The sequence below is a fragment of the Tasmannia lanceolata genome, unplaced genomic scaffold (genome assembly GCF_043159265.1).
Source record: "Tasmannia lanceolata isolate RefF3 unplaced genomic scaffold, GAP_Taslan_0.1 ptg000008l, whole genome shotgun sequence".
Classification (NCBI taxonomy): domain Eukaryota; kingdom Viridiplantae; phylum Streptophyta; class Magnoliopsida; order Canellales; family Winteraceae; genus Tasmannia; species Tasmannia lanceolata.
In genome coordinates this window covers 28,112,497-28,167,773 of record NW_027518685.1, presented here as the reverse complement: position 1 = coordinate 28,167,773, position 55,277 = coordinate 28,112,497, and the positions used below count along the sequence as shown (strand labels likewise).

Below are 55,277 nucleotides of genomic sequence, written 5' to 3'. Positions count from 1 at the left end.
TTAGAGAGGGATGGAGGTAGGATCATTGATTGTATTGGCTGGAAGGAGAATGAAGAGGGTTTGATGGTGGTGGTAATGGAGGTTTGGGACCGGAGCTTGGCGATGATGGCTTTGGAAATGGCAGATAGAGGCGGTGAGAGCAGAGATAATGGAGATCGCGAGCATAGGGTAGCAAACCCTCCTCATCTTCTTCTTCTTCCCTTTCTCTCTGATTTCTTAAGAAATGAAACAGACCGTCCCCCTCAAAAATCTAACCGATGGCTTGTTTTATAGATGATGATGGGGCTGATTTTAGCAACCCTAGAAATTGGTTAATGCATACCCCCCTCATGGTCTTTTCCTCTTTTTGGTAATACAAACACACGAATTGGTAGTGGCACATCCATATGCTGATAATGCACCTCCCTTTTCTCTTCCTTTGCTGTCCTATAATATATTTATACCTTTTTCTTATTTGAGCAGCTCTTTAGAAGATATTTGGCTTTCTTTTCATTTTATTAGAAGAGTAGTTCGGGTAAAAGCTAACCCATAGAAATAATGCACTCCATTCCTCCCATGGACAGCCCTTTAAATTGCTTAATTCACTTCCCATTTGGTGCACTTTAGGACCACTCTTTTTTGCTACAGGGGGCTGGGTGGAAATGGGCTTTAAAAAAAAATGATGTATTTGCACTTCTTTTCTATCCTTTGGGCAGCCACCTCTTAGCTAATAAATTTCCCTTAATGCTTATGACTACTCTTTTATTCAACGAGTTGGCACGGGTATATAAGAAGGTGAATGAAAAGACATAGTATATTTACACCCCTTATTTTCATGGACAGCCACCCTAGATATCTATTTCACCCCCCTTGACATGCACTGCGCACATTCTCTCGGCTCGTTCACTGAGCAAATGCGCACGGATCTCGAAGAAAATTTACGAAGACCTACGGGAGACATTAAGCTACCCCAGGGTTTAATTTGGGACCCCAGCTCACTGATTTGACGAGGCTTCGCACAAACACCTCGAACATGGGTCAGGTCAAAATGGGGTGTCTACAGCTGGATAGCCTAATAAAGTAAAAACAATATTAAACACTTCAAAAACCAACCACAAACCCCAATACGGGGACTCCAATGAAATCAGATGATGCCAAAGTAATCATCTGATATCAAATACACATGATAATATTTCTAATCCCGCCTTGAGATCAGACAGTACTCATGTCGATAATATCAACCAGAGTAGTCATCTGATCTCCTTCTTCCTATTAACAATTTATTTAAATAAATAGGAATGAGTATAATAAGCTTTGAGATAATCTCACCTGAACAATCCATTTATTACCGTCTTCAAACCCTAACTCAGAGCTTAGTATGAAAGATAAGTATTAAATTTCCAACAGATTATAGAAACACATTAAATGATATTTTCAATTTGTACAAATTTTAATACAATCAGGGCATCAACTTGTGCAGACTCAAATGTAAAAACTGTGAGAGTGAAATATAAGCAGATTTGTGCCAACAGTGGGGCCAAAATGTGAACTTATTTGTACCAAGCAAATGGGTTAAAATATGGACTTATTTGTGCACAACAGGGGACAACAAGGTGCGCACACAACAATATGCAAGTAACCGAGGCATCATGGGGACTGCCATTAAATGTGAAGGGCTGCACGATTACTAAGATATGGTGGTATGGAGGTCAAAGGAAAATTCATTACCAGGAACAGTACTATGTTATGAGAATTGTTCCTAATCTATTTCAGTTTACATCATCAAGCAACCTTCAAGACTATCATAATGCAACTCTAATCCATGAATAGGGAATTATAAAGATAGTCCAGGTAGGATATATAGCCTTACACAGCAGTAATGTATAAAATATTGAGGTTAATGTATGAAGCACTTGTTCCATGAATAGGAAAATAAAATGATGGCCTAATTTTACCAGTTGCATATACAGCCATCACCAAATGACCAGTTATAAACCAAATCAAAATTTAGAATTTCTATCACATTTCCTAGAGTTAATTGTCCAAGAATTAGACAAGTTTATGATCAGAATTTCCTATGAATATGTTTTAATCAATACATTTTTGCACCATTAAAATAATGTTGGATAAAATAGCAAAAGACATATCGACATGAACAACTAAAATATAAATTGAAATTACCAATCACCTCTAAAACAAAAAATTTAAATCTGTAGCATCAGAAATTTCGTTTATAAACATTCAATATAATCAAGAGTAAATTCAGATTATAATGGAAATTTGAATGAGATTTGATTTCCAGATATTTGACTTCAAGATAAAAATAAAATGAAACAACAAATTAATCAAAATATGAAACTGTTCTACAGACTTGGGAGGATAGAATAGACGAAGAATACCTGCAAGATGTGATCTCCCTCACCTTTTCCCTTTTCTCTTGTTCAATGCTCGGAATGAGTATCCCTCGATACCTCGCCACCGGAATTAAGCAAATCTTTCAAATTCCATAGACTCGAAAGTCGCAGATTTCGCCGGAGAAGACAGAGTCACACGGAATTACAGGAATTGCAACTTATGAAAGAGATCATAGTATCTGGAGATAGATCTGAATGAATTAAGGTGCTAAATAGAATTGAAGCTGGATCTCTGGTGAAAATAACTGGCCGAAGAAGAAGGAAAAACCAGAGGAAATGAATTCATGTTTCAATTGAAGAAGGAATAGATCCCGGTCGGATCTGAGATTTGAAGTTGATTTAGAGCAAGTATAATAATGATAAACAAGTGCGGAAGCCACACCGGAGCCCCGATTTCATGACCGGAAATGGAAAAGCACTGCCGGAGAAAATGAAAAACCCTGGAATTTTGTACGGAGATCGGAATCTTGTCTGAGAAGATGAGATTTGGGGAAGAAATCCTAAATCTCTCTCCCTCTCTCTGTAGATTTGCAGACCTCAGATCTTGGATCTATACAAGACATGGCCGAAAAAATTACTTCTCACCGGAGAAGATGATCGGATCTTACCTAGAAATGAGCAAATCTCACTGGAATTTAAGAAACTGACAGATCTAGTTGTAGATAGCTAGAATCTATGGATATCTCCCGAAGAAGATGACCGGTGGGTTAGGGTTTGGGTTCTAGATCTGAGGTTTTACCGCTTGAAAATAACAAAATTAAAAGAGGACCATAAGATGATTCAAGGAAGAACAAATTGGCCGGAACTCCGGTAATCCTACCGGAGAAGAAGATCGGGGAAGGTAAGCTTGATCGGAAATTGCCAGGTTTGGGTTAGGGTTTCAGCTCTTCTCCCTTTTCTCTCTGAGATTTTTCCCCAAAATTTTTTTGACGAAAATGAACTTTTTTTCTGCATTTGCCCGATGGATTCTTTTATAAGAAAATGATAAATTCGACCTCTTTTTCTTATTTGAACAACCACCTTTCGGATAATCCACCCCCCCTATATGAACTTGCACTACGACTTTGCTCTACTCGTTCGCTAGGCAAACGAACTCGGATTTTGACGAGATTTTGCAGGGACCTTGCTGGGACCCTAACCTAGCTAAGGGTGGAAATTTGGGATTTTAGAACATTGGTTTGGTTAGGTTTTGCTCAAACTTGGAGGGATTGGGGTACGGTCAAAATGGGGTGTCTACAGCATGCAGTCGATGATCTCGTCCATCCAGCAGGACTCGTGCTCAATATGCATTACTCCGGCGGCCTCATTTTCGATACTGGATTTCTGTAGAAATTCCATACATATACTTCCGAGAGTTGTGTATCCGGATGCGGCCAACTTAGACAGCACATCTGCTTTAGTGTTTTCTGTTCTGAGGATTCTGATGACCTCAAAACTTTTGAACTTGCTGGATAATTGGCGGACCTTGGAGAGGTATTTGACCATACGCTCTTCGCGGGCTTCATAGATTCCTTGAATCTGGTTTGCAACCAGCTGGGAGTCACATTATGCTTTCAATCTTTGGGCGCTGGTCTGAACTGCGAGATTCATTCCGGCGAGGAGGGCTTCATACTCAGCCTCATTGTTGGATGCACGGAATCCGAACCTCAGGGAGTAATCTAAAGTGAAGTTGTCCGGCCCGGTTAGAACCAGACCGGCTCCACAGCCACCCTTGTTCGAAGATCCATCCACGTATACTTCCCAGAGCGGTTCGGCGGTTGATGGATCCTGTCCTGCGGGTATGGGGATGATTTCTGTTTCAGTTCCATCTTCTGTTCGTTCCTTAGTTGTGATTACCTTTTCCATAGCTGGGGTTTGGACAATTTCGGATTCGGTGATCTGTTGGGGAATGGTGCATTCAGCCACGAAGTCTGCCAGCACTTGAGCCTTGATTGCCGGTCTTGGCATGTACTGGATATCGAATTCGCTTAGCTCCACGGCCCATTTCACGAGTCGTCCTGAGGTGTCCGGCGTATGAAGAACTTGCCTAAGCGGCTGATCGGTCAGGACCTTATTGTGTGGGTTTGAAAATACGGCCTCAGCTTCGTGGCTGCCATCACCAGAGCGTAGGCTAATTTCTCGACCCACTGGTACCTGATCTCGGCATCATGGAGAACTTTGCTGACATAGTAGACAGGCTTCTGTTGGCTGTGCTCTTCACGGACTAGGACAGCTGCTAGAGCCGTGGGGCTTACGGACAGATATATGAGTAGCTCCTCACCTAGTTCCGGCTTTGTCAACAGTGTTGGCGAGGACAAGTACTGCTTCAACTCCTCGAAGGCAGCCTGGCACTCCTATGTCCAGGGCGCAGTCTTAAGTCCTTTGACTGCGTTGAAGAAGGGCAGGCACATCTCTGCAAATTTTGAGATGAAGCGCCCCAGCACGGCCACCATTCCTGTTAGTCGTTGCACTTCTCTGATGGTTTTTGGTGGAGTGAGCTCCACCACGGCCTTGATTTTCTCTGGATTGGCTTCTATCCCTCTTTGGCTTACCATAAACCCCAAGAACTTTCCCGAGCTCACGCCGAAAGTACACTTGGTGGCGTTGAGCTTCATGTTGTGCTCTCTAAGGACTTGGAATGTTTCTCTCAGGTCGGACACATGATCCTGTGCACTTCAGCTTTTGACCAGCATGTCGTCGACATAGACTTCCATGTTGCGGCCGATCTAGTTCCGGAAGAGTTTGTTCACGAGCCTCTGATACGTGGCCCCTGCGTTTTTCAGGCCGAAGGGCATGACTCGATAACAGTAAGTCTCATGATCCGTCACAAAGGAAGTCTTTGGTATGTCCGACTCATACATTCTGATTTAGTTGCATCCGGAGAAGGCGTCCATGAAGCTCAGTAGTTCGTGACCTGCGGTGGCGTCAATGAGCTATCGATTTTTGGGAGCGGGAAGCTGTCCTTGGGACAGGCCTTGTTCAGATCAGTGAAATCAACGCAAGTCCTCCACTTTTCATTTGCCTTTTTCACCAGGACTACGTTTGCCAACCAGTCCGAGTATTGGATTTCTCGAATGAAGTCGGTCTTTAAGAGCCTCTCCACTTCTTCTTTTATCGCCTGTCGCCTTTCGAGGGCGAAATGTCTTCTTTTCTGTTTTACCGGCCTGCAGGTAGGGTTAACACCAAGCCTGTGCGTGCTGACCTCTGGGTCTATGCCAGGCATGTCAACAGGAGCCCATGCAAAGACGTCTGCATTGTCCCGAAGAAACTGGGTGAGGCTACGCCAGGTAATGCTGTCTAGAGAGGAGCCGATCTGAACGACTTTCTCATTATCATTTTTGCACAAGGGGATGGAGATGACGTCTTCGGCGGGCTGAGTCCCCTGAGCTTCATCCCTCAGATCTAGTAGTTCAATCGGCAGTGATTCCATGGCGTTCTTGCATTTGAGTGCCATGGCATAGCACTCTCTGGACTGGGGCTGGTCTCCCCGGACTTCTCCCACGCCGTTTGGCGTTATGAATTTCATCTTCTGGTGGTACGCTGAAGCGACGGCTCGGATCAGGTTCTGGCCAGGCTGTCCCAAGATAGCGACGGCGCGGATCAGGTTCTCTTTTGCTTTATGTAAGGGTTTTCTCCATTGATTCTCTTTTGCTATATGTAAGGGTTTTCTTCCATTGATTCTCTTTTGCTATATGTAAGGGTTTTCTTCCATTGATTCTTTTTTGCTATATGTAAGGGTTTTTCTCCATTGATTCTCTTTTGATATACTGGATGTGAATATTTCATATTCTTTGATTCTCTTTATACGCAATTGCTATAAGAGTTTCTATCCTTCTAAGATCCACAACTGATGAGAATCCAAGGGAGATCCTTTCTTTCAGACCCCATTCCTTTCAGATAAATGATTTTACTGATAAAGCTATAATTCTATTTTGTATCCTCGAAACTTGTTTCCGTGAGATATGTTTATCTTGTGATACCCTAATTCTGAATATGGACTGAGTTATGATATGATGACGGGTGGACGCGTTATAGTCCTCCACGTGCACGTGGGTAAAGACGACTCTAGAGAGTGTAAATCTAGAGGATTATGAGCCGAGGTATGGCTATGAATGGGCCGAGATATGGCTATGAATGAAAGCATCTATGCTTAATGAAGTCTATATATATAATTCTATATATAATTCTTGATATCAAGTTCTGTAAGTTTTCTCTATACGTTTGGAAAGTATGTTGTGCTTATTCTTTCTTTCCATGTTTATAATGTGAGATGTCCTATCTGCAAAATATCATGTTCTTATGAGCTTGACAATTTTACATCACTTGTTGTTTATACCCTACTGGGCTATTTGAGCTCACCCTTTTTTCCTTGTTTTATTGTTCCAACCCCCAGGTGAAGTATAGATGACAGATGAGGAATGCTAGAGTTGAATGCAAAATTGTTCTAAAGGACAAATATGTTTTAAATATGTATCAACTATGTCTTGAATTAAGATGTAATAAGTTAGACCTAATTTCTGTAAACCATCTAAACGTAGTTGTTGTATTTGAGATCTTGGGAATAATGAAAGTTTTTGAGAAAGATGATGTAATATTCTTCTACGCACCGAGTTGGTATTTCCAAAAATCCTGGGCGTTACATTTGGTATCAGAGCGAAGTTTAGTCGGTTTTGAAAATTAGGATTCAAAAATATAGGATTAGAATTTACCCTATCTTAAGTTAGAATATGTTAACTATACCGCTAGTCGTTGGTTAATATAGAACTTATGTGCTATTTATGACTTCTGTGGTACTTCTATAAATGCTTTTAAATATGAGTTATAATTTAGATTACTAATGTGATACTATGATATGTGCCATTGGTTGAATTTTCTTATAATAACAGTTATCACTCTAGTATAGAGAGTGCACCCTATGAAGCTCTCTATGGTAAGAGGTGTAGAACACCGACGTGTTGGGATGAGGTCGGAAAAAAAAAAAAAAAACTTTTAGGCCCAGAGTTAGTACAAGAAACTACTGACAAAGTACGTATGATCCAACAACATATGAGGACGGCTCAAAGCAGACAGAAGAGCTACGCCGATCATCAACGTCGAGACCTGGAGTTTGCAGTGGGCGACCATGTATTCTTAAAAGTATCACCTTGGAAGGGTGTGATAAGGTTCGGAAAGAAAGGGAAGCTCAGTCTCAAATATATTGGACCATACGAAATACTTGAACGAATTGGACCAGTAGCATACCGTGTAGCTTTGCCACCAGCCTTGTCACATGTTCACAATGTGTTTCACGTCTCACTTTTAAGGAAATACTTGGCGGACCCATCACATGTACTGCAAACAGAACCAATGCAGTTGGAACAAGATTTGTCTTATGAAGAGCAACCAGTACAAATCCTTGATCGAAAGGAACAAATTCTTCGGACAAAAAGAATATCACTGGTGAAGATTCTGTGGAGGAGTCAAGCCACCGAGGAAGCAACATGGGAACCGGAGGAGGAGATGAAACAAAAGTATCCTCATCTATTTACTTCTTAAGGTACGTAAAATTTCGAGGACGAAATTTTTTTTTAGGGGGGTAGAATGTAATAACCGGTAAAATATATATATATATATATACAAATAAATAAAAATGGCCTCATAGGTGGGTAATCATCGGCCATTACTCATTTTTCCCCGAGTTAATCGGGCATGAGGACATCTGGCATAATGGGGCGTACGCGATTCGAACCCAACGCTGAGCGAGGATTGAACGGCTTCCTACCACTAAACCACCGCCCCAGATGTCAACTAAAAATGAGTAGATACTTACACATATTAAAAATTACCAATAGTCACTATTCATAATTACTATTCACAATAGTCACTATGCAAGATTACTATGTAGAAATACTATGCAAGTTCACTATTGAGATAAACTATTCAAAATTACTATTCACAGTAGGACCCACCGAGTACTATTCACCAGTAGGACCCACAACAAGCAGGACCCACAAATAGCAGGACCCAACGCCAGCGGGACCCATCACTAGTGGGAACCACTACCAGAAGGACACACCGCAACCACTTTCATTAACTCATTGGTTAAGCGGGTCACTCCACAACCACTATCATTAATGAGTAGTTGCGCTTCACCGACGAAAATAATAATTAAATAATATTAATCATCCTGTTACTATTCAAGCAGCCTTTACTATTCATTTATTTATACCTTTATTATTCCTATATTTTTGTAAAAGCATTTAAGAGAGTAGTTGTGAATTTAAGACTGTAGTTGAAAAAAATACCTATAAATAGAGGAAGAGAAGAAGAAGAAAAATAAAAAAAAAAGAGAGAAAAGAGAACGAGAGAGAAGAAAGAGTAAGAGAGAGGGAAAAAGAGAGAGAGAAGAAGGAAAAGGAAATCAACTTCATCACTACCAAGGTAAGTCTTTCATATAAATAGTTAAAGTATTTATTATGGGCAATATGGTTGGTTCTACCACCTATGTAAATATTAGGATAAAGCATGCATAAGAGGCGATAACTCGCTATAGATTATGCAAGTTTTACCATCTTATTTGAACGGTTAAATGCTAGCATAGTAACCGTAAAGTAAACTTTAATCAAAGAAAGGCGAACTGCTGAGCATAGTAGCCCATCTTATTTGAACAGTGAAATGCTAGCATAGTAACCGTAAAGTAAACTTTAATCAAAGAAAGGCGAACTGCTGAGCATAGTAGCCAAGAAATAAACTAAATCAAAGAATGGTGAACTGCTGAGCATAGTAACCTGTGGGGTTCACATGAATAGTAACATGTGAGGTCCATATGAATAGTGCATGCTGGGCCCCATGATCTTAAAAATTTAATAGAAAGAACACTGACCACAGGGAACATTATTTTAGACATAGATGGACATTACCTGGACAGAAAGGACACTGCCTTAAAACATGAATTTGATAAAATTAGAATATATTTACAGGTTATCCACTCCAAGGTGTAAGCTCAAACAAACCTGTGACCGGAAAAGTATATGTAAGGGTTTTCTTCCATTGATTCTCTTTTGCTATATGTAAGGGTTTTCTTCCATTGATTCTCTTTTGCTATATGTAAGGGTTTTCTTCCATATATTCTCTTTTGCTATATGTAAGGGTTTTTCTCCATTGATTCTCTTTTGATATACTGGATGTGAATATTTCATATTCTTTGATTCTCTTTATACGTAATTGCTATAAGAGTTTCTATCCTTCTAAGATCCACAACTGATGAGAATCCATGGGGGATCCTTTCTTTCAGACCCCATTCCTTTCAGATAAATGATTTTACTGATAAAGCTATAATTCTATTTTGTATCCTCGAAACTTGTTTCCATGAGATATGTTTATGTTTAGGGTTTATCTTGTGATACCCTAATTCTGAATATGGACTGAGTTATGATATGATGACGGGTGGACGCGTTATAGTCCTCCATGTGCACGTGGGTAAAGACGACTCTAGAGAGTGTAAATCTAGAGGATTATGAGCCGAGGTATGGCTATGAATGGGCCGAGATATGGCTATGAATGAAAGCATCTATGCTTAATGAAATCTATATATATATAATTCTATATATAATTCTTGATATCAAGTTCTGTAAGTTTTCTCTATACGTTTGGAAAGTATGTTGTGCTTATTCTTTCTTTCCATGTTTATAATGTGAGATGTCATATCTGCAAAATATCATGTTCTTATGAGCTTGACAATTCTACATCACTTGTTGTTTATACCCTACTGGGCTATTTGAGCTCACCCCTTTTTCCTTGTTTTATTGTTCCAACCCCCAGGTGAAGTATAGATGAGAGATGAGGAATGCTAGAGTTGAATGCAGAACTGTTTAAAAGGACAAATATGTTTTAAATATGTATCAACTATGTCTAGAATTAAGATGTAATAAGTTAGACCTAATTTCTATAAACCCTCTAAACGTAGTTGTCGTATTTGAGATCTTGGGATAATGAAAGTTTTTGAGAAAGATGATGTAATATTCTTCTACGCACCGAGTTGGTATTTCCAAAAATCCTGGGCGTTACAATGGTAGTACAAAATATCGGCCGAACTCCCATTGTCGACCAGGATTTTCTTCAACTTCCAATTTGCGACGAGCATGGTTAAGACCAGGGCGTCATCATGTGGCAGTATCAGGTTGTCGAGGTCCGCATCTGAAAAGGAGATCTCATTGTCCGTCTTCATCTTCTTGCTGCATGTGTGCACGGCGTTGACTCGGCGTGCGTATGCTTTTCGAGCAGCAGACGATGTGCCCCCAGCTGCCGGACCGCCCATAATTGTGCTGATGACTCCCCTTGGCTGGGATCGGTGTGCCTCTGGTGTTGGATTGGATGGCGGAGGAGATTGACCCCGGGCAGGGGGCGGCTGCGACCGCCGAGGGCTCCGGCCCTAGGGACTTTTCTCCTTGCGCTCACTTCTGTGGCTGTCGCTTATGACATACTTCTTCAAGTATCCCCGGCCAATCAGCAGCTCGATCTCTTCCTTGAGCTGCCAGCATTCGTCCGTATCGTGACCGTGGTCCCTGTAGAACCGACAGTACTTCGACTTGTCTCTCTTATTTCCTTTGAAGATCATTCTGGTCGGCCACCTTACGAACTCTTCTCTACTGATAGCGGCCAGTATGTGTCTCCGGGAGGTGTTGAGAGGGGTGAAGCTCTCTTCCCTCCTCTGGGGGACTTCTCTCTTCTGGCGGCCTTATCATCCCTACGCTGCTTGGTAGGCTTTTATCCTCAGAGGTTCTCCTCCGATTCGAGTCCAGGGCAGCCAGTGTCTCTTCAACTGCTATATACTCCTCAGCTCCGGCCATTAGATCTGCCAGTGAGTACGGATTTTGGCGAGCGACTGACAAGCGGAAGTCATTGGATCTAGCGCCCGCGAGGACAGTGTTCATTGCGGCTGAGGGATCCAAATTCAGCACTTGGAGTGCCTCCCTGTTGAAGCGGCTGACGAATGTTTTCAGAGGTTCGTTATCCTCCTGCCGCAAGGCCATCAAGGATGCTGTTGTTTTCCTTGGCCTCCGGCTGCTCATGAAGTGGCGGACCAGATCGTCTCCAAAATCATCAAAGTTGCTGATGGAGTTTGGTTTGATCCTTGAGTACCAGTCCCGGGCCGCACCAGTTAGCGTGGTTGGGAATGCTCTACAGAGGAAGCCGTCTGACGCGCCGTGGAGGAGCATCATTGTCCTGAACGTCTCCAGATGGTCCACAGGGTCAGAGGTCCCGTCATATTGCGGGACGGATGGCATTTTAAACCCCCTGGGCGCTGGGGCGCTCATAACATCGTCGGTGAACGGCGTTCTGCTTGAGAACGCCCGCGGGGCAGGCCGGCTATGATCTTTTGCCAGCTCTTCAATGCGGTGGTCCATTTCCTCCATCCTTTGTAGCATCGGATCAGTTCTACGATCTGGCCGGTCTAGTGACCGGTTTCTCTCCACCGACGGGCTCGCCGCAGAGCCGGACTGACTTTCCGGGCTCCTTCGATGAGGCCGGGGTTTTTCTTGCGGCGCGTGGTCTTCGTGAGCTCGGTGCCTTCGCGCAGAGCGGGAGAGCGACCTCCGGCGGCGGTGAGGCTCTGTATGGGCATGCCTGGCTCTGGAGTGATGGACTTGCCTTGAGTGGTGAGTCTGGTCTTCACCGTGGCGCGCTGACTCTCCCATGTGGGTGTTCGACCTTTCCTGTACGGGTCGTGGAGCTTCTGGCGGATGTTGGGGAGGAGCTTGGAGTAGTTCTTGGTACTGACCGACGAGAGCCGGCATCTGTTGAAAAAGAGCTTGAACTTGATCCGGGGTGGGTCTATGATTGAGGTGTTCCGAGCGAGCAGGGCTATGTTGGGCTGTGGCAGAGGTAGCCACCACCTGTGAGGCGATTTGCTCACTCCGGGTCCTGCGAGGTAGCACGGCGCGGGTAGTCCGTGCAGTTGGTACCCGAGCATTCCTCCGTCTTGCCATTTTTGTAAAGGGGATTTGAACAGCTTTTAGTTCGCAGTCCCACGGATGGCGCCAATCTGTTAGGCCTAAAATCGGTAACAGATACGGCAGTGACGTGAGAGCTGAGCTGGAGGACCCGAGGAGCAAAGGTGAAGGGGATAAGGAGCTGAGTCCTGCGCAAGAAGTAAAATAGGTCAGAAGACCAACCCGGAGTGTTACTCCGGACAGGCCCTTCGACACTCAAGTCAGTATGAGAAGGAGTGCAGAGCTAGTTTAATAATGGTGGGTGAGAAGTTATTACCCTTCGGTTTGAGCTTTGAACCCCCTTTTATAGAGGGAAACTGGGTGACGTGGGATTACCCACCCCAGGACAGGTGTCGGCCTCCTATAGGTTTGAGTTCACCTACTCCAGGACAGGTGTCGGCCTGCTATAGGCTGCTATTTTTATACCCCATCAGAGAGAATCGAGGCTATTCATGAAGAATCGCAGCAATTCCCCAATCCTAACGAAGTAGTTCCTCCGGAAGCGGTGAGGCCTTGGTCACAGACGTTCAAAAAAAGCAGTCGTCAAAACCTCCCTTACTCTCGCACGCTAGCACACACGCACGCACGGGAAAGGAAGATGTTTCGTACCGCCATCCTCTTCGTTCGGGCTGCCAAGGCCACAACCCTAACCCAACCCTAAATTAAATCGGATTAGCTTTTCCCAACCCAACGTGAGCCAAAATCAGGTCGAACTTGTCAGGGTTCGGATTCAGACCGGCCAAGTTGCACCTATATACATTTTCACTCGATATCGGAAGTGATATATTCGCCCCTTTTTAAACTTCGGAAAGCATCCTTTAGGGCCTGTTTGGATACCTCATATTTTTAATTTTAATTTGGAATCGAGTTTTGAATTCAAAATGAGTAGATCCGCCAGCTCATGGGGAGGGAGACATAGAGGGAAGGGGGTACATCCTACTGGAGGGGAGAGGTAGAGGAGCAAATAGGGTGAGGGAAATTGCTAGATCTGTGGATTTTCAATTACTTATTTCCACAATATATTTGGAAATCTGATTTTTTTCACTCTCAATCGCTGATTTGGAAATCCAAGGATTTGATCCGGATCCAAATCATAATGCAAAATGGGCTGCAAATGTGAGAAATCCAAATCAAAATCTTCTCGGCATCCAAACGGGCCCTTAGTGTATTTATGACTGCTCTTTTCCACCAGAAGGGTCTATCCCAAGAAAAAAAAAGAGGGGAGTACTGAACGTGTTAGGGGGCCGAAACTCATTTAGAGGTGCTTTCGTGCACCTTTCTATCGGATATCGGTGGTGGAATCAGAGCTCCGGCAGCCCTCAGGGGGTTTGTACGGCATTATTGCTCTTATTGGATGTAGTGTCGGTGCTTGTTTCTCAACTTTTGATCGGCAATAATTACCCTACTTGGCATCGCGCTGTGAGGATGGCTCTCTCTGCCAAAAATACATTGGGTTTCATTTATGGCACCTCCACTAAGCCCACAACCACGGAATCAAGTGCCAAGAAATGGGAGAGATACATGGTATTATCCTGGATTCTTAACTCTCTCCCCTTAGACATTGTTAGCAGCGTCATCTATGTTTACACGGCCACAGAGATTTGGAGTGATCTTAAAAATTGATTTTCTCAAGGAAATGCAGCAAGGATTTGCCAAATCAAACACATTGTTGGGGATAAAACCGATAATTCCCTCAACACCCTGCCACGTGTCGCACGTGTCGATGGTCCTTGTCTATCGCTCCTCTGATATACTTACAGAGAGTGTAAAAAGGGACTTTCCAATATGGCGCATTGCCATCATAACCACTCCGCTGAGGAGACCACGCCGTGTGGCAACCACACCCAACTACGGTGTATAAATCTCCTCCCTATACAAGCCCCTATGCTCGAAGACACAATGATCAGAATCTTTCCTAACCGTGAACCAACTCGAAACTAAAAATCAACAGATAAGCTCTCTTACTCGTTACTTTTGTCATTTGGCTTCCACCTATGATATTTATTTCTGACTTGAGCGTCGAGTGGTTTCCCGAGCCAAACCTCTGAGAACCGTAGCGCTTATTCTGTGAGTGTAGGACCTTGTAGCTTGGAGCTCTACCAACCCTTGGATTAGGGAACCAGATCTCGACATCATCAAATTGGCGCCATCCGTTGGACCTCGGCCTTTGAGTCTAACTGAGAGTTAGCTAAGGGCACCGACCGCCCGGTCGTCGACCTTATCATCACCCGCTATAAAATTGGAAGGATACTAATTGACATTGGCTGCTCGGTCAACGTCATCCATCGCGATGTACTCATGCATGTGCACCCCAGACCCGATCAACCCTTCCTATGGATCATTCGATCCGAGGATTTTTCGACAGGGCGGTAAGAGTTGAGGGTGAAACCAACCTCACCGTAACCTTCGGTACCAGACCCAATTAGAAGACCATCCAGCAGGCGTTCCTTGTAATGCGGATCCCCTCCACCTACAATGCCATCATTGGTCAGCCGGCCATTAGCAAACTTGGAGCCATCGTCTCCATGCCGCATCTCAAGATGAAATTTCCCACCAGCAATGGTATCGGAGAGGTGAGAGGCGATCAGGAGACGGCACTACATGACCTCCCTCAAGGGCACCATTGCGGCAAGGAACTCCTCCCGATTGAGACTCCGGATATCCCGATGAGGCTCGGATAATCAGAAACGAAACAATAGAAGAGTTTACTCTGGTCCCGCTCTTCAACGGGGATGAAGAGCGCACAATATAGATCGCCTCGCTCCTCTCAGGTAACTCCCGGACTGAATTAGTCAATTTCTTAAGAGCTAACGTGGATGTGTTTGCCTGGTCTGGCTCTGATATGCCAGGAATTCCTACGGAAATATCCGTCCACAAACTCAGCGTTGACCTGACCTTCAAGCCAATAAAATAGAAAAAGCAGAACTTCACTCTTGAACGGCAGAAGCACATCAAAGAAGAGCTCGATAAACTCCTCTGGCCCATCAAATGCACAACCTAGTGCATTTATGACTACTCCTTTTACACCACAAGAGGGTGGCCTGGGAAGAAAAGGTGGGAAATATATCGTTTCTCATTTAAAAAAATAAATTATATATGGCGACGGTTTTACCTGTATCCGTATATAAAATAATTAATTAAATTAGCGGCGGTTTTTTAATATATTCATCATCTGTAAACGTGTTAAGAGGCTGTTATAATATTGACTGACCTTGATGAAGTTATATGAAAGAAGTTATATGAAAGAAGAAAGAAAGGAAAATAGATTCACATTCTTTACTTGGCTTTTTCTCCTAATTTGAGAGAATCAAAAGCCAAATATTGAAACATAGCCTTGCATTTGGAACATCTGCAATTGCAGCCCTATCACATGAATAGCAAACAATGCTAGAAAAAAAATGTAATAATATCATGAAAAGCAAAGCTTAATTACTATGAGAGACCTCACTTGGACCTACCATACTTAAATCAAATATGATCTAAACCATTTATTCAAGGGTGCCCCACCTCATAGATGATATTCATGTGAAAACCACTCTGATAGAATATTCTTAACAATCCATCAGACAACCTGAACACGTGAATTGTTACTCATATTTTTTTCATAACTGCCCATTTACAAACTACCTTTTGGACAGTTGGGTGATCCGATAAGCAGCTTTTTTAGGGTTGTGGGCTCCACCAAATTAATGAAGGGTCCGCTTCACGCATGCCTAACCTCACTCATGTAGATTGGTTGGGTTAGGTTTCTCATGTCGTTCTCGTCTACTACAACTCCAATTTTCATTTTACAGAGTTTTATCTTCCATTTTTTCAGTTGCTAAAGACTACTAGTCCTACTCCCGAAGGGGGTGGGGACATCCTACGTCATTAGGGGTGTAAACGAGCCGAGCCGAGCTCGGCCAGGCTCGGCTCGGCTCGTTAAGCTCAAAAGCTCGGCTCGGCTCGGCTCGGGCTCGAACCAGGCTCGGGCTCAGCTCGGCTCGGTCAGGCTTGGCCAGGCTCCCGAGCGGCTCGCAAGCCTTACCGAGCTCGGGTTATATTATGTTCACACCCCTCATCTTCCCTGGACAGCCCTACTAGTGTAATTTGACTACTTTTTTTACACTATGGGGGGTGGTCCTAGTAACAAATGGGGTTCCAAAAATGAAGTGACATATTTTGCCCCCCCCCCCTTCACTCCTGGACAACCCTTTTAATGTATAAATTAATATATAATATATATATTTAAATATATTAAATTCTTAACGAGCCGAGCCTGGCCTAAATTAGGCTCGGCTCGTTAAGCTTAACGAGCCTAGTGAGCCGGCTCGGCTCAGCTCGTTAAGGGTTCGAGCCGAGCTCGAGCGAGCCTCCGAGCCCGAGCCAAAATTGACACCCTTATACGTCATCAAAAAAAAAAAAAAAAAATTCATGGGCCCAATCACGATGCTTTGATCAGGACATTTGTTATGCGTGACACAGATTGTTCGATCTCTGATCTTGATCGTTCGCTTGATGGGGCTCAATATAAGACCCACCTTTTTAAAAAACTTAAAAATGACTACTACTATTTGATCAGTTGTGCGATAATGGACGATATGATTTATTAGAAAGAAATGTGATCATCAAATATAATAATGTTAGATGTTAAAAGATACAGGTTCGCAGTACGGGCTAATTATGAGCAAATTTTATTCAATCGAAAAATTCATGCTACAATGATTTTTTTTTTTTTTTGAAGAAATTAAAAATAATGCATGAACATTAAATTAATTGTTCGATATTTAATATCACTAACGAAAATTGTATCGATAAGGTAAATATTTATAAAAATATATATTTTTTATAAAGAGTTTATTAGCTATAAAGATATTTAAATTTCTAATGTATCTAATAATTAGAAGAAGATAAACTTTACATTTATATGGTTTTCAATGACGCTGGAATTTTTTTGGTTCTTGGGACTTTTGTGGAATTTTCGCGGCCCACGTTTGGTTGCTAGGCCCAAAATAATCTCAGGAACCAAAATAACCCCGCATGAAACCCTACCTTGGAAAAAAAATACTCATAGGAACCAAAAATAAGCTTGCAGAAGAATTTTTTTTCTTCCCAACAGGTCAAGCAACCAAACAAAGCCCACCATAGTCCGGTCAACCAAACATGAGATTTTTATTTTACCAGGATACTTCCAGGGAGTTTTTTTCCACCAATCTCTCAGGGAGTTTTTTGTTCAACAGAAATCCCAAGAACCAAAAAAATTCTGGCAACCAAACGGAAAGTTAGCCTTCCACTTTTTTTTATGAAGGGTCGAGATCAATCCCACTAAAAAATGAATGACTGATTTTGGACGACGCACTTAGGCCCTATTTGGATTGCAGGAACTTTCTGAAAAAGTTAGAAAAGGAAATATATTTTTAAGAGTTCCTATATTTTTTACACAGAAGAAAAAAAAAAAAAAAAAAAAAAAAAAAAAAAAAAAAAAAAAAACTTAAACAGCCCCAATTCAATTTTTATTTATAGGGGCCTTCAATTTATGATGATATCCTTCTAAGTTAACCATGATCATATCTTTTCCTTCTCAATTGTGGGAACAAAAAAAAAATCCGAGGAAAAAAAAATGTCAAATTTTTTTTCTTGCAATCCAACAGCGCCTTAATTAGTCACCCCGCATGTGAAACAATCTCATAGTTACATATCAAAGGAGGGCAAGACTTTAGGTGGGGACCACTTGTTCAAAGATCCAAACCATTCATTCGCTTGCTCCCTGCCATACATAGGCCATGGGGCATGGCCCATAAATTCTCCTCGTTACACAAATTTAACCTCGTTACATAAACTTTGTGGTTTGAAAATATTGGAGGGGGATACATATAATAAGTCGACCAATAAACACGCAAGGGGTTGTTTGGACCTATGTAAATTTTTATTAAATATTTTTCCGTATAAAATAAATTTTCCATTGTTTGGCAAACTCATTATCCATTGAAATTGTTTTGCCAAAAAAAAAGAAAAAGGCTATTGATATTGGCACTAGCATGTTTTATTAATAATCGGCAGAACTCACCTTGCCGTTTCTTTGGTAATTAGCTGCTCAAATCTTTTTGGTAATTGTAATAGCTTTTGAGAGGTGGTTAAATATTAAAAGGCGAGATGAGTTCCTGTCTCCCCTCATTATCCAAACAGCTTTTTAGTAGGTAAGCTTTTTTCTATTTTTTTTAATTGGCAAGCTGGGGTGAGGCATGACCAACACCAGATATATTAAAAATGGAGATAAGAGATGGGGGGGGGGGGGGGGGGCGCGCAAGGGCATCACAAACACATAAGAAGTAACAATAGAGGAAAACAAAGAGCTAGCCAGAGGAGAAAGTTACAGACGATGGTACTGAGATCCTTTACCATCTTCATCAATAATGTTGATAAGCTCATAAGTGGATCCCGAACCGGGCAAATTCCAACTTTTTATAGGGCAGTTTCTCTTTGAGAGGTAATCAGCCGTTGAGTTTGCCTCCCTCCAGACGTGGGAAATCTTGTGGTGAAGAAAAGCAGACAATGCTGCTTTAATTCTTCTGATTCTCATAACCTGTCTCCATGGGATCGCCGAGGAATCGTTTAAGATATCAACCGCAAACTTGGAATCAGATTCCACGCAAATATTTCTTGTGTTAAGGGCAGAAGCCAGATGAATACCTTTTTCAATTGCATAAAGTTCAAGCTCGAAATTTTTTTCTTTGTCCACATTTTGAGAGAAAAGAGAGATGCATTTACCTGATTTTTTTTTTTTTTGAAGAAATTAAAAAATATGCATGAACATAAAATTAATTGTTCGATATTTAATATCACTAACGAAAATTGTATGGATAAGGTAAATATTTATAAATATATATATATTTTATAAAGAATTTACTAGCTATAAAGATATTTAAATTTATAATCTATCTAATAATTAAAAGAAAAAAAACTTTACATTTATATGGTTTTCAATGACACCGGAATTTTTTTGGTTCTTGGGAGTTTTGTGGAATCTCCGCAGGAAACCCACGTTTGGTTGCTGGCCCAAAACAATCCCTGGAACCAAAATAACCCCGCACGAAACCCTACTCTGGAAAATAAATACTCTTCGGAACCAAAAATAAGCTTGTGGAAGAATTTTTTTTCTTCCCAACAGTTCAAGCAACCAAACAAAGCATTTTTTCCCCCCACCGTACTCTGGTAACCAAACATGGGATTTTAATCTTACTGGAATACTTCCAAGGAGTTTTTTTTCCACCAATCTCCCAAGGAGTTTTTTGTTCCACAGAAATCCCAAGAACCAAAAAAATTATGGCAACCAAATGGATAGGAGCCAAAAGTTAGCCTTCCACTTTTTTTTATGAAGGGTCGAGATCAATCCTACTAAAAGACATATTTTTTTAATGTCAGACCTCTGCAAAAAAATGAATGGCTGATTTCTGGACGACGCACTTAGGCCCTATTTGAATTGCAGGAACTTTCTGAAAAAGTTAGAAAAGGAAATATATTTTTAAGAGTTCCTATTTTTTTTACACAGAAAAAAAAAAAAAAAAAAAACAAACTAACTTAAACAGCCCCAATTCAACTTTTATTCATAGGGGCCTTCAATTTATGATGATATCCTTATAAGTTAACCATGATCATATCTTTTCCTTCTCAATTGTGGGAACAAAAAAAATTCTGAGAAAAATAAAATTGTCAAGTTTTTTTTTCTTGCAATCCAAACTTGGCCTTAATTACAGTAAAAAAATATTTTTCTTGCAATCCAAACAACGCCTTAATTAGTCACCCCGCAGGTGGAACAATCTCATAGTTACATACCAAAGGAGGGCAAGACTTTAGGTGGGGACCACTTGTTCAAAGATCCAAACCATTCATTCGGTTGCTCCCTCCCATACATAGGCCATGGCCCATAAATTCTCCCCGTTACACAAATTAATTTAACCATTAAACTTTGTGGTTTGAAAATATTGGAGGGGGATACATATAATAAGTAGACCAAGGAACACGTCAGGGGTTGTTTGGACGTATGGAAATTTTTATTAAATATTTTTTCATATAAAAACTACAATGACAATGGAGCTTGGAAACGTTGCCAATGGAGTTAGGGCAGGCAATTTCACCCGAAAAAGCGGGGATCCGCCCCGCCCCGCCCCGTTTGGGGAGGGGATTCCCCGATTTGAAAGGGGAAGGGGAAAGGGAATATAAAAATTCCCCGGTGCGGGGAGGGGAAGGGGAAGGGGATGGAGTTGTCCCCGCCCCGCCCCGCCCCGCTAATCAATGCCATTTTTTTAAAAATTTTTAAGTGTTTTTTTTAAGGAAAACTACTAGAAACTCTGTGGATCGGCTATAAGATTCCCCCAAACATAAACTTAGCTTGTCTTTTCCTTTTAATTAGCTTCTGAGAGCATTTTGGGAACTATAATAACCTTTTCACAGATGTTGAAATAATAAAGACAAGCTGAGAGCCTGAGACGCTGAGTGTATGCAATTATCAAAAAATCGTAGTGCCAACAGAATTTTAGGGTTGGATTGCAGGTTTCAATTTTCAACAAGAAAAATTTAGCTACTAGAAATTTGTTTCATGTCAGCACTAGACTGAATTGCAGTTAAAGAAATAAGTCATTTGTTGATTTTGTTCTCTTCTCCATTCTCATTTCTCATGCTCATCTGGGGGTTAACATGCTATACAGAATAAACTAATGAACATTACTTTGCGTGTGTGAGCGCCCACTTATGAACTTTTAAAGTTCATTGTGACTACTGAAATAGTTACTTTTTGCACATTGGCTGCCTGTTAATGAAGGTAATCCTGGTGCTCATTTCCTATTTATCATTCAATAATTTATGCAGAAAATTGCTGAAAGATGAGGTCCTGTTGTTATTTATGTTTGTTGTCTCATCCATGCATTTCTGATTTTGTCCATCTGTTTGTTGATCACATGAATAGAATCATAGCATTCATCACAATATTGTCTGTAATGGACGTAGAAGAAAGAAGCTCTGTTTGCTGGTTTGGTTGGGTTCCAAAGAGGGGGCGGGGCGGGGATTTTGTCCCCGAAGGATGCGGGGAGGGGAAGGGGAAGGGGATTAGATATTCCCCGCGGGAAGGGGAGGGGGATTCCCCACCATCCCCGCAGAGGGGAAGGGGAAGGGGAGGGGGAAAATTCCCCGCAGAGGGGAAGGGGAAGGGGACCCCAACATCCGGCCCCGACCCGCCCCGTTGCCACCCCTAAATGGAGTTTCACGTTAGAAGGCTCAGGGAAGAAGAAAACAAAAAGGTGATATGGGTAGGTGAGAAACATAGGGATTAGAACCTCTAAAAAGGGTGGAAAAACCAAGACGGAATAGTTGTCCCAGAACCAAAATTTTCGTACCTAACATCTCCTACTTTATGAATTTGAAATGTCTACCATTGATTCAGAATAAAACTAAAACTTTGCATTTTTTTTAGAAATTTTCCTTATTGTTTCTCATAATTTTGTTTTCCTATATTCAAACACAAGATAGATAATGAGAGATAGAGAGAGAGAGAGAGAAAATGATAGTCCCAATATTAGTACCCAATAAAAATGTCTCTACTATTTTCCATGGAAACTTTTTCAATCTTCCCTATACTCAAACAAGAGAGAGAGAGCGAGAGAGAGAGAGAGAGAGAGAGCGAGCGCAACGTTAACTTTCACCCAAAAGAAAGAAATCCCAACAGTTAAAACACTGGAATAACTCCAAGTCTCCAACCATCATCAAATAAAACACAAGTATCTTTCCTTCTTCCTATTTTCTACGAGGACGTATCAGGAAACTGATTATACCTACAAAGTACCTTACACTTAACCACATTACTATAAACATAAAACCCAGGCGAGACCATTATCCGAACCAAACTCGGCCTCAATTTCCTAACTTTATCCCCCACCAAATCCTCCATATACGCCCCCTCAAACCTCGCCTCTTTCTCCACCCTAAATATCCCCAACCCAGGGTGCACCGCACGTGCCAACAAATGCACCAACCACACGCTCTTCGCCGCACCAAAAAAACCCTGCAATAGGACCTCCGGCCACGCCCGATTCCACGTCAGCATTCCGACAATCTCGCTCATTTTCCGGTCACAAAACCGGCTGAAATTCTCACTAAAATGTTTCGTGCCTTTAGTAAGCACCTCCTCCCAGCTCAGCTCTTTTAGCTCTAAATAAGACTCAAAATTAGCCGCACAACTCTCGATCGGATTCAAGATCTCATCTGAACCGTTCTTTCTAAACCCTATCCCTTCAAAATCCTCGTAAAATGCTCTGTTCAGAAGAGCTTCTAAGTAGAATAACAAGCTTCTAGGGTTTTTAGAAACTGAGAATTTCACATCGTAGGGTTCGAGGAGGGACGCGATCCGTTCGTACACTTTTCCTCCCATTTGCCGGAGCTGGACCGTGAGTGACCGGCTCAGCTGCCGGACGGCCGCACGTGCGTCGGATACCGCACGTACGAACGGCTCCACAACCTTTTCCTGATCCGTTCCGTTCGGACCGTACCATTTTGTAACCGGAATTGTATCTATTTTTCCGGTAGGGTTCCGGTGAGGCGAGGAGGTGCAGATCTCGATGCCAGATTTCAGATCGTGGCAGTAAATCTCAAGTTTATTGAGTTTTTTCTCTAATTCAGCCATGGAATGCTTTAAACTAGAAGCTTCTAGAAGCGCTTCGTCTCTTTTGCGATTGGCTTGTTGAAGCTTCTGAGAGAGATCGGAAAATGCGAGCTTCCACTGCTCTTCTCTCGCCGCCGGTGAATCTCCGGCGGAGGATTTCGGACTTTTCTTTATGAGTGTGGAGAAGAGAGATTTGAAAATGTTGTTAGAGTTAGGGCTTGGATTTGAGCCGTTGATGTCGAGAGGAACGATTGAGATCTTTTCTCGTGCCGATGGCCGGCACTTGTTGCATGAGACTGTACGGTCGTCCTCGTCGGATTCCGGCGGTCTCACGTTTTTCGGCGTACTTTTTTCGGCGGAGAGATTTGAAGGCGTTACTTTTGGTACTTCTTCTTCTTCTTCTTCTTCTTCATCTTCTTTTTCAGTTTCTTGGATCTGAAAATGAAAAATGAAATGTAAGACTCAGAAGAAAAAAGAAAAGAAAATTATTTCATTGAGATAAGGTTTAACCACTTACGGTTGTGATTTCTGCTTCAGGTTTGGAGGAGGAAGAAGAAGAAGAAGCCATGATTTCTTTTGTTTTCTTATCTCTCTGCAAAGTTATGTTTAATAAATGTTGTATTTATGGGATCTTTTTTTCTTTTTTTCAGTTATTTACTGCTTTTGGATGTTCGTCGTCTTGTAATCATATTCCTAAGTCGTAACCAACAAGTTGCTTTTATCCAGAATTTCTTGATAAGGGAAATGTTTTCTTTGTTTTTCCTGTAATTTTGTAAGGGAAATGTTATCAGCACTACTGTATTTTGATGAGGGCACTCCTCACTTTATTAAAAGTATGGTACGGCCCGCACCATAAAATGATCCAAACCGTCCATTAGATGGTCCACAGCCTAAATAGGTTGTGCCCCAAAAATCATTTCTATAGGTGGATCCTAACCCTCCGATCTAAATGTTAGAGAGATGATCTTAATCCTCTATATAACAGAGGATTAGGATCAACCTATGGAAATAATTTTTGGGGCACAAGCTATTTAGGCTGTAGCACATCTAATGGACGGTTTGGATCATTTTATGGTGCGGGCCATACCGTACTTTTAATAAAGTGAGAGTGCCCTCATCAAAATACAGTAGTGCTGATAACATTTTCCTTTTATTTTCCCTCTGCTGCCCTTTTTGCATGAAAGTAAGTTCTTTGTGGGCCCGTCTATATGTGGAAGGGCTCCTTGAGACAAACAATCCCAACCAATCAATTAATTATGATATTTTTACTTAAAGAAATTAAAAAAAAATGAAAGTGATATATTTGTCCCCTTTTTCTTCCCCAAGCCACCACTCTCTGTGTATTTATGAATGTAGTTTCTAAACTCTCCAATCTCATTGTGGACTCTAAGATTCGAATCCCTTTTAGCTGCCTGCTTGTGTTCTTGTCTGAGTCTGCATTATGCCCTACAAAGTCAATCAAAACTCCATTGACTCTCTCGAGTTTTAACCGTATCAACCAAGTAATCGACTAGGATTTGCTTTTGGTCGTGTTTTGACCTGCGTTGCAAAGGGGTGACCGTGGAAAGAAAAAGGTGTGAATATATCATTTCCTTTAAAAAAAATTATGGTTGTGGGGTATCCTTTGAGTTTGTGGAATTTTGTCTCGTTTCCCACTAAAGATAAGTGGGGCTTATTCTATTCTGATTACGAGTTCTTTTCTCTTAAAAGAGCAAAGAGAGATACTTAGCTTTAGAAAACCTAATTATATAAAGTATTGATTACATTGAAAGATTGGTTGAGTCTGAGAGGAAATATTTTGATTGAGAGAGAAACTTGGCTTTAGAAAACCTAATTATACAAAGGGATTGGATACCTCTTGAAAGATTGGCTGAGAAACTGCAAGAAAAGTATACCCTTGTGTGGAAAAATATTAGTCGTGCAACTCAGGTCGAGTTCAACCCCATTTTGGCCCAGGTTGGGTTGGCATCTCCTTGGATCGGTTTGGGAAAAGCTGGCCCAATTTAATTTCAGGTTGGCTTGAGGTTGAGGCGTTGGCCTTGGCCTGAACCTAACCTCCATCGTCTAATTTTATCGTGATTTTCTTAGGGTTATGTTTTTTTCTTCTATGTTATTGTTTGGCCGCCCTAGGTGAACCTAAACCCAAGCCGACCCGATTTGGTTAGATGAGTTGGGTTAGGGTTGAGTGATTTAGAGGAGGATTGGGTTAGCGTTGACCATCCTTAACTCGAGGCTAGGGTTGGGTCGGGTTATGGTTGAGGGAATGCTATCTCAGGTTGGGCTAGGGTTGGTGTCAACCCGATCCAACCCGACCCGAGTTGCACCTCAAAAAAATATGAGAGGAGAGTGAAGATTTGGAAAAGAAGATTAACCGGTTTTTAGCACATTTGTCCCTCTTTTTTTTTAACTTGGGATAGTCCCCTCATGGTCATAAATCAACTAGTAGGGCGGTCTCAAGTTAAAAAAAAAGGACCAATATATCATTTCCCATTTGTTTCTTTGAATTTCACTTACTCGTAGATTTAAGCAAGGTTGCCGAATCATATAAACTCGTGTCTTCATTGTATTTCCACTTACTCGTAGATCTTTGTTTGCAACAGTCACCTAAAGTTTGATGATAGTTTACCAAACGAATTACATTAAAATATCTGGAGTTAGACACACAACACTACTCGTGCAACATGCCCGGGTTTATTTTATTATTGGATAGGCTTGCTATTCTCGGATGATTAGAGAACAGCCCCCCATGGGTAAGGTATATTATAGAAGCAGGATAGGTGGATTTATACAAGATAGGATTATCTAAACAATTCCTGGAACAACTTATCCAAGCTTCATTTGAATTGAGTAGAAAATGTTGGGCTGAAAATAAGGGTGATGTTAAATTTCCACCCCTGCAGGATAATTCGTACCCTTTTAACGTGAATTTACGTCAACGTGGTGTTAAAGTCCTCCTTCGAACGGTGCGAATTATCCTATAGGGGGTGTGAATTTATCATTGCCCAAAAATAATTGTTTGATCTTCAATATGACTTGGTGTAGAATTATTCGAGTACCGTGAATCCCATGGATTGGATGGTTAGGACTTAGGACCCTCTAAGATTGACATGCATCAATGGAAGAAGACAAGGACGACGATACACCGAGTTTGTGTGTATAGTTTACGCACTAGATTATATTGTATATTTTTAAGGGAAATGATATCAGTACAACAGTATTTTGATATATTCACTAACCCATCTTGTCTTTTAGTATTTAAAGAGCTGTCAAAAGTTATTAGAGTTGTAAAAAAAAAAAGCTTCATAAGCCACTCAAAAAAGAAAAGACAATCTGGGTTTGTGCACTTATTAAAATGTGGTTGTGCTGCTATCATTTCCCATTTATAATAAACATTTATGATTAAACAAGAGGGAAAAAAGAAAAAATGATGTCGCGTTTATGGAGTCTTGCCTGTCTCACAACCATCTCTCGATACGTACACTTTACGCGTGTCATCTCCATTTCGAGGATCACGTGTCGGGGTCCACCTCGCTTCAGAGACCGGGCCGCGTCACCTTCATCCTCATCATCTTTAACCGAGCAGGGTCCACAGAAAGCGAACCACTTTTTTTTTTTTTTTTTGTGAGTAAGCAGGGGTTAGGCAGGACCCCAACCAGCCACAGAAAGCGAACCACGACAGCAAAAGAAAAAAGAAATAAAAACTGAGTGGGGTCCACAGCCATCTGGCAGGGTCACCTGCCGTGACGCGACGGTGAACGTCGCGAAGATGAACGGCACGGATAAGGAGGATGATTTATTCGCCCCCTTTTCTTCTTGGGCCACACCAATTGTAGTGTAAAAGTTTAAATACACTAGAGGGGGCTGGCCCAGGGAACTGAAAAGAATGATTATTAGTTGAAATGTTTGAAAAGTGGTCCTTCGAAAAGAATGTCATTACTCCATACGAGATTGATTGAGTCCTGACGTAGGATTTCCGTTGATTTAAGGGCCTGGATTGCATGAAAATATTTCTGTGGAGAATTTTTTTTTCCAATACAACAAACAAAATTTAAGGAATTTCAACCCAAATATCTCGATTTTGTTAATTATTTAATATTTTTCCCAAATTTTGGCCTCTTTTCACAATACACCAAACAAAAATTTGAAATATCGGTCGAAATTTAGTCTAAGGAATTTCTACCCAAATATCTCGATTTTGTTAATTATTTAATATTTCTCAAAATTTCGGCCGAAATTTTGTATTAAATAAAATATTATTTTAAATGATTTTAACGGATTTCGGTGAAGCCTGAAGTGCATTCTCAACTCAACTAAGCCTTTGTCCCAAACTAGTTGGGGTCAGCTAATTGAGGACCGAAATTTAGAGCCATGGTACAATCTAGCTCAAATTCACTAAAAGAAAAAAAAGACCCATTGATTTCTAGCCAAAATAGAAAATTGAAACCCTAAAAAGCACAATGAAACACAAATATCTGCAATCAAACCTCAAACTAATAAAAAATAAAATAAATCTATATTATTTAAAATGAAAAGATCAATATCCTAATTTCAAATCATAATTGAAACTAGCTTGAATCTATGAGTAAACGACGCGATGAAACCTGTAACAGGGACAACTCGTGAGTAAGAGGGGACTAAACAAGATGAGTGTTGTCAGTCGTAGGTGGAAGGTAGGCGATGGGTTCAACATGAATAGGAAAATGATCCAAGGAACTAAGGATCATGAAGGGTGTTAAGCGGATGTGGCAGGTGCAGGAAGATATGATCAACCAAGCATTCATCAAATTTAGGGCAATGGTAAATTCACACCCACTCGCACCCCTCTAACGTGAATTGACGTTAAAAAGCATCAAATTCTGCCATATACCCTCCTTTACAGGGGTGAGAATTATCCGACAGGGAGTGCGAATTTATCATCACCCTCAAATTTAACATGTCAGGGGTTAGACCTGTAGCTAATGGTTGAGGCTTTGTTTTTCAATCTTGTGGTCGCAGGTTCGATCCCAGCTTACCTAAAACAAATAAAATGTCACGATACACAGTCTCTATTGAGATTCAAGCATCGATACACTTTGTGGCCAGTGTCTACAGCCCAAGAAAAATCATTATATAGATCCTAAATGGGGATAGCAAGCACAATATTCCATGGCATTTCTCTCCCTCTCCCATCTTCCTTGCCCTTCTCCCACCAGTTGATAAACTAATATTCCATGGGAAAAACTTTCATGACTTATGGAAAGTTCCATCAAGCGTAGACTTGGTCTACAAAGAGCTCATTCATGCATTAGCTAAAAGACTTCCAAGTTCAACAACTACGTGGAAAGAATCAATTGAAAATGGCTTTGTAAAGGTCTCATTATCATCAAGTTGTAATGGGCTCCTTCCGAGTAATTAGCAAAAACTCAACGTTGACTGTTCACCCGAAGAGGCCCTTCAGAAATTTCACATTGGATATAGCTATGTGGTCCCTAGATGTACTTCGACCAGCTTTGGGAGAGCCCGTTCGATGGGTCATGTAATTAATGGGTTGATCCAAACCATTCAAACAGATGGACCCTCATGGGTATGGGTTAATCCAGACCATTCATCTGATGGGCCAATACAATAAATCAGTCATGTACGTACTAGGCAATCCTATAATAACCAATTTTTTTTGTCTGGAACTTCGTATTGTAATTAGTAATGATTGGAATTTGATCACTCAGTAGAAGCATATTTTTAAAAAGGGAAATGATATATCCTAGGCCACCCGCTTGTATTGTGAAAAGTAGTCATAAACAAGGTTTTAAATTTTGGTTTCGGTGTCGGTTTCAGCCACCACTGAAACTGAAATGTTTCGGGCTCGGCTGAAATTTCATCCAAAATCATGCAAAAAATAAGATAATGATTTCGTCTTTTTTTAAAAAACTTCGATTGAAATGTCTAAAATTTTGGTGTGAATTTATGCGATTTTGGTGGAAATTTCCACTATTTTGGTGGAAATTATAACATTTCGATGGACATTTTTAAAATTTCATCAGAAATTTTGTAAAAAAATGATAAAAACAAAATTTCAACTGAAATTTCAATTACATTTCGGCAAAAAAATTTCACAAAATTTTGTAAAGAAACGACTTCATTAAATTTGGTGTTGACCTTGGCTAAAACCGAAATATTTCGGCCATTTCGTTTGGTTTCGGCCTAAATTTAAAACCTACGGTGTAAGGCCTTACAACTGTGCGGTAGAGGATCCACCCTTGATATATATTTGATCCAACAGCAGCTCACTTGTTTGAGAAGCTGCTGCTGGATCAAATATCAAGGATGGTACCTCCAACGTACAAAGGCGCCCTTATTGTTGTAAGGCCTTGAACCATATAATTTCTCTTAAAACCATGGTCATAAATACACTAGAGGGGTGGCCCGGGGAAGTTTGCTTAACAATAGTATCATTTCTACTTAACAATAGTATCATTTCTCATTATTCTATGTACTGAAATTTGATATTTCTTAGAAAATTCTCAATAATTTATAAAGTTAATCACCGAAAGAAAGGTTGGTTATAAATTTGGAGAATTCGCTTCTACATTGAAAAAAGACCTTTGAGAACAAATACTATCTTGTTGAAAACTTGGAATTCCTGCTACATCCATTTCCTTTGTTGATTAACTTGAGATAGTTTCATTAATGGGAGAGGTCGACATAGGCACCCCATTAATGGGAGGGGTTTCTCCTTAGGATCGTCCGATGAAGGTGGACTCAACGCAAAGGTAATAAGGCAGGCTTGTGCAGGTTGATCAGATCGACGGTCCGATCTCATCTACATAACATTGATCCAGACTGTTAGGATGGATGGTAACATGCAATTTTCGGGTCCTACAATGGGACCAACATGTGAAATCAAGACCGTTGATCTCATAGAAACACCGTGAGGCGATCTCTATGATCTACTAATACTCCTGATTCTAACAACATATCCTCCTGCCCTTTTAGCATTTTCCACTTAAATAAGGCTACTGATATTGGCACTACCATGTTTTCATAATTGCACAAACTCAGCCTGTCTTTTCTTTCTCAATTGGCTATTGATAGCTCTTTGAGAACTCTAATTAGTTATTACCATTGACAGCAGTTTGAAAAAGAAAAGACAAGGTGAGTCAGCAGACTAAAAAATAAAAAAGGGAAATGATATCAGCACAACCATGTTTTAATAACTGTACTGACTCGTCTTGTCTTTTTATACATAAAGAGCTCTCAAAGATTATTACAGTTCTCACAAAGCTGTGAAAAAGCCAATTTAAAAATAGAAAGACAAGGCGAGTTAGTACAATTATTAAAACATCATCTACCTAAAATAAAGTCAGTCAGAGAAGACCATCGACTTTCGGCCTCTCTTCTTCCTTCCACGCGTTCAAAACGAAGAAAAAAAATGAAGAAAATCCCTCTTTATCCATGAGATTGAGATTGACATTTGAACTTTTATTATTTTTCGTGTTCTTATAGATACAGAATGCACAGATCTGGAGCTATAATGGCTTGGAACGTGTTCAAATTCTGTACGGCTTTACGGGGACTTGGCTCCGTTATGATCCTCCTCGTCCTCGGCGTTGTCTCCGTTACATATTACGCCGTTGTCGTTACTAATTACGGGCCCGCGTTACAAAACGGAGGTCTCCATTCCGTCACGGCCTTTGCCGTCTTGCTCCTCTTCCATTTCCTGGTCAATTTCCCTTTCCTCCTCTCTCTCTCTCTCTCTCTCTCTCTCTCTCTCTTTTTCCTTACCACCTGTTTGGATTGCAAGAAAAACTTTTCTGATGGAAAAGTGTTTTTTTCCCCCTTATTTCCATAATTTTACAGGGAAATTAGCATAAATTGAAGGTCCTTTTAATTAAAAAATGATTAGGATTAGTTCAAGTTTTTATTTAGTAAGCAAAAAAAGTATGAAATTTTCTTTTCCGGAAAATTCCTGCAATCAAAACAGGGCTTTATAATCTAGATGTAGAAAAATCTGCCCTAATTTTACTTATGAATTTTAATTTTTTGTTTTTCTTTTCTTTCGAGGTTGTTACTAGGAAAGAGTGGTGTAATATTCGACTTCTTCTGATATTTGGTTTGTTTGATTGGTTTCCTTAGAATGGATTGTATTGTAATTTGAATGGATTGCAACTTTCTTTTGTTTGAAATTTGTTTGGCGATTAGTTTTGTAGTCGGAGGGAGTTTCAATTATCATGTCTTTTCTTTTTTATTTGTAAGTAGCGGGTTTTTGTTTTTGGCAGTTGGTGATGCTACTGTGGAGTTACTTTTCTGTAGTTTTAACGGATCCAGGCAGTGTTCCGCCAAATTGGAGGCCAGATGTGGATGAGGAGATTGGAGAAACAGTTCCATTGACGACTTCAGAGTTTGGTGGCACGGGTTTAGGTTTGCAGCAGTCTACGCCCCTCCCTGACCCGGCAAACCCAATAATCCGCTACTGCCGGAAATGCAACCAGCTCAAACCGCCACGTTGCCATCATTGCTCTGTTTGTGAGTTGATACATTTGTGCACCATTTTATCTTCAGAGCTTTTTGTAAACTTTCGTTATGGGGAAAAAAATTGAAACAGAGATAGAAATAGAAAGAAAGATCTTTTTTCTGAATCCATTGTTCTTGGTCTTAGGTGGGAGGTGTGTGCTGAAAATGGACCATCATTGTGTTTGGGTTGTCAATTGCGTAGGAGCTTTGAACTATAAGTTCTTTCTCCTTTTCCTGGTATGCTGGCTTTATTACACTAACCCTGTATTTCTGTATTTGATTAGTTGCATTCCTTTGCAGATTGAATTTTGTGACTGCGAAAATAAAAATAAAAAATGGCATGCATATGTTTACTGTTTATATATGTTGGACAACCTGTTTTAGAGTGGGTAACTTGTGAATCTTGCGTAAATTTGAAGGAATATGATTGGTTTGGAAACATGATTTGAGAACTATTTCTTTTTCGCCTTCCCATCGTTTAAACTGGTGTTTCTAGATCCCTTCTGACATGTTTCCCGTGCTTAAATCTCAAAAGTTGGAGAGAGAGAGAGAGAGGTCTGTCTCCAACTGTTTAAAATTGATGTACATTAGTCCAAATTGTCTCAATGCTATTGTTTCATTGGTTATGTCTGTTTCCAATTGATGTACATATAGAGCACACATTTGAAAGCTATTCTTTTCAATGGGATTAGAACCTAATGAAACCCTCTCAGTTTTTATGTTATTCTGATAAGACATTCTGGGGTTGATAATTTGACGCAATCTTGGAATGTTAGCATTTGTGATTTTTTTAGATCCCATCACCTCCCGTTTGAATCACCCCTTCTTTATATGTTTCCTATTGTTTGCTGGTGGGGGTTGCGAGCTAGGGTGGGTTTGGAAGTTGTTTTGGGGCAACTAGCTGGTTGTGGTATATCTAGGCTCCTATTGGAGTTATTCCCTTAAGCAGTACAATTGATCCACTTCATTAGATTTCTCTTCCATCATGTGAGCAGCATCGGAGGGAAGAAGTGGGTCATTTTGTGATGCATTGCCCATTTTTCTGGAAGAACACTCACCTCCTTTTGTCATTGGCAAGGAGAAAGATTAACACGTGGATCGCTTAAAAAAGAAGAAAAGTGTGCACGGCAAGTTGGTGTCTTGTGCAAGCAAAACGAAGAATCCTTGGATCATCTAATGGGCCATTGTCCCTTTTCTTACCGACTTTGGATGTACGTAACGTAATTAATAGCTTTGGGTTATCGTGGCCTCTTCCAAATTCCATATAGAAAATCATCTTAGAGTGGAATGGGGGGTCATTTGGAGAGGTGGGCCAAGTGGTCTGGCGCCTAGTACCATATGCAATGATTTGACACCTATGGAAAGAACGGAACAACCATAGCGAGGATGGGGAAGAATATCATTAGATATTAAAGTCGACCTTATCCTTTGGGGTAGGTGCTGAAAGGAAGCGTCGTGTATCATGTTGGCAAGATTCTCAGAAACTGGAAAGTGGTAATGGCCGAAAATCAACGGAGAACCTCAATCGCATCAAGATGGTCCGCTCCTCCCATCGGGTGGGTGAAACTGAATTTTGACGGAAGCTTAAGAGGTAACCCGGATAGGGCACGGATTGACGACTTAATCCGAGATGAAAATGGCTGGAGATTAGTGTCTTAGTCAGGTCCGACGGGACTATGCGATGCAAATAAAGCATAAGCCAAAGCATTATTGTGGGGTCTAAGGTGGGTTGCTGCAAAAGGAATTGGACATTTAATTGTAGAAGGGGATTATGCCAATGCCATATCTTGGGCCGACAACAAAGCAGTTGGGTGTGGAAGATCAAAGATGGCTTCAATAGTGGATGAAATTAGGGACCTGGTCAAGGTGATTTCACCCAGATTCCAACATTCAGGCGTCAGCAAATGGGGAGGCAGATGAGTTGGCTAAAAATGGAGTGGAAAGAGAGGAGACTTTGATATCATTTTGATGATAGTGAAAGGAGGCCTTGTCTTCCAAATTCTATGCCAGGTTGGAGCGTGGTCTATATCGTAGGAGTGCCTTTACGAGCTTTGTAACATGGTGGAGGGGCTACAATTCTTGATTCAGGGCTGCCACCGTTTGGATCTTCAACTTGCTGGTCATGTTCAAGAGGGCGAGGGAAGCTCTAGTTGCTAGATTTCTGGACACTTGCTGAGTGTTATAATGGAAGCCAGCATAAGCATATTTGGGAGGTTCTTTCTTAATCACCTATAAAATGGAGCCTGTTAAGCTGCTTCTGTTAGGTCTATGTTTTGGGATTTTATGGTAAAACCTTTGCATTGGTGGGACACCTTGTCCCTCATGATGTACTCCTTCTTTCTTTTCTTTCCTCTTCTCATCTCCCATCTCCCATCTCCTCCCTTATATCTTCTTATATCTTACATCTATCCCCCCTCCCCCTTTTCTTCTTCAAACTTCTCGGTTGGGTTCATAAATCATTCTTTTTTTCCTCTATTTGATCTTCTTTTCTTTCCTTGCTCTTGATCTATTTTCTTGATTTTGATCTTTCTTCTTGATCTCGATTCCGCCTCTTTATCTTGATCTTGACCTCTTTCCTTGCGGGCTTATACATATTTTCTCATTGATTTCATTCTCTTGGCTGCACTCGAGGATATTTTCTTCACTCCGGTTCCATCCATTGCAGGCAACAGTTATCTTGGACTGTTTTCGGACCTCCCTGTCTTCTCCACCACGCTCTTAGACTTCCGACATACGAGATTTGAGGTCGATGTGTTGACTTTTCTGGGTGAGATCCTTCATACCACCATTTTAGCCACATTGGACCCTATTTTCAGCCATTGATGCCCTTAGGACTGTTATCTTTACTTATATCTTATCCTTGAGCCTATTTTCTCTAGTTTGGTGGTTACATTGGCCCTACTTTTCTCAATTTCTTTTTTTTTTCAGATTTTATCCAGACCATACATCTCCTGCTGCCCATATTTTTCTTTACTGCTCTTTTTTGGTGGGATTTGTTATGGAAAATTTCATGCTCGGACCAATTTAAGATCATTGATGATAACTCTTTAAAGACTAACTCCAAAGTAAAACCCTAAAGGCGATTTGACTAATTTTTCGAACAATTAATCTGACTTTGCGGCTGGTTGTGCTAATTTATGTGAAGATTAACCCATCAAGCTCCAAAAGTTCTCCGGAATAATCACAAGCCATTCAGGGTTTGCATAAGGATGTCTCTTATTGATTTGTATTGATCAGATTGGTTGGTGTTGACAGTAGTCATGGTTTTCTTGGTGGTTGGGGAGAGTGGTGTATTATTTGTGGCCCACTATTTGGCTGTGCTCTATCACGGCTCCTAGTACAGTTATTACCTTATGTAGTACAATCGATCCACTTTATAAAAGAGGTCTTCCATAATGTGCTAGACATCGTCGGAAAATAGTGGATCGTTGTTCCATCCTTTGTCAGTTTGTTTGGAAGAAGTGGATGTTTATTATTGATTTTGTGTGAATTGGCTCGCTCGATACTGACATTGGTTACGCTTTTCTTGGAAGCATGGTCTGGCATCCGGTTTCTGATGAGTGCACATGTTGTGGAATTTTTATTCAGTGACAATCCAATGGTGATAGTTGCTCTCTAACAATCTAAGCCAATAGGCAACTAGGCATAAGTAGTATCATCAGGGTTCACCTGGTTGAGGTAGGGAATGGTGTATATGGGGTTACAACTTACATTATTTGGGATCTATCATTCTGAGGTAGTTTCTTTGTCTTCAAATTCTTGTAGCTTTCTTTTTCGGGATGATCGAGACCGATAGGACACTTAATTGTCATTTGTTGGGTGAGCAAAAGTGAGAATTATCCTTGGCAGCTTGCTAGCCTAGAGGTGCTTTAAGGGTTTTCTTTTTCTTTTTCTTTTGGAATTTAATTATTTATTTTGTTCTTTTCCACCATGTACGTCAAGAGATAATTATGAGTCACGATTGGAAGGGCTTCATAGATCCTCAGTTGTATTTGACACCCATTTCCACCTGGCCTCATGTGCAATGATCAGGTTCTACAATGAGTTTAGCTTGTTTAGTGAAATCTTGTTATTGGTAAAGAACAAAGACCTATATGACCATGTTCAATAACATGAATTCCAGCCAAACGATAGAAACCCCACCCAAATACCTATTTTTCCCAAATCACCATTCGAGGAAAAAAGGGCAGCAAACGGGTTCAAGGATCCCATTTTGGGATTTAATTGATTCGATCGATGCCATGACAGCCCAAACAATCCCCCTCAAATGGTGGTATGGCCAGTTTGACCCTCTCTCCCTCTATGAATTCCCTAGCCCAAGCGCACCTTGCCACACATTTTTTTTAATGGTAAGCAGCTTTTCACACATTCGTCAAGAAAAATTATTACAAAGCTCTTCCTTCACAAGCAAGATCTTGTTTTTCTTTTTTTCTCCGTGTATTTTCTCTACACCCGCGCAGTAACTTCATACGTCACCCCTCCACTATCTTCAAACAAGGTTACATGACCCACGTCGCATCATTCTCCTCTTCTGAGCATCCAACATCAGTGATCAATCAAGAAGACGAAAGTGGGAAAGGACTGTTGGGGAAATTCAAATTTGTGGGCTTTTGGTATAAATGGAAAAGTAGGATTTAGGTAAATCTTGAATTTTAGAGAACTTAGGTGTTTACAAGAACATTTCTGAATTGCAGTTCAGCTTATGCACATTTGGCTTCCTTGAATACATCCATCTGACCTACGATCTTGATGTTTTGGTAGATATCATCTTGGTTTCTTGTTCTACATAAAGTCACTCTTTAGGGTTGCCCAATTGTTACTTATTTCTACTGGTTTACCCTTTCATTGTAATGCTATTCATGTTGCTTGGATCAATGTTTATGAGAGCTGTCTACCATTTGGTATTTTTTCTCTGCATTTTATACAATTCCAGTATTTAATACATGTATGTATACTTTATACAATATCTCTCTCTCAAAGAAAAACAAATTATTTATACAACCAAAGGCCTATCAATTACCATGACCGTTTCCTCTGTTGCAGTTCTACACTTTTCTTGAGACAACCCTTGCTACCTTGTCATTATTGCCAGATTTTATAGCATTCTTTAGTGATGGAGAGATTCCTGGAACACCAGGAACCCTTGCAACCACTTTTCTTGCATTTGGTAAGCAGCCATACTTTTTTGGATTATTTTCCTTCCTGCATAGGAAAATTCATTTTCTGATCATTGCTTGCTCTATATCTAGTGCTAAACTTAGCATTTTCATTGAGCGTTCTCGGGTTCCTAATCATGCATATTTCATTGGTCGCGGGTAATACCACAACTATTGAGGTCAGTGTTCATGCCTGACTTTTTGTTTTTGTTTTTTTTTCATTTACAATTGCTGAATTTTTTATTAATTTATTTTATTTTGCAAGTAGGCATATGAGAAGAAGACTACCCCTAAATGGCGGTATGACCTTGGTCGAAGAAAGAACTTTGAACAGGTTAGGGCATCCTCAACCATTTTTTAACCAAGTATGCATTGATATCTCAGTTCCAGTCGAACTACATGATCAAAGTTTAGTGCCCTAATTATTTAAATTTGAACATTTAATGCTGCTGGAATATAATTTGAGCATTTGGATTTGCCGAGTCCCTTATCCAAGTCAGGCTCCAATCAACTGCTTTATGAGAACAGCTCAGTCTAGTAGGTAGCTCCCTACTAGGATGACTGATCTCAGTAAACTTCATGATCCTCGTCACCTAGTTTAGAATACATGGATGGCACTCCTAATATTATTATGAATTATATGATAACATAATTTACATAGCTTTTACTGTAGTATTTTGGATTGACCTTTTTTCGAAAAAGACTGCTTTTGTTTGGAAAATCTAACAATACATTTTGGGCATGTTTGGAAATCATGAAAAATTATTCCATTGAATATTCGTGGGTCCAATTGTGGAGGAGGAACTGTGGAGGGAGAGGGAGAAACTTGAGAAGAAACGAGTGGAGGGAGCATGGAGAGAGCATGGGGAACCCCTGCAAAACAGTGAAAAACAATACAAAGAAAAAAAACAGTACACTTATTCAAATTGGGTTCCCCCCCCCTATTTTCAGAGGTTTTTTATGATCCCCTTACTCTCACCCTCTAAGTGTTCCCCTCTCCGCTCATATCTCACAACTGTCCCCACCTGAGTTGTTAATTTTATTTCAGTGAGCATTTCGTCTTGCTACGATGAGGGAATTTCGTTCCGATTTCGGTCGAAATTTTTCGTTTTGCTATGATGAGGGAATTTTTTTTATTAGTTAAAAATATGAAAAATCCCAAAAAATCGGAAAATTGTTAGAAAATATAAGAAACAGCTAAATGAACCAAATATGCAAAAGATCCAACATTTACTTTAAGGAAAATCACTATTAATCAGCTGAAATGCCAGTGTTAACTGTTGGCCAGTGCCTGACATGATGAAAAAATTTTAGAGACCAAATTATAAGATTTTTTTTATTGGACTTTTGGGATTTAATAATGTTTGGACATGATAGAATTTATAAATTTTTAAAATTGGGAAAATACCCCACCGTTTGGAAGTTTAGATTTTGACCCGACCTATTTTTTTTCGAATTTTATATTAGAACTATAGAGTTGACTTTTCTTTTTAGATTTGGGTCTTGAAACTATTTTTAATAGATCCAACTGGGGGGTATTTCCTTATTTACTTGTAAATATCAAGTAAATCAACATTTACTTGAATGACTTTACATGTAAATATTAAGAAGATAAAAGAAGAAGAGAAGAGAACCAAGAAGAGACAAGGAGAGTAGAACAAACCCAACTAAATTGACAAATTTCGGATGAAATCCTGAATTTTGGGAATTTCGGATTTCGGTGGATTTCGTCCGAAATTTCCAAAACTGAACGATTTTGTTCTGGTTTTCAACTGAAACCGGAATGTTTCAAGCGAAACGAAACGAAACGAAATTGATAGCTAGGACTCCCCACTAATATCGTAGGTTTGAAACATGCCCTTAGAGAACTCTTATTGTCTTATATAACCTTCTATACTGATGTAAAAGTGAACTTTTAAACCTGGTTAAATATTGTCTTATAAATGTCCTGTTTTTTCTGGGTTTGCCCAGGACAAAACCAATGCACAACTCCTCTCTTCCACATGTGTAGCATAGGGCATTTGATCCCAACAGTTATAGCTAGAACTTCTGAGCATGGGTTTACTCATCGCTCCAAATCTGCATGAACTGAAAACTTGCAAAGAAGAAAAATAGACTATTATTACTAACAATACTGTTGTCATGGAAATATAGGTGTTTGGAGCAGACAAGAAGCACTGGTTCATCCCTACATATTCAGAAGAGGATCTGAGAAGGATGCCTGCACTTCAGGGCCTAGAGTACCCGTCCAAGCCCGACTTGGATGCTCAAGAGTTCTGATGGTCTGGTAATCCATCCAGGTTTCTTGTGTAACAGTTTGGGTCACATGGAAAAATTAACTTCCTATGAACTGATCATCCCACAGTCGCGGGCTCGGAACCCATTCCAAGTCTCATACATTAGTATTGTCAGTGCCAGCAGCAGCCACAATAGCAGAATATCAATACCAGGGTTTGAGCTTGTGGAATTAAAGGAGTGAAATTGGGAATACATGGATGGGGGTTTGATCCTAGGCCTAGGGTGTTTGTATTTGTCTCAATGTGTTGGACTCAGAATTATTCATGTGGGGTTCTGGGAAGATGGCGCGTGTTTCATAAGATATATACATCATAGTTTAAATTAAAATCTGTTTAATGTCATTAATGGTGAGCTGCAGTTAGTGATGCTGATTTCTGGTTCAATTTTTATTCTTCAAAAAGAAGAATAAGAAGATATAATAAGTATAATTGGTTTAGTACAAAGTTCATGTATTTATAAGTATAATTAGTTGGGATTAGTACAAAGTTTTATCAAAATGTTTGTGAGATTGTCTCAGTGGGATAGAATGGCATTAATGATTTTGTGGCATCGGTAGGTGACTTGGCATTGGGATGTCGTTAGGCAGATCCCACCCAAGTTGAGTTGGCGTTGGGTTGTCTTTAGGTAGGCCCCACCCAAGTTGAAGGGTGTGTGAGGTGGAGTTTACTCTAAATTATGTCTTTTATGAAAATATATGGCATTAGAGAGATTGCTTAATACAAAAGATGTTGTAACAAATCTGTGGATTTTGGAAACATGAGCACCATAACAAAAATATAAATTTTGGGGACATAAGTTTTTAGAGGAAAATGATTGTACGCTCGAGTGCCCAATCACATGGGTCCCACATTTTTTTGTGGTGATCCAAAGCATTCATTTACAAGGCCCTATCATAGATAGGGTGTGTACCAAAAATCAGCTCATTGAATCATCCTAACCCCTCCTAAGTGGAGGGCAAAAATGGGCAGATTTGTGGACAAATTGATGGGTTAGGATGATCCTATGGAGCTGATTTTTGGTACACACCCCATCTATATAAGAGCCTTTCAAATGAATGCTTTGAATCATCGTAAAAATGTGGGTCCACATGTTATTGGGCCCTCGAGCGTAACATAAGGTTGGTACACTCGAGCGTACAATCTTTTTCCTAGATTTTTTTATCAAAATAGCAAGCAATCAAGCAAAGAGAAAAGAAAGGTATATATCTTTTGAAAAAAATTACACGTGGCAGTAGATGAACGCTCAATAGATTCTCATCAGAAATTTCTACCGACAAAATGGGCAGTGATTTATATTTGCTCATTTTATTTATTTACATGGAACAGCCCCTAGAGTGTATTTATCACTTCTCTTTTACGCCAGCGGAGGCTGTCACAAGTAAGAGAAAGGGGACGAAGATATCATTTCCCCAAGAAATCTCCGACTCTCCGTACGGTGGAGAGAGAATTTGTAAGCGCAAAATTGCTAATGAAATAAGGTGAAACCGACACGTGCCGGTCGCACCGAAATTCTTTTTACTAGAAGGTTCTCTGACTCTCGCTATAAATACATTTCATCTGTTATTATTTTTTATGATCAACCAAGGTAACGGGAAAAGACTTGGAAAAGCGCTGCATCCGATTAGGGTTAGGGTTAGGGTTTCTTAGTCCGTTGCATTAGTAGTTCGCCGAATCTCTTCCAGGTGCGCTCAATCTCTTTCTGAGATTGCTTTTTTATTTTTTATTTTCCATTTCCCTTTAATTCGAAGGTTTCGTTGAGAAATTTGTTTCAATTCGGCTCCTGTTTTGTTTGATTTGATTTTGATCTTGGAATTCTCTTGATGATGATCCCTTTTTGCTTTCTTAAGTTGTTAAAGCTTATTATATTTGTGTCGAAATGCAATTACTTTTCGAGAATTCGTGATTGAAATAGATCCTTCTTTGAATGAAACGTAGGTTTCTAAAATTATAGGGTTTCGTGGGGTAATCAAACCTCTTCTTTTTCTTTTCTTTTTCTTTTTGAATGGTGATCAAACCTTTTGTCATGTAGGAGGGTTTCGTGTGTTTCTGTTTGATCTGGAATCCTATTTGAGTTTTTGTTTGATTTAAAGTAGTACTAATAAATATACTAATGTGCGCACAAGGCTGTGATATGTTACGAACCCGAATTAGTTTGCAACGTGATTGATCTTCTTAGAGGGATGATGAGCCTCATGACACATTTTGAGGGAAGGGTCCGTCCTCCTATGTGTGCAAAAACACAATTTTTAGGGTAAAGTTCTTCATTCCTTTGAAAAATGCTACTTAGATGTTATTTATACCTAAACGAAAACTCACTTGGTACGCTTACCGGTTCTTACCTTGCAATTTTTTTTTGAAACTATTCCCCTCTTTTCTTCTAGATACAAATATCTTTCTTGACGCATAGATACAGATATATCGAGGGAACCTTGAATAGTAAGCTGTCAAGTCGCTATCGCTTTTATTCAAAGAAGGTCTCCCTCCAATTTATAAATGAGGGGATTCATATCCATTTAATGAAGGGATGTGCTACTTGTCTTTCTTCATTGAGACCCTTTCCTGTATTCCCGCCCTCTCTCAGATTCGATGATCCTGTTTCCTCGGGATTGGCCTTTCACTGTATTTGTGTGCAAAAAACACAACTTCTAGGTTAAATTTCTTCGTTCCTTTGAAAAATGCTACTTACATGGTATTTATACATAATAGAAAACTCACTTGCCACTTCCTCTAAACCTCCTACCCAAGTTAATCTAGATGCCTTAACCCTTACTTGAGACTCCTAGTTATACCAAACAACTAGAGAAAGAACTCCACAAACTACAAATATCTATACTAATTTATTAATTCCACCTTATATGGTAGTGCATTCACTTGGGAAAAGTCGTGAGTTCATTCCTCGTCAGGAGCTTTGTGAATATGAACTTTGGGGTTGACCCTCTGGCTCAATTGGCCAAAGGCATTGTTCTTTGACCTTGAAGTCGGAGGTTCAATCCCAGCTTACCTACGCAAAAAGTAAATTGGTGTTGTGGGCTTTGAGTGATCCTTTTTCATGTTTTTTCTTAATTCTTCACTTCTTCTAATAGCGTGGCTTGATTTCATAAGAGAACCTGCAATTTAGAAAGAAAAATCTTGTTTCTTCTCTTATTGTTTGAGAATAGACTGGGATGGATGTTCCTTCTGGAAGTCTCTGTTTGGTCTGAATTGAGTTTTTCCATATTGTTACTGGCAGTCTTTAAACAGCTCCTGATTTTACATTACCGTTCATTTTCTGGAGTTAGGATCGAGAAAATGCAGAGGGGAAGAGGTGGTAGAGATGATTTCTTTAATTTCGGCGACCCATTTGGTGCTTTTGGGAGCTTTGGGGGCATTGGGGGCCACAGAAGCCTAATGTCTAATTTCTTTGGAGGAAGGGACCCATTCGATGACCCTTTCTTCACTCGTCCCGTTGGAAGCATGTTCGGTCCTAGCATGCTTGGCCCCAGCATGTTTGGTTCTGAAGGGAGCTTTTTTGTTGATTCACCAAATGTTGGATTCCTTGACAATCAAGTTTCTCAGCCCAACAAATCTAATGGACCAGTAATCCAAGAGCTATCATCCGATGACGAAGAAGATGAAGCGGAAAAGGAGAAAAATGATAACCCTCGGAAGCATTCTAGGCCAAGCAAAGAACCATTTGTTCAGGACCCAGATGAAGTAGCTGAAGGTAAAATGTCTTTTATCAGGTTCAGGCATTTACAATTACACTATGCTGGGAAAAAATTTCTTTTCACAATTTAGAGGGAAAAGATATGACTATATTTAATTTAGACAGATAGGTTAGAATTTTCCTTTCCGAACATTTCCAGAAAATTCCTGCAATCCAAACAGTGCCTTAGGGATAGGCGTTTGTTATTGTATCTTCATCTGGAGATGATATTTTGGAGCATGCTTTACAACTACAAAATGATAATATGCAAATTGTGTTTTGCAGAGAGGAAGAGCAAGCAAATGCAATATAGGGGTGATTATAGCAGGGCAGATAGAGCTCAGCCACAGAATCGAACTTTCAGCTTTCAGAGCTCCACAGTGACATATGGTGGTGCCAATGGAGCATATTACACTTCATCTACAACTAGAAGGACGGGTGGTGACGGAGTAAGTAAATTGTTAATGGAAGGTTGATCTGTAACAGTTTCTTTGGTTTCTTATGTTGATCTTATCCCTTTTGAAATAGATATCTGTTGAAGAGAGCAAAGAGGCTGATACAACTACTGGGAAAGCTACTCACAGGCTCTCTAGAGGAATTCGTGATAAGGTATATAACTTAGCCTTCTTTTGTTTTGTCATTTTCCTTTTCCGTGGTTAAGTTTGTTAGTGAAGAGGGATGTGAAGGCTATGAGATTAAAATAAGAACTAGATGAAGGCCTTTATGTGGTCTTAGTGGATTTAATGCCCAATAATGCACTCTGCACTTGTTTAAAGTCACTGCACCAGTTGGGTTTATTTCGGTAATGAGGCTGTTGTGATCATTTTAGTTGTGGAAGTGATAGTTCTACGGAAAAATGCAGGGCCACTCAGTTACTAGGAAGCTTAACTCAGATGGGAAGGTGGATACTATGCAGATGTTGAACAACCTGAATGAAGGTAATCTTGTCTTGCCATTAACTGTGTAACCTATGGCTTGTTTAGGTTTTTCTTTGTGAATTATCAACAGAACTAATACAATAATGGGGTTTCAGATGAGCTTCCTGTTTTTGAAGAAGCTTGGAAAGGGAATGCAAGAAAATACCTTCCTGACTGGAACCAGGGATTTGACATGCCTGGCAATGGGGGTAAGTTTTATTCAGAGCTCAAATGGGTGGTGTTGTGATAGTAATTAGTAAGCAATCAAATTTCTCTTAATTTTCTGAACCAATAGAATTTATGTCTATGTAAGGATTGATGTCTGTTGTTTTTGCCTGTGAATGATATAGGAGGTAGCAGCAGCGGCCAGAACAGACGGGCGCTTCCTTCAACGGAGAGGCAGGAGGGGATGAAGTCCAAACGCAGTCCTTTGAATGGGAGAGTATAAGGAGAATTATCAATGAGAATATATGGCTATGAATATAAAACTTACGGTACTCAGCTTTAGTTAGGGACCACATACGATGTTCAGCCGATGTTTCCTTACCCTTTGCACTTCTATTTTAGCATTTTTCTTTGCTCTGTTGTCCTGGAGACTGCAATAGCATGAACCATTTGCTTAGATATTGTATCACTTAGGCATATTGCGATACGTAAATTTGAGCAGGGCTCTGGTTAAGTGGATCCATTATTAGTTGGAATGCAGCCATAAGTTGATTTACTCTGAAAGTATGGAAAAAATGTCAACCTGAAGCACATGATAATGGATCAAATCTTTTGTTACTGTAATGAATGTTAATATTATTATATGATCAAATGAATGTTAATATTATCATATGATCTGCTCCTGTATAATTTTTCATCCCAATTTTGCCCTTTTTTTTAACATAGTAGTTGAAAGTAAATCGCTATCAGCTGATGGTTTAACACAGTAACACAAGAAAATGTTTATTCATGTGAAAAAAGGACTTTCTTTCCTGATTGTTCTCTCATCCTATACCTCCGCAACTAGAAGACCCAAAAATCTAGTGCCCTGTGCGGCCAAGCAGGTGACAGATGTGGCTCCGAGTAGGTGACAGCCATTTGCAATCCTTGAGGGCTCCTAATGACTATCCAAATCAGGTATTGTTGGCTTGGGCACTAGATCAGGGTTTGGTCACGGGGTCCTAGGCTTGTGTGACCCTTGGGCTTGGGCACTTGGACCCAGATCAAAGTTTGGCCGCGTGCTCCTAGGCTTGTGTATGAGCAAATGCCCTCGGGATTGGGCAATAGACCCAGATTGGAGGTTGACCCTGTGGTCTGAGGCCTGCGTGCCCTCTGGACCGTGATGTTACTACCCAATAAAGATAATCACCAATTGATTTTGGATAGTTGGTAGCGCTAGGTACAGGTATCTTCAACCGTCACTTCTTAATTCCATTCCTTCATTCTCACTAAACAACAACAACACTCATACTGACCCAATCCATCTTACATTAATAACTACCTTATCCCTGAAGATGAGCCTTCTGGCAGCCATCATTAGACTGGTTGACCTGGTTAAACCCTTAACCAAATAAACCCAAGCAAAGCTCTTGGGCTTGCTGGATTCGAGTCGGGGGTTTCCCCCCCAAAAATTGGCATACCTAAAGTGTGTCGACTGATTCAAGTAGCTTTTCACTCGGAAATTATCCTTAGAGCTGAACCAAATTTTTACGACCTTCACACCCAAAGAGCCAAATTACAACTCCTTAGGTCGTGTTTGAGAACCGGTTTTGAGTCCAAAACTGATTAATCGACTCAAAATTAAGGTCATGTTTGTCTTAGATTTTGGGGACCGGTTTTGAGTCAAATTTTTTTTTGTTGGACTCCAATAATTTGTTTGTCACTCACTAATCAGTTGTCATAATCTTACGATTACAATCAATTGTCATAATATGACAACTGATTGTGAGTGCCAAACCGATTATTGGACTCAAAATTACATTTAGGCCCTGTTTGTTTAAGATTATGCCAACCGATTGTGAGTGCCAAATCAATTATTGGACCGAAAATTATGTTTAAATTTGAGTCCAACAATCAGTTTGGCAATGTGGACCCCGATCCGGCAACTCCTATAATACTAACAACAGACCCTAAACTCTAAATGTATTACCCGATTTTTTGGATGATCTGGTATTCATCCAAAGTCGCCTACGTATCCCTGCCTCCATGAGAATCAAGGCAACGTAGTTCTTACGCGCTTATTTAAAACTATAATGCCTAAGACATCTAGACCACTAAACTAGACTCGACCTAAAAGACCTGACTAATTTTTAAAGCTTCTTTTGCGATTATTAAAATTCAAGTGAATGGTAGATTTTAGGACACCCTATATGTCATAACTAGATGCAAGTTACCCCTAAACTAATGCAGGTGGCCTCTATAACCTATGTGTCCTAAGAAAAATAATAGGCTATCTAACGCACCCTATTCTAGTCATCAGTCGGCAAAGAGTATCACCAACTGACCGGACAGAGGCGTAACAAACTCCTAGCTATGACTGACTCCTAACTCTAACACAAATACAAAACATCCAAAACACTTTATCTAGGACAAACTCCTAATTCTAGAGGAAGATCTTTTCGAAAACACGTATTTAAAAAAACTTGAAAGATTTTTATGTTTTTAAGACTCAATTGGTTTCTTTTAAAAGGTTTACAAAGTTCGGCTGGACTTGGGGAAAATATCACAAGCCGCCTACGTACTTTGTGAAAGAGGATCAAGCCAACATAGTTCGAAAACAAACATTCCTAACTACTTTTAAAAACTTTTCAATTTTTTAAATGTTTCAATGTTTTTGGTGTTTTAAATTTGCGATGTTTTTGGATTTTAAAATGTTCAAATGTTTTTTAGTTTTAAATTTCAAATGTTTTTGAATTTTAAAATGTTCCAATATTTTTTTGATTTTTTTAAATGTTTTCACCCTTTTGGTTAAAGACCAAAGGGAACACACAGAGCAACACCCTAGGGCAAAGCCCTTAGGGCTAAAAGGAAACCCTAAACACATAAACTAGCAGCTCAAAAGATAAAACAAGCCTCAAACAAGTAAACTAGTGTCAAAGACAAAACACAAACAGGTAAACTAAAGTCTCAAAATGAAAAAAAGATAGAACCCCAAATAGGTCAAACTCTAACAAGACTCAACTAATCTCTAAGGATAAACTTCTAAACAAGTAATACTAAAGAGGGGTTTCAAGTATGCCAAAGACACTCTAAAGAAGGGGCAAATAAGTAAAAGACTTTCTAAAAACGCTACCAAAATATGGAGAAAAATAAGTCAAAGACTTGCAAATAACGCTACAAAAAATGAGGCAAATAAGTCAAAGACCCTCTAATAACACTACCAAAGTGGGGGCACATAAATCAAAGTATGACTAACACTCTATGAGGGGGTGCAAATAAGTCAAAGTATGACTCCTAAACAGAAGCAAGAAAAATAAGAGTGCTAGTGAGACTAGGCAAGTCTCCTAGACACAGAGGTGGGCTCCAAGTATCCCTATCATTGCCTTTGCAATGATAAAATGGGTTAAAGCAACTAACAGACCAAGTTGGTCTCCAACTATTAGGGGGTGCAACTACGTTTGAGACTCAAGTAGTCTCCTAGTATAACTTTCTAATGAGACTACAATGGTCTCCTAAAGGGACTCTAGACGACTCTTTCATTGCCCTTGCAATGAATAGAAACTAACGGCTTGAGGGTGTCTAAAAGACTAAACAAGTCTACTAAAGAAAAGAGAATGAGTGCTACTTGGACTGAGCAAGTCCCCTAAGGATTGGCTTTTCTACCAAGACATAGCTTGTCTCCTAAAGGATGACTTGCTATAAAGACAAAGCATGTCTCCTAATGCTCTGTTTGGTTGCCGGGTTTTTTTCGTTCCTGGGAGTTTTGTGGGAGAGTAAGTTAAATTTTGGTCCCATCCCATGTTTGGTTGCCTTTTAGCACTAGGTTTATTTTAATCCCACTCTTGTAATGATTACTTGTGGGGTGAATTTTTTAATCCCACTTTTGTAATGATTGCCTTTTCATCCCATCCCAAGATAACCCCAGGAACAAAAATAAACTCAGGAACCAAAAATAAGCTTGAGAAGAATTTTTTTCTACACAACCTATCAAGCAACCAAACAAAGGTTTTTTTTTTCCCACCATATCTCCCAGGGTATTTTTTTCTCCCACATAACCAAACATGGGATTTATATTTTACCAGGATACTTCCAGGACTCTTTTTTTTCCCACCTATCTCCCAGGGTATTTTTTTCTCCCACATAACTCCCGGGACCAAAAAAAACCTAGCAACCATACAGAGCATAAAAGAGGGGCTTTAGATGACTCTTTCATTGCCCTTGCAATGAAGAAAGGTTCTATAATCTGAAAGTGTCTAAATGACTGAGTTAGTCTACTAAATGAGAGGGAGAAATGCTATCAGGACTTACTAAGTCCCCTAAAATGATGGGCTTGGTCTAACGCCTTAATCGCCAACTAGGCTAAGCATGAATCAAGCATAAAAAGCATGCATTTGCATTCTACATGGAAGCTGAAAATTTGTATTGAAAATTACACTATCCAATTGGAAAAACTAGCAAAAGTGATACACATCAAAGTTGTAAGGGACATATCAGGAAACATTTGATTAATTATACACTTTGGCCGATTCTCAGGGGAAGTGTCCAAAAAATGGCTACATTTGGGCTGATTTCAGATTTCATTTATGCAGTTTGTCTTGAAAATTTTCAATTTTGTTTTGCAAAAAAGGGAAACCAAAACAAATTTTTAGGAAAAGTGTTCAACACAAAAGTTCTAGGAAATTCATTGAGGAAAACTTTCCGGGTTAACAACTCCGGTTCGATTTGGTAGGAAGTGGCCGGAAAACGACCATCTCTGGTCAAGCGGCAAGCGGCCATCTCTGTCAGTAGATCTTTATATGAGACATGTTTTTAAACATATTTTGGTAGATTTTAGCCCTACGTTGCTAGATCTAACCATTTTTAGGTATTTTTTACTTAGATTTGTCATTTTATGCTAGATGTTCAAAGAAAACTCAAAATCTACTAACCTTTGATGCAAAACCAAAAAATTCCATCTTTTGATGTGAATTCCATCAACCTTGAGCTTCTTCTTTGATTTTCTCCCTTGCCAGCTCTTTTTCTTCTTCTTGCTCTCTCTTTTCCTCACTTTCTCTCTCTAGAAAGCCCTCTTTCTCTCTCTAGAATTCTCTCTCAAAAGCTCTCTCCCTCTCTTTAGAATTCTCTTTTTCTCTCTCTTAAAAGATATTAAAACCCTAACAAATGAGAGCCCAAATGCTCTATTTATAGAGATTTCCATTAATTTTCCCCCCATTGGTTTATAGGACAACCCTTTTTCAAAAATTTTGCTTTGGTTTTGGTTGCAAAATGGTAGCCATTTGGAAAAAGTTTAATGAAAAATTAACTAAAAGAAACTTTTCGCCCCTTAAGTTACCTTAAACAACCCCCTATTAATGTATATTTTGTGTTTTAACTTAAAAAAATGGGTAATTTCAAGTACAACTTTTCATGGGCGACATTACAGGGATAATCCACCCATCTTTCTGCTCTAATGTAAAAACTGGCTAGCTTACAGGATATTTCACTCCCCTTTTGTAATATCTAACTCAGCTTGTCTTATTAGGCAATTCTTGGCTGATTTTGACGAAATTTTATGGGGACATAATTGGGATCATAAACTACTCTAGGGACAAATTTGTGACTCTAGGTCACCTATTTGATAGGATTTTCATTCAATCAAAGCTATTAGGGTTCGATCAAAATGGGGTGTCTACAACCTCCCTACAAAAAGGGGTCTACACACTCAAGCGAGGGCATTCAGTCACTTTTCCTTCTCCCCTTTTGGTCTGGTAACTTGATTTGGCTTTCCTCCATTCATCGTCCATTGTCTGTGAGCCTATTTCTGACTTGAGTGTCGAAGTGGCCGTCCGGAGCCACAACTTCGGGCCTATTAACACTTTTTCTATGAGCGAAGGATTCCAGGTTCTGCCAAGCTAGTTCGCGCAGACAGATTTTGGGCGTCATCACTAGGAATTATTATGTGGCTATGTCAGGGTCTGATTTGGGAATTCTGCGAATCCAGACGTTGTCTCCAAGTTATGTCCAGTTAAGTTCAGACTTTAGATCCATCAGACTGTAAGGGTCTACTGACACCCCCTTACGAATCTCATCAATTGAAACAATCCAGATTTCACTAATTACTTCAAACGTGTGGCCTTGCTTTTTCTTTTTTTGGGTCCGTTATACATGTGGCACATATCACTTCTCTTTTGGGTTGGCCTTGCATGCGGATTATTAGGCCATATCTGGCACCCATAATTTTTTCTTTTTTTCATGATAAATTAGTGTCTTCAAGTGGTAAGAGAGAAGGAGAGACTTGAGAGGGCAGCAATGAGTTGAAGGTGAGAAGTGGCTTAAAAATAGGAAAAAATCAATCAGTGTTTTAGGGGAGATTTTTGTTTCCTTGTTTTGTAGGCGCTTCTTGCCCTCACCTCAGTCATTACCTCTCTTATACATCCCCCTCCACCCACTGTTCCTCACCATTCGAAAAGCTAATATTCCAGGAGGGAGGGGGGATTCATGGTAACCAAACATGACCCTAATATCAAGGAGTTGTTGGGTTTAGAACCCAGGCAAATAGCTCCCATACCTTGGGAAACAACTAATTGATCCAAAAGCTCCCATACCTTGGGAAACAACTAATTGATCCAAAAGCTTAAGCTGTTAGAGTTGTGTTATTAAAATATTTATATATATACATAGTATTAGATTTCGGTTTTGGTACCGGTTTCAGACCCCACCGAAATTTTGAAATTTCAGCCGAAATCCGGCGAAACAATAAAAACACTATTTTAATTCATACCAAATTTCGGCCGAAATTACCGAAATTTTGGTAATTTCGGTTGAAATTTCAGTAAAATATTAAATTAATTAAAAACAGTTTTTTGGGTGAAATTTTGGGAAAAACGAAATTTCAACCGAAATTCTCTGAAATTTCGGATAAAATAAAATACCATTTCGGGTATAGTGATTTCGGTGTCGGTCTCCACCGAAATTTCGAATTTCAGTCGAAATTTAAAACAATGTATATATACTCCACACTAATATGCTTCAACTACAATTAGCCAACCCCTTTTTTGGGGTTGATTCCTTCAATTACAAATCAATGTCGGGCCACATCGCCGGTTTAAAAATGCTTTCATTCCCTTATTTAAAAAACCTCTTCTTTTAAGGATAATACCGCAAGGAATTCCAAAAGTTACTCTTTCCAAATTACATGGCATGTTTCATAATGCCTTAATCAATAAATTATCGATATTTATATTGTTGATAATTTATCTTTGACTGATTTTGGTTAGACGACCCATCTTATTTTTCTCTGTTTCCGTCTCAAACACATTTCATATTTCTAAGCAAGAGTCAGAACCCAAACGACACTTTTCTTTCTCTATATCTCAACAAAATCGCCACGTGCATCGCACGGGACTGCAACTAGTTTTATATATTTTACAAGAATATAATCTGAGACACTCTCATCAGGGGTGCAACTTGGGTCGGGTCGGGTTTAGCTTTTGGTAAAAAATGAATTTGAATCAACCCAAACCCGACCTGATTTCAAGGTAAAAGCTCAACCCGAATTCCCAAAAATCGACCGGAGTTGCACCCCTAACTCCCATAATACCAAGGTTCGGATTTCGATCATCACCGAAACCGAAAAGTTCCGAAACAGAAATTCCCGAAACGTACCAAATTTTGGTCGAAATTTCAATACAATTAGGGGTGTAAACGAGCCGAGCCGAGCTGAGCTTGGCCAGGCTCGGCTCGTCTCGTAAGCTCAAAAGCTAGGCTCGGGCTCGGCTAGGCTCGCGAGCCTTATCGAGCTCGAATTATATTAATTTTACACCCCTCATCTTCCCTGGACAGCCCTATCTAGTGTTTTTTTACTACTCTTTTTACGCTAGGGGGTGGTCCAAGTAACAAATGGGGTTCCAAAAAAGAAGTGACATATTTTGCCTCCCCCTTTCACTCCCTAGACAACCCTTTTAGTGTATATATTAATATATAATATATATATTTAAATATATTAAATTCTTAACGAGCCGAGCCTGGCCTAACTCGGGCTCGGCTCGTTAAGCTTAACGAGCCGGCTCGGCTCGGCTCGTTAAGGATTCGAGCAGAGCTTTTTTCGAGCCGAGGTCGAGCGAGCTTCCGAGCCCGAGCCAAAATTGACACCCTTAAATACAATGTTATTATTTTATTCCTTAATGGAAAATTCAGTAATTTGGGCCAAAATTCCGAGAAAAAATCCATAGTTTCGATTACTTCCATTGAATATCGACCGAAATTTCTCCATTTCGGCTGAAATTTCGGTTTCACTGAATCCCGAAATTATAGGCGAAACCGAAACTTAAAATCTTGTATGATGCTACGTCTTCTCCATCCCAACACCCATTTTTGTTTGTTGTATTCACAACAGCTAAGCTATTGGGCCCACCTTAGATAAATCATGGTCCTAAATCTTGACCTATTTTGCAATTCTAACAAATTCAATCAAAACCACTACATATAATAACGATTAGGATTTCTCAATATTTACTAAATTTTTCGAACATCTGCCTAGCCACCCAAGCCAAACTTTGTACTGTGGTACTATCTTAGACCTCAGAGACTCACAGTGAAACGAAAAAACTAAGGCTGCTATGCTCACGTATGCTCATGCAAATCAGCCATGGAATTCGACCCTTCCAACTCTACTCCTTCTAGACAAATGCAAAACCCAAAAAGACCTGAACCAAATCCATGCCCGAATCATAACAAACGGACTCATCAAAAACAAATCTATAAGAAAACAAATTATCATCACCTTCTCTTCTTCCTCTCAAATCCAATTCGCCCACTACTTTTTCTCCCAATTCCATTACAAATTCGATCTTTTCCTCTGGAATTCAATCATCAAATCCTTTTCTCATGGCCACAACCCAAAACATGCTATCTCTCTATTCTCCCTCATGCTCATTAATAGCGTGTGCCCAGATAAATTCTCGTTCTCTTTAGTTCTAAAAGCCTGTTCTAGACTCTCCTCTTATAAGGATGGATTGCAGATTCACTGTCTCATTGGAAAGAGTGAATTACGTTACGATGTTTTTTTGCAGAATTCTTTGATTTGTTTCTATTGCCGATGTGGGTTTGTTGAGCTTGCTCGTCGGGTGTTTGATAGAATGCCTGAAAGAGATTCTGTTTCTTGGAACTCAATTATTGATGGCTATGTTAAGAATGGGAATATTAATGCCGCGCATGAGCTTTTTGGTCTGATGAACTCTAAGGATAAGAATTTGATTACTTGGAATTCGATGATTAGTGGGTACGTTCAATCGGTGGAGGGGTTAGAGATTGCTCGGGCTATGTTCGATCAAATGGTCGAACGAGATTTGGTTTCATGGAATTCGATGATTGATGGGTATGTGAAGCATGGTAAATTGGAAGCTGCTTTGTATTTGTTCGACAGGATGACGGTAAGGGATGTGGTCACTTGGGCTAATTTGATCAAAGGGTATGCGAAAATTGGAAGGGTGAATATTGCTAGGCGTTTGTTTGATAACATGAATGAAAGGGATGTCATCATTTGGAATGTTATGATGGCTGGGTATGTTGAAAATGGACATTGCCTAGAAGCCTTGAAACTGTTTCACAAGATGCAAAGTGAGGGCAATTTAGCACCTGATCATGCCACTCTTGTGACTGCTCTTTCTGCGGCCGCTGAAGTGGGACGCATCAATGAAGGATTATTGATACATGGTTATATAGAGAGGAACAAACTGCCTTTAGATGGAAACCTAGGTGTTGCACTCATAGACATGTACTCAAAATGTGGGAGCATAAAGAGTGCAATGTGGGTATTTAAGAATTTGAAACGGAGAAGCGTCGATCATTGGAATGCTATAATTGTTGGGCTAGCTATTCATGGATTGGGTGAATTAGCTCTTGGTCTATTTTTCGAGATGGGAATGCTTTCCTTCAAGCCTGATGATATCACATTTATTGGAATTCTAAATGCTTGCAGCCATTCTGGCTTGGTGAAGGAAGGCTTGTTGTGTTTTGAGCTTATGGAGAGAGTGTACAATGTGAAGCCCAAGGTCCAACACTATGGATGCATGGTCGACATACTCGGTCGAGCAGGGTACTTGGAAGAGGCAAGGAAAGTGATAGAGGAGATGCCCATTGAGGCAAATGATGTGGTTTGGAGAGCTCTGCTCAGTGCTTGTAAGAATCATTTGAACTTTGACATTGGCCAACAGGCAGCTAAGCATCTAATTGAGTTGGGTTCTTTTGATTCAAGTTCGTATGTGCTTCTATCTAATCTCTATGCAGGTGTTGGGCTGTGGGGTGATGTTAGGAAGGTTAGGATGATGATGAAAGAGAGGGAGGTAAGGAAAATTCCTGGTTGTAGTTGGATCGAACTCAATGGCGTTGTTCATGAGTTTGTTGTGGGAGACAAACCCCATCCTGAAGCCAAGGAGATCTATTTCATGTTGGACAAGATGTGTGCTTTCAAATTGTGAAATCAAGAGTCATCATCATATGGCTATGATCTTTCACAAATGTGAATATTGTATGATGGGCCACTCCCAATAGGCCCACCATAATGAATAGTTTGGGTCTGCTGACCCTACTATGCAATGAGCCCAAGCCCATATTGCCTTTTTTTGCAAGAGTCTTGTTTTCAAGAGAAATGATTAGTGAGCATTTTTTTGTGGCGAGTTATGAGTGAAAGGGGGTTCCTAGAATGCCATTAAATGGGCTGAATTGGCTTCCCGAGGCCCATTGCTTTAAAAAGAAAAAAAAGATACAATTTTATTTGGGAAGTGATATATCCGCCCCTTTGGATTACTTGGGAAAGCAAAGTGGGCTAATGCTCTACAAATCATTAGCAAACAAAATTATCCAATATTCTTATAACATGGATTACAAGAGAAATTATATCCTACTGCTTGAACAAAACTTGGCTGCAAAACGTTTTGCAGGAACTTCCTGCAAAACCGTTCCTATTTGGCCGTGATAAGGGTATTTTTGTCCTCCTAACAATTGTTTGGGATTTTAGGAACTTCCTAAAGTACCCCAATCATGTTTTGTTCATACCGCTTAGACAAGCAGCCCCGCTCGGATGACAAATGAATATTTATATTAACGGAAATGATTTCAGGGCTAACATGGTTTGATAAAAATACGTTGTCGTTTAGTATTTAAAGGCCTTGAAGAGATTTTTGAAAACCGTAATATTCTTCTCACAACCCTTTAAATACCATGGTAGTACTGAAATCATTTCCCTATATTAATCCTGAGAGAGCACCATCCCTTAGAAAATTACATGGGAAACTTTCAAGGTAATGCTGATGTCACCTCCCTTTTTCTACAAAAATCCAATCGATTTTTTTTTCCTGCGTTTGAAACTTAACCAATAACGTTAATGATGGTGGGGGGAGGGAGGGGAGAGGATTTTATCTAGGGCTAGCAATTTCACCCGGGAAAGTGGGGATCCGCCCCGCCCCGCCCCACTTGGGGAGGGGATTCCCCGATTTGAGCAGGGAAGGGGATGGAGTTGGACCCGCCCTGCCCCGCATTAATGCCATTTTTTTGTGTTTTTGTTAAGTGGTTTTTTTTTTGGAAGACTACTAGAAACCCCTTGGATCGAAACATATCTACAAGATTCCCCCAAAATT

The 55,277-nt window shown here is 40.1% G+C and overlaps 4 protein-coding genes across 6 annotated transcripts; 3 read left to right on the top strand and 1 right to left on the bottom strand.

Moving 5' to 3' along the window:
* Positions 1–21,996: 21,996 nt before the first annotated feature.
* On the bottom strand, positions 21,997–23,641 carry LOC143885062 (IRK-interacting protein-like). The gene is made up of 2 exons (XM_077389021.1): positions 23,491–23,641; positions 21,997–23,408 (listed from the first exon to the last, which is right to left on the bottom strand). The coding sequence occupies exons 1-2, from the start codon at positions 23,539–23,541 to the stop codon at positions 22,116–22,118; spliced, it is 1,344 nt and encodes a 447-aa protein (XP_077245136.1). The 5' UTR covers positions 23,542–23,641; the 3' UTR covers positions 21,997–22,115.
* Positions 23,642–30,320: 6,679 nt separating this feature from the next.
* LOC143885061 (putative protein S-acyltransferase 14) lies at positions 30,321–39,360 on the top strand. Its single transcript, XM_077389020.1, has 7 exons — positions 30,321–30,672; positions 31,229–31,475; positions 31,609–31,700; positions 36,507–36,630; positions 36,713–36,798; positions 36,888–36,953; positions 38,774–39,360. The coding sequence occupies exons 1-7, from the start codon at positions 30,463–30,465 to the stop codon at positions 38,897–38,899; spliced, it is 951 nt and encodes a 316-aa protein (XP_077245135.1). The 5' UTR covers positions 30,321–30,462; the 3' UTR covers positions 38,900–39,360.
* Positions 39,361–40,455: 1,095 nt separating this feature from the next.
* Positions 40,456–44,355, top strand: LOC143885060 (glycine-rich protein). Of its 3 annotated transcripts, none has more exons than XM_077389019.1 (7): positions 40,456–40,598; positions 42,195–42,619; positions 42,887–43,050; positions 43,130–43,210; positions 43,464–43,539; positions 43,635–43,727; positions 43,872–44,355. In XM_077389019.1, the coding sequence occupies exons 2-7, from the start codon at positions 42,205–42,207 to the stop codon at positions 43,964–43,966; spliced, it is 924 nt and encodes a 307-aa protein (XP_077245134.1). In that variant the 5' UTR covers positions 40,456–40,598; positions 42,195–42,204; the 3' UTR covers positions 43,967–44,355. The 3 variants fall into 3 exon arrangements, with proteins under 3 accessions (XP_077245134.1, XP_077245130.1, XP_077245133.1); XM_077389015.1 differs by having other exon boundaries at positions 43,869–44,355; XM_077389018.1 differs by having other exon boundaries at positions 40,488–40,598; positions 42,146–42,619; positions 43,869–44,355.
* Positions 44,356–52,142: 7,787 nt separating this feature from the next.
* On the top strand, positions 52,143–54,411 carry CRR4 (Pentatricopeptide repeat (PPR) superfamily protein). The gene has a single exon (XM_077386873.1). It carries the CDS (start codon positions 52,260–52,262, stop codon positions 54,117–54,119), a length of 1,860 nt encoding a protein of 619 aa, XP_077242988.1. The 5' UTR covers positions 52,143–52,259; the 3' UTR covers positions 54,120–54,411.
* The last annotated feature ends 866 nt before the right edge of the window (positions 54,412–55,277 follow it).

Excerpts from the sequence above, each read along its gene's own strand:
- LOC143885062 (XM_077389021.1), bottom strand. The coding sequence starts at position 23,541 with ATGGCTTCTTCTTCTTCTTCCTCCTCCAAACCTGAAGCAGAAATCACA. Across the intron at positions 23,409-23,490 it reads CTGAAGCAGAAATCACAACC|ATCCAAGAAACTGAAAAAGA; the intron begins GTAAGTGGTTAA and ends TTTCATTTTCAG.
- LOC143885061 (XM_077389020.1), top strand. The coding sequence starts at position 30,463 with ATGCACAGATCTGGAGCTATAATGGCTTGGAACGTGTTCAAATTCTGT. Across the intron at positions 30,673-31,228 it reads TGCTCCTCTTCCATTTCCTG|TTGGTGATGCTACTGTGGAG; the intron begins GTCAATTTCCCT and ends TGTTTTTGGCAG. Across the intron at positions 31,476-31,608 it reads TTGCCATCATTGCTCTGTTT|GTGGGAGGTGTGTGCTGAAA; the intron begins GTGAGTTGATAC and ends TCTTGGTCTTAG.
- LOC143885060 (XM_077389015.1), top strand. The coding sequence starts at position 42,205 with ATGCAGAGGGGAAGAGGTGGTAGAGATGATTTCTTTAATTTCGGCGAC. Across the intron at positions 42,620-42,886 it reads CCCAGATGAAGTAGCTGAAG|AGAGGAAGAGCAAGCAAATG; the intron begins GTAAAATGTCTT and ends TGTGTTTTGCAG. Across the intron at positions 43,051-43,129 it reads GAAGGACGGGTGGTGACGGA|ATATCTGTTGAAGAGAGCAA; the intron begins GTAAGTAAATTG and ends CTTTTGAAATAG.
- CRR4 (XM_077386873.1), top strand. The coding sequence starts at position 52,260 with ATGCTCACGTATGCTCATGCAAATCAGCCATGGAATTCGACCCTTCCA.